This window comes from Palaemon carinicauda, unplaced genomic scaffold, assembly GCF_036898095.1.
Source record: "Palaemon carinicauda isolate YSFRI2023 unplaced genomic scaffold, ASM3689809v2 scaffold217, whole genome shotgun sequence".
In the NCBI taxonomy this organism is placed as follows: domain Eukaryota; kingdom Metazoa; phylum Arthropoda; class Malacostraca; order Decapoda; family Palaemonidae; genus Palaemon; species Palaemon carinicauda.
The window spans coordinates 111,822-183,910 of record NW_027169777.1 but is presented as its reverse complement, the minus strand read 5'-3'; the positions used below and the strand labels follow the sequence as shown (position 1 = coordinate 183,910).

The window sequence follows — 72,089 nt, the reverse complement described above, 5'->3', positions numbered from 1 at the left end:
GTGATCAACCACAGCAGTGGCCTCAAAATAAACAGCTTAAACTTTCCGTCCCGGGCAGGGATTGATATGCCTACATGCCAATGTGAGGCAACACGTTACAACTGTACTGGCAAGTAGATAATGTAATCCTGGAAGTCCCATTGCTTTGCAAATTGAATATCTTTCATGACATTCTTCATAGCATTTATGCTTTTCTGAAACATTTTACAATTCTGAAGTGTTCAAAATATTTCTTGATGACAAAAAAATGTTAAAATCAAAATTTAATAATACGAACTTCGTAAATAAATTTTGGTTTAAAGATAAAATATAGGGGAAAAAATGCTATACATCCTAATAATTTTAAATTTTTTTTTTTCTTTTTTTTTCTTTTTTTTTTACATATTTTGTCATTAGCATAAATGATTGGAAGCAATTGAAATAATGTTTATGTTTTTATAAGTTTAATCAGTTTTTTGTCATGATAAACTATGAGCTGCTAACGCAAGAGCCCGTCTCCAGCACAAGGCTGGACATTCTAACAAGCTAAAACAAAATAAATTCATAAAAGGTATTCGTCGTCTGGATGAACTTTTTAAGAGGGTGAGTGACAAGTTGAATCTTAAAATCATTTATTTGTAAGATTCTGAGTTTTCTTTGTAATTATGTGACTTCAACTTCACTGCCTGGCAGCAGTGCATGCCAACATCAGTCTTCCCCTTATCATAACGTAAAAAAAGCCACCCCATATGGTATGAAAAAAACTACAGGGTATTATTCTGTCTTCCATACCTCGTAACGTTAACTGGACATAAAATGCAATGACTGTGATCATGTTTTTGTTGATCAAACTCGAGAAGGTGGATAAACAGTATTATAAAGACTATGTAATTCAGAAAGGAGAAATTTTACATGTAGCCCCAAAAGAAACCTAAACAGGTTATGGGCCAGACTGTCAACAGTGAAATAAGTCTAAAAAAAGATGGGATATTTTTTGGAAGAACAACATTGATACTACACTGGTGACTACGAAAGCACTATGATACAGCAAGGTACACATAATTTTTGTAATAGTGTAACTTACTTGTCCAATGTCTGTCCTTTCATTCGCCGGCTCAACCACCTTGTGCCACATGATTCAATCCTTCCCAACCGGCTGCTCACTCCCTTATACTTTAGCATCATTACTATGTCTACCGATGTCAGTTATTCCCTGTTTAACTGAGCTCTCCCCCAAGTTTTCTACTCATACGCTTCTCACTGTATCACTGCAATTTTTCAATTTAGCTTTACTTATGTGCACTGCACTCCTCCCTCTATCAATCTTTTTGCTATACCGTCTTCCCTCTTGTCTCTGTGGAGACACAATGGTTCCTTTCTCCGTTAACTGTCTCCCCAACCAAATGCAATTTATTAGTTCACATCCATGGTCCCCCATGATTGAACTCAATCACTTCTTCCCACTCTTCATCACCATATGAACACCGGGTATACACTTTTGTAAGCGTTGCAAAACATGCACACCCTCCGGGATCCTCATGCCGATCATTTTCCAATATCTTTGCACTTCATTCACTACTGTTTCATGAACATTATACTATATTGTAGGTCGGGGCAGATCGACAAACAAAAACCAATCATAATCTTCTTGGTCATTATATGCACAAATCCGTGATCTTAGGTCTCGTACATGTCGTGGTAATCCATCCACCTCTACTTCTTGAGGTGACTGAACGTCCATGACTCTCCCTTTTCCAAACTGTGTCACAGTGTCCACTTGACGGTTTTACCCACACAGCATCACTAAATTTATATGATCCTGTGTTAGCCTGTTGCTCTCGTACTGTCTCACCTACTCCACGCAGCCTCACAACATATCCATACAGCACATTTATTATCATTATTATTATTATTATTATTGTTATTATTATTATTATTATTATTATTATTATTATTATTATTATTATTAGCCAAGCTACAATACTAGTTGGAAAAGCAAGATGCTATAAGCCCAAGGGCCCCAATAGGGAAAAATAGCTCAGTGAGGAAAGGAAATAAAGAAAGAAATAATTGATGAGAATAAATTAACAATAAATCATTCTAAAAACAGTAACAACGCCAAAACAGATATGTCCTATATAAACTATTAACAACATCAAAACAGATAAGTCATATAGAAACTATAAAAAGACTCATGTCAGCCTGGTCAACATAAAAACATTTGTTCCAACTTTGAACTTTTGAAGTTCTACTGATTCAACTACCCAATTAGGAAGATTATTGCTCAACTTGGTAACATCTGGAATAAAACTTTTAGAATACTGTGTAATATTCAGCCTCATGATGGAGAAGGCCTGGATAATAGAATTAACTACCTGCCTCGTATTACGAACAGGATACAATTGTCCAGGGAGATCTGAATGTAAAGGATGGTAAGAGTTATGAAAAATCTTATGCAACATGCAGAATGAACTAATTGAACGACGGTGCCAAAGATTGATATCTAGATCAGGAATAAGAAATTTAATAGGCCATAAGTTTCTGTCCAACAAATTAAGATGAGAATCCACAGCTGAACACCAGACAAGAAAAAAAATATTCAAAACAAGGTATAATAAAAGAATTAAAACACTTCTTCAGAATAGATTGATCACCGAAAATCTTGTAAGACTTTCTCAATAAGTCAATTTTTTGTGCAATTGAAGAAGACACAGACCTAATGTGTTTTTCAAGAGTAAATTTGTTGTCGAGAACCACACCTAAAATTTAAAAAGAGTCATACAAATTTTAAGAAACATTATCAATACTGAGATCCGGATGTTAATGAGCCACCGTCCTAGACCTACTCACAATCATACTTTGAGTTTTGTTAGGATTCAACATCATACCCCATAATTTGCGCCATGCACTAATTTTAGCTAAATCTCTATTAAGGGATTCACCAACCCCAGATCTACATTCAGGGGATGGAATTGATGCAAAGAGAGTTGCATCATCTGAATATGCAATAAGCTTGTTTTCTAGGCCAAACCACATGTCATGTGTAATATGAAAAGTAATGGGCCAAGAACACTACCCTAGGGAACACCGGATATCACATTCCCATACTCATTATAGTGCCCATCAACAAGAAGAACTCTTTGAGATCATTTACTTAAAAAATCAATAATAAAGCTAAGAAACGACCCACCCACTCCAACTGATCATGTTTGAAAACAAGGGCCTCATGATTAACACGGTCAAAGGCAGTACTAAAATCAAGGCCAATCATACGAACTTCCTGACCTCAATCAAGGGATTTCTGTACAGCATTTGGGATTGTAAAAAGGCATCATATGCTCCAAGGCCTTTACGAAAACCAAATTGCAAACTAGGGAATAGATGATTACCTTCAGCAAACCTATTAAGACGTTTTGCCCGAAGACGTTCAAAAACTTTAGATAATATGGGGGTTATGGAAATTGGGTGGTAATCAGTGGGACTTGAACTACCACAAACACATTTACATAGGGAAGTAACATTACCAATTCACCGACAAGAGCTAAAAGCTCCTCTTCTTGGTAACTTGCACAAAATAACTGATAACTTTGGAGCTAAGAAATCTGCTGTCTTTATAAAAAACAAAGGAAAAATACGATTTGAGTGTACACTTCCATAAACATCAAGGTTCATCAACAGAGCTATAATCTCACGAGATCGAAAAGCTAAACTAGTTAGTTTAGCCTTAGGAAAAAAGGAATGAGGAAGTTCAAGTTTTTCATTATTTTGTTTATTGTCAAAAACAGCAGCCAAAAGGGTTGCCTTTTTCTTTGGACAGTGAGTGACTGAGCCATCTGGTTTGAGTAAAGGAGGAACTGTTGCATCTACACCAAAGGGTGCATATTCAAGGGCAGACCACCATTTATGTTCCTGAGTTGTACCAGAAAGGGGTTTTTTATGGTTAAATTTTACTGCTTTTCAGATGAGGCATAAACTCTCAGAGCAAAAGCTCGAAGCTGAGTATAGTTGTTCCAGGTCAAATCTGATTTGTTACCTTTCCAAAGATGATAGGCCTCCTGCTTCTCCAAATAAGCACGTCTACAATCATCATTGAACTACGGTTTGTCCTTCACTCGGTACCTTAGCACACGAGAAGGGATACGCCAATCAATTATGTTGACTAGATTCTCATTCAAAGGGACAACAGGATCTACACTACTATATAATTGTGACTAATTCAAGCACAAAAGATCATGCATAATCCCATTCCAGTCTGCTTGAGATTTCATATAAATTTTACAAGAGTATGATATATCAGGGACTGGCTGCTCAGTCTTCACTACTAATGGTATCAAGTCATGTTAAGATGTCCCGACTGGTGAACCAACCTTACTTGTTATAACGCCAGGGGAGTCAATGTATACGAGGTCCAAGCAATTACCAGACCTGTGAGTAGCTTCATTTATGATTCAGAGGCAAAGTGTAAAGCTTAAGTCTTAAGCCATGGTGATCGATAGGAGAGATAGAACTTAACCACTCCCTATGGTGAGCATTAAAATCACCAACAAAGACAAAAGAAGCCTCTCTATCATCTGCTTTTATCTTAGCCATAGTGGTAAGAAGACAATCGAAGATAAAATCATACATGTCTGGATTCCTGTAGATATAACACAAATAAAAATTGTTATTCCTACCACAAACTTTTATTACCTAAATCTCATGACATCCACATTCATAGCAGGACTTTTGAGAAGCAGGGTACTCGGTCCTAGTATACACCGCCAATCACCTGGCCCTCTTGATGGCATCACATTTCAACATTATTGGATTCTTAAAACTAGTTATAGGGAGCTCAGATGAGTGCCTCATATTAGAAACCAAAGTTTCTGAGCACAAAAGAATATCATACTGTCTGGACGCAACTGTAGTCTTGGATATTTGCATGAAGACCACTATTATTGCAATAGAGGAGACGGCATTGAAGAAATCTAGGATGTACTCATCCCGGATTTTGCTCAATGTCTCCAGACAGCATGAGAATTAATAGAAATAAAAAAGAGACATCATACTTAAAAACTAGATTAACAAGAATTATAACAAAAACAATATGTACAGAAATATAAATAAAGTGATTGATGAAACCCATAAACTATAGAAAAAGTCGGAAAAACTAGTCAACATGGAGGAGCCGATACATCATGCAAGGCTAAATACCCTCCAGGATAGCCACTTCCACTTAAGGGAGGACAGTAAGGATTGTTTTGAGAAGAAATAGAATCAGAAAAGGAAAAGATAACCTCTTGATAAACCACCAGGCATCCATGGTCCGTCTATTGAGCCTGCCCAACACACCATTTCAAAAAAACAACAGGAAGAAAAAAAATAAGATAGAATAGTGTGCCCGAGTGTACCCTCAAGCAAGAGAACTCTAACTAAAAACAGTGGAAGACCATGGTACAGAGGCTATGGCACTACCAAAGACTAGAGAACAATGGTTTAATTTTGGAGTGTCCTTCTTATGGAAGAGCTGCTTACCAAAGCTAAAGAGTCTCTTCTACCCTTACCATGAGGAAAGTACACCAAACAAATTGTAGTACAGTAATTAACCCCTTGGGTGGAGAAATATTTAGTATCTTTTTGTTTCCAAGTGTATGAGGAAAGACAAGAATATGTGAAGAATAGGCCAGACTATTCTGTGTAAGTGTAGGCAAAGAAAAAATAAGCTGTAACCAGAGAGAGGGGTCCAATGCATTGATGTCTGGCCAGTCAAAGGATCCAATACCTCTCTAGTGGTAGTATCTCAACGGGCAGCTGTTGCACTGCCCTACCTACTACTTGTTAGAGGAACAGGAGCAGTCTCTTCCTCACAGCCATCTCATGGTGTGATATTATAGGGATTCACAGCCTCGCCTATAGAACGCTGTTTCCTTTTAGCTATTACATTCACTGTCTCATGACATCTCTCTGTCACACCATTACCTCACACTATACAGTAAAAGCACACCCAAACCTCCCCTTTACAACACACTTATCAGTGGACTCTACAAACCTAGTGCTTTTAAAGGCTGTCATTATCTGTCAGAATCTCTTCTAGGTCTCTACATTCGGAGAAAATATTTTCTAGCTGATCTATCACACACTCGCTAGTTTGCATACGCAACCGGCGCCATATAGCAAACTATGATGGTCAAAATCTATGACTGTCAGGTAATGCTGCCTGCGATATTACATTATATCAATCCTTATCTGCTGCCATACTTGACATACACTCAAGCTTCCATTACTTCACTTCAGCGTTGCAGGATCAATGGACTTACACACTTCGCAACCTTTTACCACATCATGAACTCGTCGTGCTTAACTGTTGCATCTTGTCTCAGTCCAAAATACAGAGTTCACCGCACCCCCGTTTGTCCTATCTCATGGTACACCCGTCTTACCAAATTGTACACTGTATCTTCCACAACATCACATAGCGATGGCATCGCATCCTGTTTTCTCAATCATCTTACTGGTACCATACATCCACCGATCTCTACCACAGCGCCAAAGGCCAATGAACTCGCATCACCTCAAAGTGTCTCTGACCTTTTACCAAAATCCCATCTACTTCTCGCAGGATCACTTTTCCTCACAGCTGCTATTGTATCGTGCAGGTACAGTACCGCCATGCTGTCTGTCACTATATTTCCACGTCGCCTTACTCACTTTGCGGTTGATGAACACCGCACTTACTTGCAGCCATCCACACACAGGGTAATGACTAACTAGTTCCCACAAACAGGAAGCACATCGCTATATGTTCCTTGATCAGATACCTCTAGCACATAACCATTCCTACGCCACTGCAACTTGCCATTCTCTCCTCACACCTGCCGTCCAAATGCTTGTGTGCATTCCTGCATGTTTTCAGGTTGCTTAGATAACAACCCGTATTTCTCCAAATGAATAATTACATATTTCACTACGTCCATATCCTCACGAACTAGTACATCATCTACATATGTGGACATAGTACAATCACGTACTAATGTGTTCTGCTCCAACACTTTATTAATCACCGCTTTCATCACCAGTAGGGTAACATTTAAGCCAAATCCAAACCTTGTAAGGCCATACCTCTTACCTCCAAACATAACTTATTGGTATGACCAAAATCTCTCCTTAACTCCTATTTGTTACATTGACAGCCATCTTTCGCCTTACACATAGCTTGTCTGCGCATACATCCTCATCTCCTGTATGGGCATCAATATAACTAATGACCTCGCAAAAGTCCACCACCGGCCTCACCTTATCATAACTAAGCTGGATAACTGCCATCAATGGAATTAAGCCTTTAGCATGGCCATTCTTATCCTTATCATATGGCTGCAGGTGGGACTGCGTATTCACATCTCGTGTTCTTCAGCACTACTAGCTCTTCATCGTCTCTCCATTTCCAGGCCATCATCAAACACTTAGCTAGAGGATTAAAAGTAACTTGGTAGGCTAAACCATAAACATTGTTCCCTACAAGAAAATGCTGTATTTCTTCTGTTATCGTAAATTTTGATGATTAATACATTTTAATGTAAAGGAGATTGTGAGCAATGGCATCTGTATAACTTCCTCGAGTCGCAGATGATGTATTACACCCTTCGCCATTCAGTTCTACGAAAAACCTGAGAGAGTACAAGCCTGATTTAGACATATGTTATTCACTCATTTTTATGTTTGTTTTTTCTCGCTTTAGGCAAGAATTTTATTATTTCAAAGAAGCAAAGAAAATCTCAACATTATGCTGACATAAAAAAGAAGAAATTTGGCTCTATTAAGAGTTCAGAAAAGGGTAACATCTATAGTGCAGAGAGAGAGAGAGAGTTTTATGGATGGAGAAGGGATGGCCTTGCCTAACACGAGCAAAAGAATCCTTATATTAGGGAAAAGGATCTTTGTTTATGATAAAAAACATAAAATTCATAATAATCATGATTTATTAATATTGTCCTTGTAAAAATACAAAGAAAAGCTTTGAACGCCCATTGACATTCACTTATTTCTACGTTTGTTTTTCTTGTTTTTGGTAAGAATTTTATCATTTTAAAGTAGAAAAGACAATTTTCAAATCTTGCTGTCATAAGGAAGAAGACAATTCGCTCTATTAAGAGTTCAGAAGAGGGTTATATTGGTAGTGCACAGAGAGAGAGAGAGAGAGAGAGAGAGAGAGAGAGAGAGAGAGAGAGAGAGAGAGAGAGAGAGTGAGTTGTGGATAGAGGAGCAGCCGCCTTGTCTCACAGGAGCCAAAAGGGGCCAGATATTGATGAAAAGTATCTTCATTTAGGATTAAATCATGATAAATAACTTTCTTATTTTAGGAATACCCCCAAAAAACATAAAATTCATGATAATCATTATTTATCAATATAGTCTATAAAAATACAAGGATAAACTTTGAAAGCCTGTATCTCAAAACTACTGCAATTGACCTTCAAATTCATAAGTCTCCCTTAGTTTTAAAGATATAGCTGTAACTTACCTAGGCGCCCTTAGAGAGAAAAATACATAGTGAGGTTGTTCACCAGGAGTGGTATGTACAGCAGAATTGAGCACACGCTGTATTTAACCTAAAGTAAGGCCATTGATAAGGATGTCCTTTGCACGTCACGTTCAGTACTGTTTTCATGGTTCTACGCATCCTTTCTCTAATAATGTTTCCTTGTGGATAATATGGGGTAATATAACCTGCATTAATCTTATGTTCGCGGCAAAATTCTTTAAATTGATTTGAAGTGAATTCAGCACCATTATCCAGAAGGACAATCATAGGTACACCAAAGTCATTCACATACATAAGGAAGTTTTTGCTTACCTCCTCTGTAGACTTGCTTCGCAATGGATAGAACTTAATATACTGGCTATAATGATCAATAATAGTCAGAACATAGCTATAACGATTTGCACTAGATAACATATGTTACATCGAAACTGATTCTCTCTAAAGGTTTAGTTACTGGAGGCAATTCCTGAAACTGTTGTTGTAAAGAACTACTAGTTTTATGTGTTTGACACAACACATTCTGTGGAAATTCTTTCCACGCTTTATTTTAGTCACCCCTGTTATTCCATTTTTTATTTTTTGTTTTTTTTCTGGGTTCTACGCATCTCGTTTTCCTTTGTTTCCTTTGTAACCTTCATTATTATACCCTTAAATATTCATTGCTGCTAACATGTCCATCATTCCCCTGTAATGCTTTACCTTTCATCACCTCATTCCTCTGTAGATGATTTTATCTCATTTCCTGAGCTAATAGTACATTGCTCTGACGATGCAACCGACCATCGACAATTTTTTAAAAAATAGCGCTTGGTTACATTCTGTTCCAGATGCTCTTAAAGCTTTGGATGTTTACCACAATTAGTTTATATTTAAGTAACTCTTTAATTTACGTAACTCATTGATCTTAGCTTATTGCTATTTACATCTTGGTACCTATTTATAAGTCTGTTTAGCTAGAATTGTTTTCTGTGTTATTGAATATCACTAAACACCACTTATTTTTTTTGTATGTATATTAATTTTTATAAGCCAGACAGTAGGATTTCTTTATAATCACTTTCCCTGGAGTTTCATGAATGATCTTTGTATTTAGAAAAAGCATCCTTTGGCGAACCACGTACTCGTGGAAATTGGAAGAAGAACCACTGGACCGGCTTGAACCTGCTCAGCGGCGGCAGGCAGGAGCGTGCGAGCACCCCATTTAAAAACCAGGAAGCGTGGAAGGTGGACGTAGGCATAGCCCCTTCATCTGAGACGTCGTTTTAACTTAGGCGTCGGTTCAACTACTTGTTGGTCAACCAGTTACTAACCAACATTATGTCTTGCTTTGTGCCATTATTTAGAAGATAAGCTTACGAAGACAAAACACGTCAGTGCAGAACTGAAGATGCAGCATGTTCTTAACAGCTTACAAGATGCCTCCACTACTTCTACAATCAACCCTCAAGAGCGTGAGTACTTATTAACGGTGCTCACTCTTGGCCAAGGAACTGTCCCCTCTTTTTTTTCTAGCCTTTATTTGACGATGTGCACATTTAGCTAGGAAGTCATGTTCAAACTGTCTGGTTTAATCATTCGTGGCATGTCCATTACTATGAGTTATGTTCCCGTTCCCCTCTATCAAGTTTGAAATTTTCGCCCGAGAGGAATGTGTTCAAAGTATTGAGTAGAGCTTTTGGTATTATTTCAGTCACCAATTTTACTTTCATTGGTGATTAGTTATTTGATTATTGATTTACGATTTAATTGATTTGACCATTTTCTTGGCATTTTTAATTTTTCATATGCCATGCGGTCTTTATTCAAATTTCAATTAGGTAGTTTTGCTGGTTTTTCCTGTGTCAATTAGGTGAAAATTCCTGTTGTACTTTATGGAAATAAACGCCATTGTTAGGTTAAAATTATTAACTGTTTTCAACTTAACCTTTTCATTTTGAAATGACTAAATGAGTTAGCTCATGAGGTGGGATATGACCTAAGGTGAAGTTTATATCTACGTCAATGTAAAGCCATCGGTGTCAATCCTTTATTAAAATGTTCTACAGTATCACCTCTTGGTGGTCCTTAGGACGTTTTGACTTTTACAGTACTGCTCCCCCTAACTCTTTGTGAAACTGTTGTTAATGTAACTGATTCAGTCCAACCACACTTAATTGGGATTTACTATTTTGCGCCATGGAATAGCGTCTGAACATCGAGGTGATATCGGTGCCGAAAGTCCTGATATAGAATAATCTTTGGACTTGAACATGTGTAGGGAAAGCAAACCGTCTTCGTTGCAGTTCTCTAGTTTGTTAAGTGTGAGAGTGTTGGCACTCTATCCTTCAGGCTCTGGTCCGGAAATCAAAAAACAGGGAGGGCTTTCCCGGAATTATTTCCCAAACATTCACTTACATATTTGGTAACATCAGATTGCAATGAAGGCCAATGAAATAAGTTTTCAATAGCATCAATTGTTTTGCGTATCCCTAAGTGACCTGACAACGATTCATGAACGAACTTCAAAGCTCATCTGAATGGAGTTATCAATTTTATCTACATTGGGATATAATAACCCTTCATACAACAGGAACTGTGTAATCAAAGCTCTAGGAATCCTGTTACATGGTAATTTGCCACCCTCTAGAAAGGTTAATAGCTTAGCCCACCTCGGTTCCTCTAACTGCTCTTCTTTAAACTCATCCTTGCTCAGACCGAGATAATCATCCCTACTCTGAGAAAAAACTGCTCTAACTGGTCTACTTAGTTGATCTGCTACCTGATTATTTCTACCTGGCCTATATTCCACCTAAAACCGGTAATCCTGCATCTCAATTACCCATCTGCTCATTCTAGGTGATTTAGTCTTTCTCTTGAACACTGATACTAGAGGCTGATAATCTGTGTGAATGGTAAATGGAACAACCCAAAGAAAATTATGAAACGTACGACATACTAAAATTATGGCAAGTGCTTCTCTGTCAGTGGTACTGTAGCGCTGCTCAACTGGCTTCAGTTTCTTAGAGAAATATCCAACAGGTTTCAACTGATCATCTTGCCTCCGCATCAAAACCGCGCCTACGTGATCTAAAGCAGCGTCAGTAAATAATTCAAAGGGTTTAGTCATTTGATCCTTTACTAATACGGAAGCAGTGACTATTGCTTGTTTCATCTGTTCAAAGCTGGACTGACAATCCTGTGTCCACAGGAAGGGTTCTTTCTCTCTTAAAAGATTAGTCATGGGAACAGCAATCTTAGCATAATCCTTAATGTGTTTCGTGTAAAACCCACACATTCCCAGAAATCACCTAGTTTGCTTAACATTGGTAGGTGGTTTCATGCCTTTGATTGCACAGATATTGTCTGGACGGTCTTTGGAGATTATATGACCTAGAAACATGATTTTTCTTTGGCCTATCTGACTTTTCTTTAGATTTAACTTCACTTCTTTGTCACTGAAAAGTTTGAATAGTTGCTCTAACCTTTTCAACAGAATGGGAAAACTGGGGGCCCAAATAACTATATCATCTAAGAAATTCTTAATCCACCCTTTCTTGATAAGAGGAGCCAAGATATTAGACATGATACGTGAAAATATAGCTGGACTGAAACTTCATCCAAAAAGAAGGAGCCTAAATCTATACAGTGAAACTCCATCACTAAAAGTTGTTAAATCCCTGCTCTCTTTATCTGATCCACTTGATAATCTGCATCTTTCATATCTAAGGAAGCATAATAATGGTTTCCTGCAGCTGTATCTACCATTTCCTTTAATCTAGATAAAGGGTGAATATCCACCTAGAGGTGTGTGTTGACTCAAAGGTAATCGAGGCACATCCTTTCAGTGTGATCGGGTTTCATAACAAGAACAATAGGGCTTAACCATGCTGCATTAGATGGTTCTATTATCCCTCTTTCTTCCATATCCTCTAACATTTGACTACTTGGTTATCTATGACAGACAAGAGATTATCATATAAATCTTCTGTTTTAACCTCACCTTCCATTTTCTGAGCCATGTTATACAGAAACACAAGCAAAATAGTCACAGGCTACAATACAAAACAAAAATAGACTAATAGTTCAGTACCTTAGGCTAGGATCATATATATATATATATATATATATATATATATATATATATATATATATATATATATATATATATATATATATATATATATATATATATATATATATATATATATATATATATATATATATATATATATATATATATATATATACAGTCCTAATGCTTTCGTGGCTACTTAAGGACGTTGGGAGGGATATATTACCGGATTTCGAGCAAAGCGAAAAATCTATTTTTTGGGTGAGATAGCCATGTCGTCCTGATGGAGGATTCTTATTGGTAGCTTTCTAAGGGATATTTGGCTACAGTGATATTCCCAGAGAATTGACTTATAGGTCTCCAGAATTCTAACTCCTGGCACGAATATCCTTAAAATTTCTCTTAAGGATATCGCATAATATCAGGTGACGTATATCTTGATATGACACAGCAATCTTCACGCCGAATAGAGTTTTCGTTTCGAGGGGGTAGAGTGGCGAAAACAGAAGGGGAGCCGTTATCAAGTTTACCCTTTCTCCCGTACTATTACGAGTATCCAAGATGACGCTTATCTTTGTAGCATTGAGCATGGTGCTACAGATATAATAGTTTCGGGAGCGATCTTGCCTAGGCCTTTTCTATGGAAAAGGAGGGCGGGTCCATCAGGACGATATGGCTATCTCACCCAAAAATAGATCTTTCACCTCGCTTAAAATCGGTTTTTTTAGGCTCAGGCCATGTCGTCCAGATGGAAGTTTACCAGACGATTACTAGAAAGTACTGTATCTGTGGATTTTCATAGGTGCCTTAACCTTGGAACAGATTTTTCTATGGTCATGCGGACCATTGAGACATATGAGGTTGCCGTTATATGTCATTACCACTAATCATAAGCAATGTTAGGACTCCCTGCCCCCTGCAGGGAAGAGTCTTACTTGACAGTAGAAAAGGGGTCTCAAGGTTTGCATATATTATATGAACAAACATAGTATCAACTAGATATACAAGAGTCTCACGGCTTGTATATACTTGTTGGAACAAAAGTATCAACTATATTTATTGTCCGTAAACATACAATAATATGAGGTTTACTTAGGTAAGTAAGAAAACTCTGGCTATACTTTATTTGAGTTAATTGTGGGGCGAAATAAGAGGCCATTAAACTTTAATAGACATTTATTGACGAAAAAATAACTGACGATAGAATCACATGTGTAATATATATTAATATATATTAGGAGAATCATACATATATACAACTTTAATACAGAAAATTTTCTACCTGAAATGGAAAAAATGATTAATGCCACCATGAAATTTGAAAATTTAATAAAAAATTTTAATAATGTTTTCTGTAATTGCTGGATATTATCAACACTTTGTAAAGTACACTCGGCAAAAGTGTTATCTGTATAATTCTACACCATTTCACCATAATTGAGAGTCCCAATCAATTCACTGTTCATCGCACCACTAGACGCCAGGTTATAATACACTACCTGCCGCCACCACATAATGCTTCAACTCATGCACTTGCTTTGCATAATGTTTGCAGAACACTCTGGATGACTTTCATCCAGTGTATGAGCGAAGACGCTCAAAGTCCATATACTGAAAAAAGTTCAGTGATGAAGCAATTTTTCTTGGATCATGACCTGCGAGTGTACTGTCAGGATACACTCTGCGAATAAAGTAGGTGAGTTTCGCCCTCAGTTGTTTTAGGGATAAGTTTGATCCTGAATTTTCTCCTTTAAAGAGCTGTCCTCTCCTGAAGTCTGAAGTTCTTCGAAGATAGACCTTAGAAATTCTACTGGACACAGAGAGAAATCTTCCTTCAGAGGGCAGAATCTCTAGGGAACCCATCTCTTAGTGGGTAGCTCGTTTTTGGCGAAAAAGGTTGGATCAGAAAAGAGATTCAGTTCTCACACTTCTGTGAACTGAATATGCCCCTCGTTTCTGGATAGGGCCACTATTTCACTAACTCTAGCCCCCGAGGCTATGGCGAACAGGAAAATAACTTTTTGAGTTAGATCCTTGAGAGAGCAATCTTCATTGTTCACTGTTGAAGCATAATATAGTACATTGTCCAAGGACCATGAAATGGGCTTCGGCGGAGCGGCAGGCCTGAGTCTAGCACATGCCTTTGGGATCTTGTTAAAGATTTCGTTCAACAGGTCTACTTGGAAGGCGTATAGAAGATGTCTAGTAAGAGCCAACTTATACGTAGTTATCGTGCTGGCTGCCAGGCCTTGTTCATGAAGGTGGATAAAGAAGGATAGAAAAATGTCTATAGAGATTTCTTTCGGTCCTTTTGCTTTGACGAAAGCAACCCACTTTTTTTTCAAGACGATTCATAATGTCTTCTGGTTGACTTTCACTTGTATTCTTCTAGGAAGTCTATAATGCCTTTTGAGATCCCAAATCTTTTCTTAACAGCTAGGGCGAGATAATCATGAGATGAAGGTTTTGGGTTCTCCGTGATGAAGCGAAGACAGTAGACTTCTGAACACATTGAGATAGTGCTTGGTTCGGTAGAGGGACCAGCCTCAGCTTCTATTATCAAAGGGAACCAGTTGCTCTTGGGCCACTTGGGAGCCACTAGACCTGCCGTTCCTCAGAAGGATCTCAGCCTTTTGAGGACCTTCAGTAGGAGATTGGTCGGAGGGAACAGGTAAATCCGGTTCCATTTGTTCCAATTGTGGGACATGGCGTCCGTCGCCTCCGCTGGAGGGTCCTCGTATGTGGCTACATATCGAGGTAGTTTCTTTTTGTCGCTCATCGCGAAGATGTCGATCTGCAGTTTCGGGACTTGTTGTAAGATGAAGGAGAATGAGTCTGCGTCTAGGGACAATTCTGACTCTATCGGCTTGAGCCTGGATAGAGCGTCCGCCGTAACATTGCGGAACCCTTGAAAGTGAACTGTTGATAGGTGCCATCTCTTCTTTTCCGCCAGACGGAAGATGGCTAATATCACATGGTTGATACGGGGCGATCCCGAGCCTTGTCGGTTCAGACATCTCATTATCACTTCGCTGTCCAAGATCAGCCTGGCATGGGCTGCTCTGCGAGGAGAGAGTTTTTTCAACGTCAAAAGGACTGCCATGGCCTCCAAAAATGTTGATGTGAAAGGTCTTGAACAGAGAAGACCAAGTCCCTTGGACTTTCCTTTGATGGGAGTGACCTCCCCATCCTTCCGTTGAGGCTTCTGTGTGGATGGTTATTGATGGCGGAGGTGGTTGTAAGGGCACAGTCCTCTTTAGGTTCTTGGCTTTTGACCATGGCTTGAGAAGTGATCGTAGTAAGGTCGGTATCGGTCTTTTTTTATCTCTTCGAGCGTTTGACGCGTATCTTCTCCAGAATCCTGACGTATCTTTCAGCTGTGCTCTTAGCACTAGGTCTGTCACTGCTGCGAACTGCAGAGAACCCAGTACTCTTTCCTATTGGCTTTTTGAGATCCTCTCGGATTTCAGTAGTCGCTTAACAGGTCCTATGATCTCTCTCCTCTTCCCTGGGGGAATGGAGAGGCAGTGCGACTTTAAGTTCCAATTGATTCCCAGCCATTGAAACTCCTAAGCTGGAGAAAATCGAGCATCTGCCAGGTCTATTGCGACTGTGTACGTCCCTTTTACTAACAGGGTCATTATGTGCTGAAGGGTTAACATCCTGAACTTGCTGTTCACGATGAACGTGTTTAGTGGCGACAAGTCCAGAATGACTCTGAGTTTGTCTAAGTCCTTCTTGGGAGCACAAGAAAGCCTTCCCTGAAATTTGATGGACTTTGTCCTCCTTATTACCCATATGCTCAATAGTTCTAGGGTATATTCTTCCAGTGAGGAGGTGGAGTGTTGGAAGAATTGAGGAAATGATGGTGGAGCTGTCCTCCAGCTCCATCCAAGTCCGTTCTTGATTAGCCTGTTGGCCCAAGGATTGAAGGTCCAATGATCCTGAAATTGTTGGAGCCTCCCTCCTACCTGAAGCATCTCATTGCTTAGGTTGTCCGGAGGATTTACCTCCTTGACCGCATCCTCCCTCACCTTGTGGGATGAAAGGTAGTGGTCTGCCTCTCAAACCCAAGGTTGAATGCTGGTGACTGGGCAACCAGCTGTTGAGGTACCATCTGGAATGTGGTTTGCAGTTGAGCCACCACTTGGGGCACCGTGGTCATGGTGACTGTGGGATGTGGTTGCTGAGCAGGCCGATAGGGTAGTCTAGGTCTCTTGGTCTTCCTCTTAGGTTGGGGACCCACATCCGAGGAACACTTTCGTTTGGAGGACATTCCTCACTTCCGGAGAAGATTTTTATTCTCCGTGGCGGCTTTGTCAACAAACCCCCTTGACCACTTCATTTGTGAAGAGGTCTTTACCCCAGATATTGGAAGCTACCAGCATCCTGGGTTCGTGTTTCACAATTGCTGTAGCAAACACGAACTCTCTGCATGCTCTTCCGGCTTTCATAAAGCCGTAGAGGTCCTTAACTAAGGTGGCCATGTGCATTTTGGCCATAACCATGTTCATGTTTGGGATGCTCTTTAAGCCTGCGCACATCTCCATACAGTTCTGTAGGGATAGGGATGCCGCTAGTCTCTCCTTCGTCTCTTGCTCCCTATGCAAGAGAAAGTCTGACAGCTTTGGGAGATTCTCGTTGAACTGATATCCAGCGATATCTGCATCCAACTTCCCTACCGAGAAGGTTAGGTGGACTTCTTTCCAATCCTTATCCTCCATGGGCAGGGCTAACATCAGGGGTCTACACTCTTCCAGTGTAGGATAAGGTTTGTCTGCCTCTACTGCCTTGCCAACAGCTTTAAAAGCCTTCGAAGTAAAGGGGAAGGCTATTGAAGCTGGATCAAGAAAGGTAGGATGTTTCTTGCTCAGGGCAGACACCTTAGAATTCATGTAGCCCACCTTCTTTAGGCTGCTCGACAAGAGAGCCTGTGCCTTGTCGTGGTCTAATACCATTACCTTCTTGGGTTCCGTTTCTTCCTTCGACACTGGCTCCTGCTTCAGTCAAATGAAGCAGTCTGGGTAAGCATTGAATCTTGGCCAGAACTGAATGTCATCTAGGGGGACGGCTCCCATCTTCTCTGATATGTAGAGTTTGCTGTTGGTGATCGGCATAAACTCAGCATGCCTCCAGAGATTAGTTTCAGGGTAGGGTGGGAGGTATTGGACTTTGAGTCTCTTGTGTGACCCGCAGGAGGCGAAGAGTCGAGCTTCACAGAGCTCTCTCTAAAGTTTCGCTTCCCTACCTTTTCCTTGTTGCGAATGCTCTCCATTAGAGCCGTTAGATTAGCCAGTGCCTGTCTCATGTCGTCTGATGTAGGGGCAGAAGATGTTGAAGGTAACGGCTCTGGTGCCGGCAACGACGGAAGGGACTCCGACTCGACTTCATCATCTTTAACGTGAGGTAGAGTAGACTCCTCCTCAGGATCATCCTTGAGAAGATCCTTTTCAGCTTCTGTGGACACTTCAGACATCCTTTCCTGGTGGATGTCCATGCCTTGTAACGCGTCACTGACATCCGTCTCGATGGCAATCTGGACGCAGGGGAGTTCAGGTCGTGCCTGGGGCACGACAGCTTCAATGCACGCTTTCGGGAACAGCAAGTCACACATACTTTCATTATGAAGGTACGGTCCTGTAGAGTTCTTTTGGAACCCTCGTACCCATCTGCGCAGCTTAACTCGTGCTGCATCCCTCGATTCCGCTGACTTGGGTTCGTCGAAACCTTCGGTCACCAAGGTCCGGTATATGTTGCAGTCTTGGGGGTCCCAGTACCGCTGGGTTTCGGTCTGTTTGGTGCAGGGGGCATGACACCTGCGTGCTTTGTGGCCACAAAAGTCCTTACTCCTGTGGTTGCAATAAATGACATCGCACTTCATTTGGTCCTCCTGTAAAGAGAGGAAAATTAAATGAGTATGCAGTTGTTTATCTCACATGATAAGCAAATTGTACAAAATATTAAACTTAATATTTTAACCATTATAGCTTAGGATAGTCAAGCTAGAAAGGAATTAGGAGAGACACATATTTGTGTTTCCTGTCCAGGCAATTGCTCTGACCTCCCCAAAATTAAAGCATTAGAGTTTCCCTACTCAGGCAAACTTAAGAGAAGGGTTTTAACCCTTAGGGGTAGACAAGTGTATCCTAACACTGACCCTTCTTAGGTTCTTTAATATTGTGGGGCAAATTTTTAACTGATTAATTATCAGGATACTGAGGGAAATCTTTGCTTTCAATATAGGGTTGGTCTCAACAATAGACTGTGCCAGGAAGCACATGGTATGTTGGAAAATAACTACTGTATAATATATACTATAGTTTTCTGTTTGCAGTATATACTATACTGCAAATATACTGGCTACTGTATAATCATATATTGTACTTCAGCCAGCATATTGCCGGCTAGGCTAGCACCTGGCGGCATGGTCCAGCCGGCGACATATTGGTTAGTACTTGGCGGCACCAGCCCAGCCGGCATGTCGCCGGCTGGGTTAGTACCTGACGGCACCGGTCCAGTCAGCATGTTAGTACCTGGCGGCACTAGCTGACAGAGAGAGAGAGAAAGCATGGAGTGAAGGGCTACCTTATTAAATGTTTGTTAACAATAAATAAGGGTGTAAGTACTTAACCTTACTGCCTTCTTCCAGAATGAGGGTTCAAATGGAAGGGGAGAATGCTTCATTCAAGCTTCTATCCAACCACAAAATCCGTTGCCGGTCACTGCCGGCTTCGGGGATGTAGATGGCAATCCAAGAGAGGACTGAAGAACACTCGACAGTAGAGGGGTCTCCCACCGGCAGCCGTCACAGCCGGCACAACCTTTCCCGGAGCCTTGCGTCCATAAGGGAAAGACTGAGTGACTCTACACCTGCTTATGTAGGAGCCCGGCCGGCACCACAACCTACCCGGCAAGCGGTGAGATTGTAGGACGACGGCCACAGGGTTGCGATGGCTAGGCCATCACTAAAGGACAGAGAGGGGCAGGAAAAGGGTCCTGTATCAAGTGTGGAAGAAGGCAGCAGGGTTGACGCCACTACCACACAAGGGAGAAACTTTGTTTCAGTATAGGCGCCATCCTAGGCTGCAGAAGAATATCTATTTCTCAGCCTAGGGTCTAACAAAACGGGACTAGTCTCCTAGACCGCAGGGAAGATGGTGGCGGCCTCATACTACCATTTCAGGTGCGGCCTAGGGAGGCATAGCCTTCTATGTAGGCAGCTGTAAGCCGGCAGGAGAGTGACTACTCGCCCTGCTGCTCGGCCGCCGGCAGAAAGACTGAATACTCTGAAGTTCTGTCGAAAACCAAAGCCGGGATACTCACTGGCAAGGGTGGGACACAGAAAACACTAGCCTAGTCAAGCCGGAGTGACTACTCTCTGGCGAGACCAAGATAGGGTTGTCGCCTTTGGCGAGTACCCTTAAATCTCCACAGGAGACGAGTATCGTGTTATAGAAATAATTCTAGGAGATATCCATCTCCCGTTGAATTGATAAAACGATACACGAGGGTAAACAAGGATCATGTATGAAAGTATACTAAAGCGCGTAGGCTAGGTAGCCTAGCGCGGGGTGAGATTTCGGTTACCTAAATCGCCGAGACTCTAACGTATACGATCGACATAAGGAAGGGGAAAATATATGCAAAATTATATATATCTTTACTAGTATAATTGTGCCTAAATAGCTTTCATAATTAATGCTATCACAACCGGGAATGTCGTTCTGATAAATAGATAACACATACGTCATGAACGACACCGCCCCTGGCGCCTCCGGTGATAGGCCAAGCTCAAAACACACAAAATTACCCTAATTTCTCTGTGAAGCATGAGCTAAGAATTATACACTGTAAAGAATAAACTCAACTTTCTAGAGGCAGAAGATGCTGGAGATAGCATTAAAGATCCTCAAATTAACGATCTCAAACATTAGATCAACAGTGAAAACCACGGTGCGAAATCACTACGAAAATAGTAATGGGCGCTAACTAGGATACTCATAAAAGTGCGGGAGAAAGGGTAACCTTCATAACGGCTCCCCTTCTGTTTTTGCCACTCTTCCCCCTCGAAACAAAAACGCGATTCGGGTTGAAGATTGCTATGTGTCGTATCAAGATATACGTCCCCTGATATTATGAAATATCCTCAGGAGAAATATTAAGGATATTCGCGCCATGATTTAGAATTCTGGAGACTTAAAGGTCAATTCTCTGGGAATATCACTGTAGCCAAATATCCCTTAGAAAGCTACCAATAAGAACCCTCCATCAGGACGACATAGCCTGAGCTCAAAAAATCCATATTAGATAAATACCTCCTACACTGCAGTCACCATATGTCATGCCGTTTCACATCATGACTTTTCATTTAACTCTTACTGTCGTCAATTGTCCTGACCTACATTCGGAGGCTACCATTCAATTTAGGACAATCAACTTATTCCTGGCTAGCTTATCTATAACAAACCAAACCTTGGCATAGGCTAATACCGTGTATATCATAGGTATAGGCTAATACTCTAAGCTTAGACTTAAAGTTAAACTTGACCCTTGCTGTGGAAAAGGACGGATCTTCATTTGCAGTGGAGGTTGAGAGAAAAGCTGGTTCCCCGGGTTCTTTTTAATTTTTACTTCTACAAGTGCTAGTATATGACAGGTACTCCAAAATGGTACCCTGTAATACTAAGTCTTTATGTAGGACAACGATCCTATGTCAAACAACATGCAATTCGTAGCCTAGGCTATACTGTATTCTTACCTAACCTACTGGTTTTGCTGCACAATTAGCCTGGTAACTCAAGAATAAACACTTTCACAAATCTAGGAATAATATTGCACATCTTAACTTACGGTTGAGGCACAATTCCTACCATATGCAAGCGCAACATGAATCAGTTTTAATACTGGCGAAATTATCGTAACCTTATTTGATAATTCTGTTTTTGGGCTCACCATTGTCGTGCTGATGGAAGGTTACTTTAGGCAGCTTTCTGAGGGATATTTGACTAAGGTGATACTCCCAGAGATTTGACCACAGGTTTCCAGAATTCTAACTCCTGGCATAAGTATCCTTAAAATAACTCTTGAGGATATCGCATAATATAAGGGGACGTATTTTTTGATACGACACATGGCCATCTTCACCCTGAATAGAGTTTTCGCTCAGAGGGGGAAGAGTGGCGAATTTGAAGGTGAGCCGCTATCAAGGAATGGGGTACATCTCATCACTGCCAACTCATCGCCGCTAACTCATCACCACCTACTCATCCCCGGCCCAACTCATCCCTGGCCCAACTCATTCCTGGCCCAACTCATCCCTGGCCCAACTCATTCCCAGCAGTGATTAATGAAATTCAGTAAATATTAAAAACACCTTTATTCAGAATCAAGTATGACTCTTTCATGACACTAAAAATAAATTAACACCATATAATTGAAGACAAAAACTCCATGAAAATATAGAAAAAAAAAAACAATTATTTTATGTTATGAGAAATGCCTCTTATATATTCAATGGGAGTCCTTTCATTAAAATTTTGGGCAATTCTAAGTATGCGGGAATCAGTATCCCTGTACTTTTTTTAATTTGGGAAGTGGTGAACTGCCTGCTATAAGTGATTCCAAATAAAAATCTCTACCTTTCTGAACTTTTTAAAGTGCATTTATGAATTTCCAGAGTGTAGGATGTTCCATTCCTAATTCCATTTGTAATCTTCTGTTCGCTCCTTCTGCATGGTTGTTTGTTTTATCTTCATGATTCAAAGTTCGTAAATACAAATTCGACATTTCCAATGGAAAGAGTGGTGCACGTCTGCTATTTCTACGCCTGTTTAACCGACCTATATAATTGTCTTCAAGCCAGTTCAAGATTGGCACATGCTCTGGGGATAATTCATTAGCTAAGACATCAATATATGAATCAATATGATTGACAGGTACAAATGCAAGTGCCAGTATCATCTTTATTTGTAAAGAAAACTGGCTATCATTATTATAGCGAGAACTTAGACCCAAAGCCGCAATGTGTTTTTCCATGTTTTGGCTAAGGTGAAAGAAGCACCCTTTTAGTCCTTGATTACCAAAAATGCTGCAATTTCAAAATCACATACAACCGATTTCGGGTTTACTGTTGGTTGACATTCTTTTATCATTTTAAATAGCCTTGAATATGTAACTTTCCGTTTGATAGGTATTAGAGCATAAAGCACTGGAATGACACCTCTGATTTTTTGAGCCATTACAATATACACCTGAGTAAATAGCGTGGGAGCAATCTTAAACGTTCCGTCTACATACCAAACTTCTGCTGATACCAAATGTTGCAACAAACTTCTCCTCCCAAATAGCAAAATTCTATCTTCACTGGGACCACTGTCTTCCTTCTGGTTTGGCTCTGTTTCGTAGGTCGAATATTCACCAGGGATTGCTAAATGATTTAGGTCAACTGGATTAGGCGGAGAGGCACTAATCTAATTCCGTTTCTGACGAATAGTTTTCTTTAGAGCCGACAAATTTGTGAGTGATCCTTGCACCGCTTGGGGAACATTACATAAAACATCATGAAGGCAGCAACCCTATCTTTGGTGTTGCCATGGAGTAGTGTACTCCGGCTTGACTGGGATAGTGTTTTTGTCTTTCCTCTTTGCCGATGAGTATCCCGCCTTTAATTTACGACAGTAACTCTGAGTATTAAGTCTTGTTGTCGGCAACTCTACCGATGGGGGGATTATTCATTCCCCTGCCGGTTTCCCAGTTGCTGGCATAGGAAGCCCGGCTTCCCTAGTCCACAACCGAAAGTGGTAGTACAGTTGCCGCCACCTTCTCCCTTGTGGTCTAGAAGACATGTCTTATATCCGGCAATGTCTTGGAATAAGGAATCGTTATTCTTCTGCCGCCCAAGAGGGCGCCGGCTTAGGAAACTATGTTTATTTGTTTTGCTGCTGACAGTGGGAGGCCAACATGCTGCCTTCTTTCTATGTATAAATATAAGACCCTTTCCCTTCCCCTTCTGTCCTTTAGTGACAGCCTGGCCGTCACAATATCTGTGGCCGATATTCTACAATCTCCCCTCTTTGCCGGGCTGAATACGATGCCGGCCGGGCTCCTACAAAGGCCGCTAGATTGCCACTTCGACCTTTCCCCTAATGGAAGCAATGCTCCGGGAAAGGTTGTGCCGGCCATGACGGCTGACAGTGGGAGACCCATTACAACTTTGAGTTTTCTTCAGTCCTCTCTTGGACTGCCATCTACAAATACTGTAACCGGCAGTGCAGCTGGCAACAGATTTTGCAGCTGAATGGAAGCTAGAATGAATAAAATCTTTCCCCTTCCATTTAAATCCTCATTCTGGAAATAAGGCAGTAGACACAGTAGTCCCTACAACCTTTATTATTGTACTAATCTATAGTAATACGGTAGCCCTTCTATCCATTCTTTCTCTTTCTCTGTCGGCTAGTGCCTCCAGGTACTAGCCTAGTCAGTAGTATGCTGGCAGATCTACAGTATAAGACTATACAGTGGCCAGTATTCCTGCAGTATAGAAATACAGCAGTTAGAAAACTACAGTATATAATATACAGTAGTATAATTTTCCCACATATTCTATGTCTCCTTTCACAGTCCATTGTTGAGACCGCTAAGTAAATGTTGAAGTGAAGCATTCTTTCAATATTCTGATGTATCCTAGATCATCAGAACATGAAATCTTTACCCTACAGTATTAATATTCACTTGTGGTAGAGCTAGTGCTATTATACACTGACTCCAGCTCTATGTATGAGAGCTATTCTACCCTATATTTCCCTGATAAGGAACTTTTTTTAAAATATTAATATTGAGGGAGTTACAGCAATTGCCTGGACAGGAAACACGAATCTGTGTCTTTCCCATTTCCTTTTTAGCTTACTATCCTAAGCTATGATTATAACAGTAATGATTACTATTTACTACATGTGTACATTTATCAGTATGATAAATTATCCCATACACATTTCACTCTTTCCTTCCTTACAGGAGGAGGGCAAGGTGAAATGTGCAGTCTGTCCTACAACTACAGAAGTAGGACCTTTTATGGCCAAAAGATGTGCAGTTCTCATGCTCCACGCTGCATCATATTTGGATCCCTGAGGTACTGGAACCCGTATTTTCAGCATATATCATTTCAATAATATAAACAACCTAATAGTCATTCACCCTTCTCTCCCTTACAGGAGGAGCTGATGGCGAAGAGTACAGGGATGTTTTGCAACCACAAGAGTAAGAACTTTTGTGGGCATACGATGTACGGGTCTTATGCCCCTGCTGCATCGTACATAGATCCCTGAGGTTCCGGGACCCGATGGGTCACTCCAATCGGTTGACCTTGCTGCCCAACGGCTTTGTAAAAGACATCCCTGACACTATGGAGTCAAGGTATACAACAAGGGGAACCCAACAAAGGTGAGTATGACGCTTCCAGAAGAACTTCCAGGGACCTTACCTAGTTAAGAAATTCTTAAGTGCCTACTGTTCCCTAAGGCTCAATCGTATATGGTTGTGCCTCAGGCACAGGTCTAGCCTTACTCTATCCAACGGATGGTGGACACTGACATCAATTGGCACTACAAGGCTTGGACAACCACCAAGGTCAGACGCCAGAGGCGTCCATTGACACCAGACAGGACCTACTGCAAGAAGGCCCTATATAAGGAGTGGTTCAACCACCCATGGAGGAAGAAGGATCCGTTTCAACGATGACTGAGGTACCTCACCTCACTGTACTGGCATATCAACTTATGCCTTCAACCTCTTCAACCCCAACTCCCCAACTGGCTAGACAGTTCGGCAGGAGCAAAACGCTCCTAGAGTCGATCCAGCAGAGGCTGACACTTTTACGGAAGGAACGAGAGGAGAATAAGCACGATCTCAAAGAGAGGGAAGAGAGGTATAGGGAAGGAAACGCCCTGGCGCTTCCAGGGGCTCCGCTAAGCCCCTGAAAATATCTGACCTCCCTCACTGTTCCGAACCAACCCCTGGGGGTAGACGGAACACATGCCCAAGTTGTACAGGAAGCTTTAAATCTCCTAGAAGTGTGGGCCCAATCCCCTTGGAGAGCTTTAATTCTGGCCTAGCTTTCAGCGTACCCAGATTGCTTCGTGAGACAACGAGATGATCCTACATCCTTCGAAGAGGCTATACTGAAGGAAGTCATTTTCCTCGAACATGACAAGGCCCAAGCCATCTTTACCAAGACCCAGAAAGGAGGCGGATATAATTCCAAAGTCTCAGCAGTGAACAAGAAGCATCCAACCGTCATTGCTCCTTCCTCATGAGCCTTCTTCCTTTCGGGGAAGGCCCTAGACTGTGTTATAAGAGAAGGCGAAAAGGGCACACCCTGCCCAATCCTAGAAAAAGGTCTCTAGCTATGCCCACCTGCGAGGAGAAGTGGAAAGAAGTACATCTAACCTTCTCCGTCTCGAAGTTGGATCCGGAGATAGCAGGTCAGCAGTTTAACGAGAACCAAACCATCCCTTGAGAAGGGAACAGGAAACGAAAGATAAGTTTATCACCTCCCTGTCTCATCAGAACTGCTTAAGAAATGTGTGCAGGCCTATAGTAACGCCCCACCCTTGTGATGGATTTGTAGGTTTTTTCTCATGTCAAAAAAGGACCAGTAGAGACCATGTGTTTGCCGCATCAACGGTGAAACACGAACCCAGAAAACTGATTTCATCATGTATCTGGGGCATAGACCCTTTCCCACAGAAAATGGTTAAAGAGGTCGTTACCAAAGCCACCACGGAGAATTGGAACCTGCTCCAAAAGTGGGACATGTCCTCAAAGGGGAAATCATCATAAGAACTGCACAATTTCTGACCGCGACCATAACCACGGTGCCTTAAATGGTAGCCCAGACGTAAACCACCTTCCAGATGGTCCCTCAATAGCTGGTAGCCAGTCACCTGTGTTTAATCCTGGCTTTGAAAGGCACTCTACCTTTTGGCCCTACAAAGGTAAGGGCCCGAAAAGAGGATCCTCCGGAAACCCCCCAAGTGTGGAGGAGGATGTGGTCACGGAAACAAGTCCTCTGGAACCTTTAAATAATGAGAGGTTCCAGGTAGGAGGCGATCTCGGGATCATTGGACCTTTGATCCCTGGTTCACAGCCAAATTATGAATGGACTTGGTTGGAAATGGAACAAAAATCCACCTCACTTTTCCAAAATTCTTCCAACTCTCCACCCCCTTATTGGAAGAATATACCTCAGAACTCTTGAGTAAGAAGGTAATGAGAAAAGTGACGTCCATCAAAATTCCAGGGAAGGCTGATTTCTGTTCCCAAGTAAGACTCAGGCAAACCCAGAGTCATTCTAGACTTGTCTCCACTCAACAAGTTCAATGAGAACAGTAAGTTCCAGATGCCTACATTGTAACACATAAGGACCTTTCTACCATAAAAGGGGCGTGCAAAGTCTCAATAGACCTGGCAGATGCTTACTGGCACCTACCAGTCAGTCGCCCCCTCTCCTCTTACCTAGGATTCAGGGTACAGAAGACAAAATTTGTCTTCACAGCCATGCCCTTTGGACTATATATAGTGCCAAAGGTATTTACAAAACTCACGGACACGATCGTCCAGTACCTGCGCTCCGAAGGAGTACAGGTAATAGCATACCTGGACGATTAGCGGGTGCGGGCAGCATCCAAGTCTACTGGTCTGCAAGCAGCCGGAAAGGTGATCCAGTTCCTGGAACACCTGGGCCTCAAGACCGGTCGCTAGAAGTCTCGCTTTTCTCCAGCTTACAAGTTTCAGTGGTTTTGAGTCAATAGGAACTTGCAGTCACAACACCTCCATTCTATTAAAGAAGGGGAGAAAAATAGCGGTATCTGTCAGGAGACTAGTCCAATACAAGAGGATTTCAAAATGCCAATAGCAAAGAGCACTGGGGTCTCTTCGGTTCGCAATAGTGACAGACCCAGTGCTAAGAAACACAGCCAAAGGATAAGCCAGGAGTCTGGAGAAGATACGCATCAAGCGCTCGAAGAGATCGACAAGGTTGACACCGACCCGATTGCACGCGCTACTGAGGCCGTGATCAATGAATAAGAGCCTAGCACAGACAATTTTCTAACAACCACCACAAACATCAGTGCCAATACACATGTAAGCCTCCCTGAAAGAACGGGGAGTCCTTTCGTATGAAAAGAAAGAGCAACAAATTGATCTTTCCAGTTCAAAACTCTCACATCAACATCTTGGAGGCTATGACAGTCCTCCTGCCGTTGAGGACACTATCCCCTAAAGGAAAATATGCCGTAATTAACAAAAGGAACCTATTTAAGAACCAACCCTCAAAAAACCAACCTGTTTGAGCTAAGGTTTCAAAAATGCACAGTATCTATTCACTATTACATGTTAACAAAAATAGAAAATATACTTAGCGACTTTGAACTTTCCCAACTGGTGGCTCCTTGGAATTGTAGAAGTTGGCTCCTTCTTGTTCTTTAAAGCACTTAATTTTTCCGCCCTACCGCACACTATTGAACTAGTTTTTCGGAATAGCTAAACGGTAACAATCGATTATTTACGACCGTACAACTCTACTAGTACTTTAATTCACGGCATCTCTCAAATATTCATACTAATTATTTAACCTTTTGTTTATAATATTCGATCTATTTATTTATTAATTATTTATTTAATTCAAAAAGAACGAAATATACTTCACAATACTCAATTAATTCTATTAGTATTTCGCCTCTTATTATTTACTAAAGTTCGAGACATTTCCATGCCGAGCCTGAAATTTCTTTTATTTTATAACACATTCACCTTAGAGGATTGCAATATAGACTATTGCAATGAACCCAAAGTACTTGCCTTATAATTACTTACTAATACATTAACATTTGTTAATGGTTATCACAAATTGTGGATGACTCTTATTATCTCTCACTTCTTTAAAGAAGTAAGAGTAGTATTTTAAATCCTCACTGCAACCATGTAGCACTTTAATTATGAATATATATCAATACAATTTTTTAAATCCTCACTGCAACAGTGTAGCATTTTTTAATTATGAATATTTATTAATACTACTTATTTATTACTAATATTTACAAATATATACCATGCCTTATAAGGCATCAATATTATCCCTCATCATTTTAAGAAATCTATCTGTAGCTTTCCTTTTGGGTCTACTAGACTGGCTCGGGTGAATTGACCCACTGTTATTACCATCGTTTTGTTCTTGTGGTCTAGCCACTACCTCATTATTACAGTTTCCATTCACATTTGTCTGAGTCGGAGTTTCTGCCTGACTTAGAGATATTTCCATTGGATACAGATTGGATATGGAATGATATTCAATTGCTCCATTTGCTTGCTTAAGTTTGACTGTTCTGACTTTATTATCAAAACCCAATACAAGTTCCAATATTCTACCCATCATCCAAAAAGGTCTTGCTTTATTTACTGCTTTAATTAGCACAATATCCACAACTTTTATTCTATTCTCCCATCTATTTTGATACACGTTTCTACTGTGTTCCCGGAAACTTAACAAGTAATTTTCATACCACAATGTTTTAAAATTGTTCAATATTTCCTCTTGGGTGTTAAGAGCTTTATCCAATGAGGATGAATCCTGTTCACCCCGCCATACGTCCTCCTCATTCTTCCTCAAAACAAGAGATGAATTACTATAAAGTCTCAAGTAAGAATTTGGAGTAATGAATTCAAGGTTAGGAGTACTAGCTCTATAAGTCAGGGGTCTTGAATTTACAGATAGTTTTACATTTGATAGTGTGGTCGTTAATTCAAAGTAAGTTGATCTTGCCCTTCCAATAACCTTATAAAGGCAACCTTTCAAGACTCTTATTAACCTTTCCCAAGCAGCTCCAACCCAAGCCGAATATAAAGGGATTCTGATATGTTTTATTTGACACTTTTCCATTTCATCTAGGAACTCCTTTGATTTTGAAGAAATTTCCAAAATGTTACCTCCTTTAATAAATGTTTTAGCATTATCACTATAAAGATATTGAGGAATGGAGTACATATTACAAAATCTCTGAAAAGCCAAAATAAAATTTCTTGTGGACATATCTGGTAACAGTTCAAAATGCACTGCTCTTATATTCAAACAGGTGAATACCAAAAGAAACATTTTGACTGTTCCTCCACTTATGTCATCTTTAACCCAGAAATGTCCAGTATAATCTATTCCTACATGATCAAAGGGCTTTACTAAATTCATATGATGCTTAGGCATGTCAACTACTTTTGGATATTTATAAGCCAGAGCATTATACTTTTGACATACTCTACAATTCCTTATTTCAGTCTTAACTGCCACTAACCCTTTAGGGATCCAAAACCCTTGTTCCCTAAGAAAATTTAAGGTAGTACCAGTACCCAAATGTTGCACCTTTTCATGACAATAATTAATTATTAAAGATGTCAATTTATGCACTTTTCGAAGCAACATAGGATCATAAACATTATTGTCAAAATATAAGCACTTAGCAATCCTTCCTCTAGACCTTAATATGTCATCTTCATCTAGAAATAGATTTAAATTAGAGACTAGAAAAGGAACATTTTGTTCTGATTTTACTTTTTTTTCAGGAATTCCATTTCTTTAGAAAAACATTCACTTTGAGCTATCTTAATCCAATACTTTTTGGCCCTTTCCCTTGGATCTCCACCCTTTACTTTGCTTAAAGGTCTGAAGAAATAACTAGTGAATTTGACAAGCCTTTCATAACTAGAAAATTTATTAATATTCAAAAAGCCAGTGTTTACTTTCACTATTTCCACATAATTTACATTTACTTTACCTTTATGTTGTGGAGACAAACTCGTTTTTCGTTAATATTAATAGTTTATGTAAGATATCTGCAGATTATTTTATAAAAAAACTAAATTGATGAAAATTTATAATAGAGTATATAAATTTTCATATAATTCAAATTTTATATATGCATATTACTGCTGATTTCCTTTCATTCGCCTAAATATGTGGTTTTCTACGACATTACTAGGTCTCTCTCTCTCTCTCTCTCTCTCTCTCTCTCTCTCTCTCTCTCTCTCTCTCTCTCTCTCTCTCTCTCTAATATATAATTTCAAAGTTATATGAATAAAACCAGTATGACATATGAAAAATCTATTTTTTGGTGAGATAGCCATGTCGTCCTGAGGGAAGTTACTCAAGGCAGCTCCTACTTGGGATAGTTTTTATGAGCGCGCGTATGTCTTCACTTTAACACACTTTAAGCAAGACTGAAGGTTATGACACTTGACACAGACTCAAACACCTGATTCTAATCATTCCAGTGAGTCAAATGAGCCGAACTTTAATCATGATTTTTCCCCCACAGATTATAAATATGAAGATGGCGAATTTTCTTTTTATTTGCTCGAATATCAAATAAGTTTTCTCTTCAAGCTTCGTATTTGAAAGTAATCACTTTTATGTTCATTTGCATAAGGAGAGGAAAATTTAAGTAATAGTGGCATTGATGGAGCATCTATCTAAGAGATTATCTTTCCACGTGCAACAGGGTGCAATAAAAATGCATTGCCTCCAAAAACTTGATTTTAAGATAACAAGGGAGCATATAGTGAAAAATGTAACCATCCTCAACCGTGCCCCTTTCAGCAGATGTCTCAGGATAATGGCATCTATCTGCGCTGATTCCAGACCTAAATTTGGGGCCACATACTAGAGGGAGGCTTCTTGTTGAAGCTCGTTGCAAAGAGATCTACTTTCCGGTTTAGGACTTGCTCAAGAATGACTTTGCATCTAGAGACCACTCTGTTTCCAGAGGCTTGAATCTTGAAAGAGCGTCCTCCGTCACTTTGCGAACCCCTACTAAGTGACCTGCTGAGATGCCAATTTCTCTGTTTCAACAAAGTGAGTGGCCAAAATTACGTGTTTGATCTGTGGAGATCTTGAACCCTGCCTATTGATGCAGTGGACTATAATCTTGTCGTCGAGAACTAATTTGATGTGTGATTTTATCTTAGGGTTCAGTCACTTTAGAGAGGGGAGAACAGCCATGGCTTCCAGAATGTTTCTATGGAATTTTTGAAATTTTGACTGACCACTGACCCTGTATCTTCTTGGTAGGGGTATAACCCCGACAACCCTGATCCAAGGCGTCTGTGTGGATTGTCATTGATGGAGGAGGAAACTGAAGAGGGACGTGTGTCGACAAGCTCTTGGCAGTGAACCACGGCTGTAGCTGCTTGTACAGTAAAGCCTGGGTCTTGTTGTGAAGATCTCTCTGAGTATTTGATGCCTTCCTTCTTCAGACTCTGTTACCATCTTTGACTCTTGCTTTTAAGATTAAATATATCACCACTGCAAATTGTCACGAGTCCTAGACTCTTTCCTGATGACGTCTGGTGATTGTCTTCAATTGTAGTAAACACCTGACCGAGCTTGCTATCTCCTTCTTCTTGCCTTGAGGTAGAGAGAGTATATGTGTCTTCAATATCCATCTTCCAACTTGATCCTTCCAACTGAGTCTGCACTTTATCCAATAATGTAGGCTTGTACTTCTACATCAAAGGATATATATTCAAATAAGAAAAAAAAATCCTTTTTTTCTCCATCTTCCATAGTCCAACCACTTGGGTAGATTGATAAACTACGTTACAGTACCACACAATGATACATTTATAGTCTTAATAAATAACTTTTGGGTAGAATTACGTGATTTAATTGAATTAATTAACGCCTGACATTTCTTTGAGAGGTAAATTATGTTATTTTTCAAGACGATAAACTACTTTATTTCACTAGATTTCAGATTTAAGGACAAAGTTTTTTCAGTATAAAAAAACCATCAACCCATTAAATTTCAGATTGTAACGGTCGTGATATCACATTTTTACACTAATTTTCTTATCCAAAGGCTTGAAAATACTATTTGCAAGCAGAGGGTTTTAATTTTGTGAATTCAGTAAATTGATTGGGCTAAATTTCTGTACAATACTTTAAGATTACATCAAATACTAATGAATATACCTAATCTGATGCTGTATATTCCTAAAGAACAGTTCACTTAACTTTGTCGACAAACTGTGATAATTATAGAATATATAATTTTCTCAGATGTCTTCTAAGCAAAAATTGTAGGAATTCACAGGAAAATCAAACAAACTTCAATATACTTTAATTTTGTTTCGAGTTACAGGTCATCCATAAGTTTATGTTATAACAATACAGTTTGTTACCTTAAGACACACATTGCTCCCTCAAAAGGAGACAAGGGACCCAAATAGCTAAATCAACATGTGCTTCGTCACCATTTCATGTGATTGATCGAGTTGGGTAAAATGTCCAGGAGTAATGGTCTGTTTTCCCCCCAGTCTGAAATTGCCCCATCGGGAAATATGACCCAGGAAATATATCCCCCCGGGGAACTTTGTCTCAGGATAATATTCCCCCTCTGGACCAAGATTCCCCCTTTGCTTTGTGGAGGTAACCATAATTTTTTTTTTTTTCGTTTGCCATGGAAATCAAATTCAATGGGATTTCATAGAAAAGCTCCATAAATTGCAAGACAATGAAGGGTTACATTTAGGCAATGAATTGAGGTTACAACATATTGCGTAGATAAAAAGAACAATAAATTTTAACCGTGCTGCTCAGTTTCTTAGTGAATCCGTATCAAACCCCTTGCAATGTTGCTTAGAAAACAAACTTGCTGATTTCGAAGGATGTAAGGGAACAATCAAATTATTTATTATACATATCCTAAATTCAAGAAATCTGTGCAGACGTAACTTTAAATCTCCAAATGCAACAAAAAAATGCCTGTTTGTTTGAAGAATTTATGATGAAGGCTGAAGCTTATATTAGGATATTGGGAAGGGCCCCGGCTATGAGCTGTGACGGGAAGGTTTGTGACCTGGGAAGGGGGTCTGGGAGCTTGACCCGGCTAGGGACTGTGATCTGGGAAGGGGGTACAGGGGCTTGCCCCCGGCTAGGGGCTGTGACCTGGGAATGTTTCTGACCTGGGAAGGGGGTCCGGTATGGGTTGTGACCCTGGAAGGTTTAAGACCTAGGAAGGGGGTCCAGTATTGGTTGTGACCTGGGAACTACTAGGTTAGGTTAGGTGCGTTTGTTAGGTTTTGTACCCATTTACAAATCTCAAATGTGTTAAATAATCAGGTTTGGCCTATGTTCAGCCACTCACATGAGCCATATATTTTTTCAACTGGTTATCTTGTTCTTATTTTGCATTTTTGACCATTATTATTGCTATGATCACTCGTTTACGACATTTCCCACCATAAAATCCCCGGTTTCCCAATCGGTCGCCCATAATCTCTGGGATATATATATCTTGGATAATATTCTTTCTCATGCATAGTCTTCTTAGCATCAAGTGTACTTTCCTTTTATTTTTTGGTGGAGAGTATGAAAGAAGAGTAAGGTTTTCACATATATATATATATATATATATATATATATATATATATATATATATATATATATATATATATATATATATATATATATATATATATATATATATATATATATATATATATATATATATATATATATATATATATATATATATATATATATATACAGTAAAAATATATATATATATATATATATATATATATATATATATATATATATATATATATATATATATATATATATATATATATATATATATATATATATATATATATATATATATATATATATTTTAAGGACAGTGAGACAAGCGTCACCAAGATCAACTGATACTTTATTTGAATGCGCACGGAAATACATAACAAGGTGCTGACGGAAACGTAGGATTACATTGGCGCCAAGTCAGATTGAAGTGCCCGCCAAAATATATGTGTTTTCTTACACTTACAAATATATGAATTATGGGTTAACAAAAACATGTCATGAAACGATACATATATCAAAATGTAGCTCTGGTAGAGCGGAATATATATATAGGACACCACAGTGTGGCGAAGAGAGAATTTAAATAAATAAGTAGTTTGTCGATTTTCTGGACGACGAAGGGATCGGTGTCCTTACAAGTACTCCCCCCCCCCCCCCCAAGACATCGGGCGGCGTAGAGGGCTGATGATCAATCTTCGTATCTCTTCGGGCGTCGGAGGGTTCCTCTTGTTTTTGAACGGAGGGGCGCGCTGGCGGTCGGTGTAAGGATCTCTTCCTCTTGACGTCGTTTGATGATTTTTCCTTCGTTGGGCGGCTTGTTTTGTGGCGGAACTCTGGGTCTGCCAGGTCCAGCGGAGGCGGCGTCGCTTCCTTCGAGAAACGCTGGTTTCACGCGGTCTATAGAGACCCAGTCCTCTTGGCCATGGATGTCGAGAAGGAAGGCTTTCGTTGTCTTTTTAATAACCCGGTAGGGACCTCGATAAGGTCTAGTCAGTGGTTGTCGATGAGCATCGACACGGACGAAAACGTACTTGCAGTCATCCAGGCTTTTTGGCTTGAAGTGCTTGGTTCTGTCCTGGTAAGTTTTGAGACACGGCCTGAACTTCCTGGCGATATCCCTTAGGTAATCCAGCTGCGTGTCGTCGGTTGATGAGGGAAAGAATTCGCCAGGAACTGCGAGCGCTTCCCCGTAAACTTTTTCGGAGGGCGAAGGTTCGCCGTCTGCGCGAGGGGCGTTGCGAAGGCCGAGGAGTACCCAAGGAAGTCGTGATTTCCAGTCCCCGTCGGTGCAGCTCGCCATCAGGGACGCCTTGAGGGTGCGGTGCGTTCGCTCGACCATGCCGTTTGCCGCGGGGTTGTATGCCGTGGTGCTGTGGAGCGTCGTTCCCATCAGGTTCGCCAAAGCCAGCCATATTTCTGAGAGGAAAGCGGGGCCTCTGTCAGTCGTGATGTCGTCAGGAACGCCAAACCTGCTCACCCAGCTTGACAGGAGGGCTTCGGCACATGCTTGAGTCGTAGCTTCGGTCATCGGCGATGCCTCCAACCACCTCGTGGAGCGATCGATGATCGTAAGTAGGTAGCGAGCGGATCCAGAAGGGGGAAATGGTCCCACGACGTCGATGTGTATATGTCCGAAACGTCTTTTTGGCTGGGGAAAATCGCCCACCCCCGATTCGGTGTGACGGCTGACCTTGCTTGACTGGCAGTTGATGCATGACCTCGCCCATTCCCAGGCGTCCTTTTTTATCCCTGGCCAGACAGACTTTTCAGACAGAAGGCGAGCGGTGGTGCGTCCTGAGGGGTGCGAAAGTCCGTGGATGATATCGAATATTTTCCTTCTGCAGGAGGCTGGTACCCAGGGACGAGGGCGGCCCGTGCTGGTGTCGCAAAGAATAGTTACTCCTGCTGGTCCGAGGGGAACCGCACTTATCATGAGCGCGGATGGCTCCGTCAGGTGAACCTGTGCTTCTCGGTCGGTGCGTTGTTCGGTTGCGAGATTGGCGTAGTCGATTCCCAGGTGGATCGCGTCAATTTCAATCCTTGAAAGGGCGTCTGCGACTGGGTTTTTCTTTCCTGGGACATAACGTATGATGCACCCGAATTCGGCGATTGATGCGAGATGTCGTTGTTGTCGGGATGACCATGCGTCCGTTGATTTCGTGAAGGCGTGGACGAGGGGTTGATGATCCGTTGCAATCGTGAAGGGGGTACCCTCTAAGATGTGCCTGAAGTGGTGGACGGCGAGGTAGACGGCGAGGAGTTCCCTATCGAAGGTGCTGTATCTTGTTTCGGCGGGTTTCAATTTCTTGCTGAAGAATGCCAGCGGTCGAGGAGAACCATCGACGAGTTGCTCAAGCACAGCCTCGCAGGCGACGTTGCTGGTGTCGGTCGTTAGTCGCAGGGCGCGTTGTCGGCGAAATGAGCCAGGGTGGTGGCATTCGCAAGGGCATCCTTCGTCCGAGCGAATGCCTGTTGCTGGGGCAAGCCCCACTAGAGTTTTTTTGCTTTTCCTTTCAGGACGTCGTCGAGGGGTGACAGGGTTTGTGCGATGTTGGGGATGAAACGCCTGTAGTAATTGACCATTCCCAAGAACTCCTGAAGTTGGCGAATGGTCGTAGGTATTGGGAACTTCCTGATGGCGTCGACTTTGGTTGTCATGGGTTTTACCCCGCGCGAGGATACACGGTGACCAAGGAAATCCACTCCCTCCGCACCGAACGTACATTTGTCGAAGCGTACGACTAGGCGCATTAGGACGGTGCGGACGTGTCCCCGGTGTTCCTCCTTGGTTTTCGAGAATATCAGGATGTCGTCGACGTAGCAGACGCAGAAAGGTAGGTCACCCAGAATGCTATCCATTAGTCGTTGGAAGGTTGCCCCGGCGTTGCGTAGACCGAAGGTTAAGTATGCTAAGGTGTAGGATCCGAACGGTGTTACAATGGCAGTTTTCGGGATATCTTCCGGGAATACGGGGACCTGGAAGTAAGACTTGAGAAGGTCCATCTTGGTGAAAAACCTTGCGCCGTGCAATGCGTTCGTTAGAACCTGCATGTTGGGCAGTGGGTAGTGATCGGGCGTTGTGATGAGGTTGAGGCGCCTGTAGTCGCCGCAAGGTCTCCAGGACCCGTCCGGCTTTTTAACCAAGTGCAGGGGTGATGCCCAGGGGCTCGATGCTTTCTTACAGATACCCATGCGTTCCATGTCCTCTAAGGCGCGTTTGGCATCCTTCAGTTTCTGAGGTGGGAGGCGGCGGAATTTGGCGTGAGTGGGAGGTCCTGTCGTTGTGATGTGGTGGTAGAAGCCAAGCTTTGACGGGGAACCTGGCGAGTGTCGGAGCTCGGGCTTGAAAACCTCGGGAAACTCTCGTAGGAGGTCGGCGTAGGGGTGCGTTGTTACGGCGGATACGGACATTGTTGCAGGGCCATGTTCTAGGGCGCGAGACTGGCAGGTCCCCGTGTCGATGAGACGTCTGTTAGCGACATCGACGAGGAGTCCATGGTGGGCGAGGAAATCCGCACCGAGGAGGGGGCGATTGACGTCGGCGATAGCGAAGGGCCAAGAATACGAACGGCCCATGATAGATATCTTGAGGGTTTTGATTCCATAGCACCGTATGGGAGATCCGTTGGCGGCGATGAGTGAGGGAGCGTTTTTGTCGGGACCACGGTCTAGGTCGGACTTCGAAGGAGGGAACGTTGACTGCATTGCGCCGGTGTCCACCATGAGTCTACGGTTGGAAATGGTATCGAGGATACAGAAACCAATCTTGTTATGGTTAACTGCGGCCGCGATGGTGGCAGGTGGATGCTTCTGGCGCCATCTTCTAGGGACACTGCATGGTGCTCTACATTTCTTGGCGTCACTGCCGAACTGTTGGTGGTAGAAGCACCATGCTGGGTTAGGCCTAGGGTTTGGTCGCGTCGGTTGCGGTGGTTTCTTTCTTGATAGAATGTTGATCTCGTCGTCCTCGAGGGCCATTGCCGAGGAGTCAATGGAAGAGCAGCTGCTAAAGGAGGAGAACGGAGGCGGTGTTGACGATGATGCTCCGAGGCGATATGCTTTGGAGGCCTCGTGGAGCTTCTGAGCCTTCGACAGGAGTTCGTTCATCGGGAGCGTGTTGGCGTCTGTCAATTGGGCCCGTACGTCCTGTGGTAGGCGTCAAAGAAAGATCTCGCGAGATAAGCTAATCTCACATCGTCGGCCATTGCTGTCTGTTTCGGGGAGCATGAGCAGGCCGGTTAGCTCGTCCCACGCCTCGACATGAGAGGTGTCACCCATGGGCTTGCCGGCGAGGTCCAGTACTTTCTGTGCCCTTGCTGAGACGGAGAGGGAGTAGATACCGATGAGTTTCGTTCTCAGGTCGTCGTATGAAACTTGGCCGGCCTGGGCGTCGAGCTATGGGGAAATCTTGTCGAATACTTCTTCAGGTATGGAGGTGAGAACGATGTCAGCCTTGGCGCAGGAGTCGCTGAGTCTAGCGACGCGGAAGAGTACGTCCGCTCTCAGGAACCAGGAAGCGTAGTTGTGTTGAGAAAAGGGCGGCAGTTTGACTTTGGGCGTGGAGGCGAGGCCGTTGGGTGCGATGGGCGTGTTGCTTCCTACATCGTGGCCAGACGACGAGTTGGCGAAGAGGTGAGAGGTTGATATGTCGGTTCAAGCTCATCCTACTGCCTTACGTTCACCGAAGTGTGGGAGAACCAAAGGCAGGTTCTTGCCTAAGGTAACGGAGTATGTAGAAGGTAGCACGGCCGTAATAAGTCCGTTAATGGCAAAGCCAAAACCGCTGATGCTACTTTCAACTCCTGGGTCACCAGTTGTAAGGACAGTGAGAAAAGCGTCACCAAGATCAACTGATACTTTATTTGAATGCGCACGGAAATACATAACAAGGTACGGACGGAAACGTAGGATTACATTGGCGCCAAGTCAGATTGAAGTGCCCGCCAAAATATATGTGTTTTCTTACACTTACAAATATATGAATTATGGGTTAACAAAAACATGTCATGTAACGATACATATATCAAAATGTAGCTCTGGTAGAGCGGAATATATATACATAGGACACCACAGTGTGGCGAGAGAAGAGTAATTATATATAATATATATATATATATATATATATATATATATATATATATATATATATATATATATATATATATATATATATATATATATATATATATATATATATATATATATATATATATATATATATATATATATATATATATATATATATATATATATATATATATATATATATATATATATATATATATATATATATATATATATATATATATATATATATATATATATATATATATATATATATATATATATATATATATATATATATATATATATATATATATATATATATGTACTGTATATATATATATATATATATATATATATATATATATATATATATATATATATATATATATATATATATATATAGATAGATATATATATATATTCCTGATATTCTGTCAAACTTACTATACATCAAAATAGTTTCTCTGTAAGGGAGGGTGGGGGAGAAATGGCTAAGAGGGGGGGAGGAAATATCTTAGTGCTTAAATTCTCCCTGGGGGAATAACAGCCAGGGCAGCTTTTCCCTGGGGAGGAAATTGATCCTAGGCTAATTTTCCCGAGAGGAATTTCAGTCACGGGGAAAATATTTCCTGCTACACCGGGCGTCCAAAATAATGAAGAAAATTGCTACATATTATGCAGCCAACAAATCGTGTCGACTCGAGAATAGTTACAGATGGCTTCAAACTGTTGGAACCTAGATATATGTCTATTATAGGCTGCAGAGCCTTTAAATATACGGCCCCGAGACTATATAATAAGCTCCCATGAAACATCCGAATGATTGAAGACATTAACCCTGGATAGGTACGATGGGTCGTTCGCGACCCTGAGCGTAAAAAAAAAACAGGTTTTTCTCACGTGACTCACCCCCGTGACTGAATTTGTGGGTGATCGACCTGCAGGAGGTGTCTCCCCTACACGCTCTAGTAGTGTCCAGATGTGCATTGCTGTAGCTGTACTCCTTCCCCGATTTCTGAGACGCGTCGGGGTCGAGCGCGACCGAGTTTACCCTTCTAAGGTAGTTTGCATAATTATCAAAGTTATTACGTATTATGAAATTGTCGTAGAATGGTGCAACTTGTATAGGTTATCAGTTGTGGAAAGTCTTGGTGGATTGTTTGGCTACGATGTGCATGATTTTTTTTTTTTGTTAAAATGTCGTTCATCACCACGAGGACCATTTTACCGCGAGTGTCCCTTTTTCATTTTTTTTCATTTTTTTGCCAAGTCATTTTTCCGTAAGATATTGCCAAATAGTGTCGTAAAACTTTTGCTTGTTTAGTGTTGGAAAGTGTGTCTAGATGATCTGGCTACCCATGCATGACTTTGTTTTTGTCAGATACGACGTAGTTATTGGTATATTGGGTATTTAACTGCGGTTACCAATTTCTGTTTTTTTTTCAATATTTGTAAAAATTACTACGTAGTAAGGAATTGCCGTATATTATTCATTTTTTTTTCATGTTTATGTGTTAGAAAGTGTGCCTTGATGGTTGGGCTAACACGTGCATGTCTTTTTTTTTATCTGAGATGCCGTATATTAGAATGTCGGGCATTTTACCGCGAGTACCCCTTTTTCATTTTTTTTCATTTTTTTGCCAAGTCATTTTTCCGTAAGATATTGCGAAATAGTGTCGTAAAACTAATGCTTTTTTAGTCTTGGAAAGTGTGTCTAGATGATCTGGCTACCCATGCGTGATTTTGTTTTTGTCAGATACGACGTAGTTATTGGTATATTGGGTATTTAACTGCGGTTGCCAATTTCTGTTTTTTTTTTTCAATATTTGTAAAAATTTACTACGTAGTAAGGAATTGCCGTATATTATTGATTTTTTTTTCATGTTTATGTGTTAGAAAGTGTGCCTTGATGGTTGGGCTAACACGTGCATGTCTTTTTTTTTATCTGAGATGCCGTATATTAGAATGATGGGCATTTTTCCGCGAGTGCCCCTTTTTATTTGTTTTGCATTTTTTTGCTTAGTCATGTTACCGTAAGGAATTGGCAAGTAGTGTCGCAAAACTTATATTTTTATAGTGTTGGAAAGTGTTTCTAGATGATCTGGCTACCCATGCCTATTTTTTTTTAGCCAGATATGGCGTATATATAGGTATGTGTTCGATTTTCCTGTGATTGCCATTTTTTCGTTTTTTCCCATTTCTTTCAAAATTACTACGTACTAAGGAACTATCACAGAGTAATGATTCATTTATATGTTTATTTGTCGGAAAATGTGCCTTGATGGTTTGCCTAGCACGTGGCTGAATTTTTTTTTTCTGAAATGCCGTATATTAGAATGGCCATTTTTCCACGAGTGCCCCTTTTTATTTGTTTTGCATTTTTTTGCTTAGTCATGTTACCGTAAGGAATTGGCAAGAAGTGTCGCAAAACTTATAATTTTATAGTGTTGGAAAGTGTTTCTAGATGATCTGGCTACCCATGCCTTTCTTTTTTTTTTTTAGCCACATATGGCGTATATATAGGTATGTGTTCGATTTTCCTGTGATTGCCATTTTTTCGTTTTTTCCCATTTCTTTCAAAATTACTACGTACTAAGGAACTATCACAGAGTAATGATTCATTTAGATGTTTATTTGTCGGAAAATGTGCCTTGATGGTTTGCCTAGCACGTGGCTGAATTTTTTTTTTCCGAAATGCCGTATATTAGAATGTTAGCCATTTTTCCGCGAGTGCCCCTTTTTATTTGTTTTGCATTTTTTCGCTTAGTCATGTTACCGTTAGGAATTGGCAAGTAGTGTCGCAAAACTTATATTTTTATAGTGTTGGAAAGTGTTTCTAGATGATCTGGCTACCCATGCCTATCTTTTTTTTAGCCAGATATGGCGTATATATAGGTATGTGTTCGATTTTCCGGTGATTGCCATTTTTTCGTTTTTTCCCAATTCTTTCAAAATTACTACGTACTAAGGAACTATCACAGAGTAATGATTCCTTTAGATGTTTATTTGTCGGAAAATTTTGTTCACTTTTTTTTTGATTGAATATCATCAAATTTTTTTAGCTAAAATATTATATTGTTTTACATTTTTTTTTTTCGATTTTATTTCTCTTCAAAAAATTTTTTTGGGTCAGAATTTCAATTTTATAGTCGTAAAATAATCGACAATTATCCAGCAACCCACCATACAATTTTTATGCATATCCAATAATAATTAGATTAGTAAATAACACCTTGAAATTGACATACCCTTCCTACATTTCAAGTGGCAGATTAGGGAGTCTGAGTCAGTGTGGTTGGCTGCCATTTTGTGGACATATCCGAAGCGTAAGCTGCCCTATCTATATATATTCTTGTTCCCTATAGAATTTGTGATATTTTGGTATATTTTTACCTGCATAAATATCATATTATATATTAAATATATGTATTTTTTTACGAAATTTCTAAGTACTCAAAAAATTACCTTTAGATATGGCCCCTGATATAAATGTAATTTACAAAATAATGAAGATTTTTTTACATATTTCTATTTTAGGATAACATATGTTTATTCCCTAAAAAAATTAGCCACTTCCTATTTCATTTGGGTACCCAAAAAAATTCATGAAATTTGGACAAATTTTTTTGGCCAAAAAAAGTTACTCTTTTTTTCTCATTTCAGATCTTCACCTCCATGGGTCTGACTTCATGCAAAATACATCAAGATGTGTCCTAAACATTCAAGAATCAATTCCTAAAAGGATTTGTGTATATATGTATAAACTTTTTTTTATGAATTTTTATGTCAGGTCTTTTTTTTTCTACTTAATTTTTTAAAATATTTATAATAAATAGTTCTGCAGATGAGTAGTATTTATCTTTACAGTTGTTTTAAGCATTCATTGAAGTTTTTTTTTGGCAAAAGAAAAAAGGAGGTTACTGCAAAAACTGATTTTTCAAGAATTTTTTTTGGCGTCGGGGTCGTTCGCGTCCGAGTATACCCTTAAAGGGGTGTCCGAGGAGCGTACCTATCCAGGGTTAAGGCTTTCAAGAGGAAACTGAAGCCTTTCTTATTTCATCAGTCATACAACAGTGATGATTTAACAGTAATATGAAACGTTAAATACTCTGAACGAACAGGGTAAACTGACAGTGGAGGTCCTGTAGAGAGTTTGGTTCCCCTGCTGTGTGGGACTTGAAAAGCCGTCGTCATAGTAAAGTGAAGTGAGTAAGTAAAGTAAAATGTTGTATTTTGTATATGTGAACTTCAATCACTAATATAGTTATCTAATACCTGAGCATATTTCTGAAAGGTCTAGAACTCTCCTGCTGCCTCTGTTTCCCATCACACACCCAATGTACTCCTCCTGTCATGGGGAAATCAGTAGATCTCCAAGCTACATAGAGTAGGCCTATGGGTGCATGTTTTATTTATGGTAGCAATATAGGTACCCTATATATTTATCTGTATTTTATTTTTGCTTTGAGTTAAGACTGCTATAAGGGTAATGAGAATATGATACTTATAAACGGTTTTTGAGTGAAGCGGAAAATCTATTTTTGGGTGAGGTAGCCATTTCGTCCTGATGGAAGTTCCTTCGTTAGTTACTTCCTAGGTTATATTTGACTACAGTGATATATCCCAGAGAATTTACCAAAGGTATCCAGAATTCTAACTCCTGGAGCAAATATCCCTTGAAGATATCGCATAAAATCAGAGGACGTATTCTTGACACGTCTCATAGCTATCTACACCCCTAATAGCGTTTTTGCTTCGAGGGGAAAATTGGCAAGAATTTAGGAGAGCCGTTATTAAGGAAATGCTCCTACTGTACTGTAAATAGGCGCCACCCCACCGCCTCGTGGCACCATCTAGCCATTCTTTGTACCTTTGTAGGTGTAACAGGTACAGTATATTAGGGAGGGAATCGTTATCCTTTGTCAAAAGGAGGGCGGGTCCATCAGAACGACATGGCTACCTCAAGCAAAAATAGATTTTTCGCTTCGCTCAAAATCTGATTTTGGGCTCTGGCCATGTCGTGCTGATGGAAGTTTACCAGAGCATTAATGTATCTGTGGATTTTCAATTTTGCCGTTCATCTCGAGATAAGATTTCCTTTTGGCCCTCAGGGCTCAGAGATACTTGACGTTACCGTTGAAAAGGTCATTCAACTGATCATATCGGATGTCAGTGCTTCCTGCCCCCTACAGGGAAGAGTCTGGCTAGACTTTAGGAAAAAACCCGAGGATTGTGAGTTCAAGGAACAGACTAGCAAACAATTTGTATATTAGTGTCGTCATATATGTAAAGCATAGATTGTACTTAGATGGAATTGATCTGTGTAGGTTACTGAAAAACCTCCCAAGTCTGGATGTTGATAGAGACAGACAGGTTTATACGCATGTAGAAAACCTTAGTTCAGTAAGTTAGACAGTTTAGTACAATTAGACCTTACCTGGTTGCTCGGAACAATAATAACCTCAGTTCTTGGTGTTTTCCTAGATAACAATAGGATCAAAAGATGCTCTGACATATATATATAAAGTTTAGAATATTTTGGGGCGAAATGAGACGCAAAGATTCCTACTATTGTTTATTACAAAAGTAAAAATAAAAATCAAGGTTGTAACAATCAATTACAATTTCAGTTTATGCTGAGTGAATCTGCATAGGAGCATAATTAGTAATAACAGAAATAAGTAAAGATTTACCTGAAAAAAGGAACACGAGCCACTCTATGGGAAATATGTAAAGATTTCACTATGTATTCTGTTGTTACAAGGAACACTATGCATATAAATATGCATGGCACATGTGTTGGTCTATTATGCTGAATGTCACCTGTATAGTTAGAACAGTCTAATAGTGTCGACACTAGACACATTACTCACATGATATACCTTAAGAGTTTATCATGTACACCCTTCACTATAAAGTCCCAAATAGTGCACTGTTCTTTGCAGAGGTCAGGTGGCAGTTTTCAGAACACTTTCTGCTGCCACCATGAAATGTTTAATTTCCTGTAGTTGCTTCGCGTAGTGTTTGAAGAAGACTCTGGATGACTTCCATCCAGTATAAGCGTGAAGGCTTTCAAATGACATAGTCTGAAAGAAATTAAGGGACGAGGTGACTTTCCTCGGATCATGACCTGCGGGTGTACTGTCTGGATCCCCTCTGCGAATGAAATAGGTGATTTTCGCCCTTATCTGTTTCAAGGCTAACGTTGAACCTGATGTTTCTCCTCTGAAAAGCGGACCTCCCTTAAAGTCTGAAGTTCGACGAAGATAGACCTTTAGGCATTCCACTGGGCAGAGGGATGCTTCTTCCTTCAGAGGGCAGATTCTCCAGGGACCCCATCTCTTAGTGGGCAGCTCGTTCTTGGCGAGAGACGGGTCCTGAAAGAGGTTCAGTTCTCCGCAGTTTGTGAACTGAATGTGGCCCTCATCCCTAGAGAGGGCCACTATTTCGCTGACTCTGGCTCCTGAGGCTAGTGCAAATAAGAATATCAAGTCCTTTGGTGAACAATCTTCATTGTTCAGAGTTGATGCTAAGTGAAGAACCTTGTCCAGAGACCATGAAATGGGCTTAGGAGGGTCTGCGGGCCGAAGTTTAGCGCAGGCTTTGGAAATCTTGTTGAAGATATCGTTAGAAAAGTCTACCTGGAAGGCATAAAGCGCTGGTCTGGATAGGGCAGATTTGCACGTTGTGATCATATTGGCTGCTAGACCTTGTTCATGGAGATGGATGAAGAAGGACAGGCAAAAATCCATAGAAATCTACTTAGGTTTCTTTGCCTTGACGAAGGCGACCCACTTCTTCTAGGAAGACTCATATTGTCTTCTTGTTGACTTCGACTTGTACTCTTCTAAGAAGTCGATCCTGTCTTTTGAAATCCCGAACCTTTTCTTGACTGCCAAGGTAAGAAAATCATGAGATGAAGGTTCTGGGACTTCAGTGATGAAGCGGAGACAGTCGATTTCTGCACTTGTTGAGTCAGAACTGGGTCTGGCAACGGGATCAGCTTCAGGCGTAGTTCCGTTACCAGGGGGAACCAGACACTGTTGGGCCATTTGTGGGCCACTATTGCTGCTGTCCCACGGAAGAATCTCAGCTTGTTGAGGACTTTCAGCAAAAGGTTGGTTGGAGGGAACAGGTATATCTTGGACCATCTGTTCCAGTCTATATACATCGCGTTCGTTGCTTCCACTAAGGAATCCTCGTACGGAGCTACGTACCGGGGTAACTTCTTGTTGTCGCTCGTTACGAAGAGATCTATCTGCAGTCCTGGGACTTTGCGTGAGGTGAAGAAGAATGATCTTGCGTCTAGGAACCATTCCAACTCTACTGGGTTGAACCTAGAAAGAGCGTCGGCCGTCACATTGCGGAATCCTTGAAGGTGGACTGCTGACAAGTGCCATCTCTTCTTCTCCGCTAAATGGAGGAGGGCCAGTATTACCTGATTCAGATGAGGCGATCTCAAGCCCTGTCGATTGTGGCCTCTCATTGCAACCTCGCTGTTTAGGACCAGGCGAATATGAATCGAGCAGCAAAGTTTCAGTTTTTTCAGCGAGAGAAAAACTGCCATGACTTCCATAAAGTTGATGTGGAAGGTTCGGAAGAGAGGAGACCGGGTTCCTTGGACTTTCCGATGATGAAAGTGGCCTCCCCACCCTTCTCCTGAGGCATCCGTGTGAACGGTGGCTGATGGTGGAGGTGGTTGCAAGGGTACCTTCTTCTTTAGCTTCTTGACCTCCGACCATGGCTTGAGTAGGGATCGCAGACGGTTCGGTACGGGCTTCTTTAGATCTCTTCGAGCGTTTGATGCGTATTTTCTCCAAACTCCTGATACATCTTTTAATTGTGCTCTCAACACTGGATCTGCCACTGAGGCAAACTGGAGGGACTCCAACACGCACTCCTGTTGCCTTCTTGATATCCGGGCGGATTGAAGGAGTCTCTTGACAGATCCCGCTATCTCTTTCCTCTTCTTTGAAGGAATGGAAAGGCAGTGTGACTGTAAGTCCCAGTGGACACCCAGCCACTGGAACTTCTGAGCTGGAGAAAGACGAGACTTTTCCAAGTTAATCTTGAATCCAAGGTGTTCCAGGAACTGGATCATTTCCTTGGAGGCTTACTTGCACTCCTCCTTGGATGCTGCCCACACCAGCCAGTCCTCCAGGTAGGCTGCTACCTGGATTCCCTTTAGGCATAGTTGATGAATGACTGCATTCGCAAGCTTGGTGAATACCCTTAGGGTCATGTTTAAGCTGAAGGGCATGGCTCTGAAGATGTATGGTCTTTTCTGTAACTTGACCCTTAGGTAGGGGGAAACCTGACGGATGATTGGAACGTGCCAGTACGCATCCGTCATGTCTATGGAGACTGTGAATGCCTGTTTTGGCAAAAGGGTCCTTATGTGTTGAAGTGTCAGCATTCTGAACTTGTAGTGCACTATGACCTTGTTGAGTGATGATAGGTCCAGAATGACTCTGAGCTTTTCTGAGTCCTTTTTCGGAACACAAAATAGCCTTCCTTGGAATTTGATGGACTTCGCCCTTCTTATAATCCTCTTGTTTAAGAGTTCCTGAACATATTCTTCCAATATGGGGGTTGAGTGTTGGAAGAATTGAGGGAAGTTGGGTGGAGTTGTGTTCCAGTGGAAGAATTGAGGGAAGTTGGGTGGAGTTGTGTTCCAACTCCACCCCAGCCCATTCTTGACTAGGCTGTGGGCCCAGGGATCGAAGGTCCAACGATCCCGGAAGAGAAAATGTCTCCCTCCTACCGGTAGCATCTCACTTGGAGTGCTGGTTGGAGGATTTACCTCCTTGGCCACGTCCACGTCCACCTCTGTTGCCCCTGCCTCTCGAGGGGTGCTTATTGGATCCTCGAAAGGAACCTCGAGACTTCGGCCTGAAAGTCGTCGACTGCCTTTCAAAAGCTGGGGTGAAGGCGGGCGACTGGGTCGCCACTGTCTGGGGAGCCAGCTGGAAGGTGGTGGTTGGCTGTGCTACAATCTGTTGCACTGAGGCCATAGGAAGCTGTTGTTATTTAGGACGAGAGGGCACTCTTGGTCGTTTCGTCTTCCTTTTCAGCTTGGGACCCTCGTCAGCGGAAGATTTCCTTTTGGAGGACAAGCCCCACTTGGAGAGGAGATTCCTATTCTCCAAAGCGGCTTTGTCCATGACATCTTTGACCACTTTTCTTGGGAAGAGGTCTTTTCCCCAGATGCTAGAAGCTATCAGCTTCCTCGGTTCGTGCTTCACTGCTGCCGAGGCGAACTCTCTGCAAGGCCTACGGGCTTTGATAAAGGTGAACAGGTCTTTGGTGACCGTCGCCAAATGAGCCTTGGCGAAGACCATGCACATATCTGCGGTTTCCAATATGCTTGCCATCGTTTCTAGTCCCGTCTGCAGAGACATAGAGGCGGCAAGACGTTCTTTTGTCTCCTGCTCCCTGCGCAGGAGAAAGTTTGATAGCTTGGGGAGGTCTTCGCCGAACTGACGTCCGGCAATGTCTGCCTCCAGCTTCTCAACTATGAAAGTCTTATGCATATCTTTCCAGTCCTTGTTATCCGATGGAAAAGGGAGGGAGATGGGTCTACACTCTTTGAGTGTATGACAGGGTTTCCCTACCTCCATTGCCTTTACAGCAGCCTAAAACTCTTTGTCCATAAATGGAAAGGCACGAGAGGGATCAGCAACAAAGGAAGGGTGCTTTTAGCTGAAAGCCGGCACCTTGGAATTAGTAAAGGCCCTCTCTTTCAAGGTGTTTGAGAGCAAGGCCTGGGCCTTGGGGAGGTAAAAAAAAGATGACCTCTTTTGGCTCTGTCTCCTCTTTGGACGAAGGCTCCGTCCTCAGACGGATATAGCAATCCGGATAGGCCTCTTTGCTGGGCCAGAACTCTACATCGTCCACTGGGACAGTGCCCAGTTTCTCGGAGAGGAGCATCTTCCCCCCTGACATCGGCATATGCTTAGCATATCTCCAAGGATTGACGTCAGAGAAAGCAGGAAGGTCCTTGATGTTTAGCTTCTTCGGGGCTAAACGCGTCACCTCGACCTGGTATAATTTCGTACGAAGAGAAGCCTCCTTCTCCGACGACTTCTTTTGCATGTCCTGGAACAATGAAAGAAGAGAGTGCAGCGTGCTGGTGATCGAATCCAATTGGGGGGCAGAAAAAGAGGTCGAAGGTACCGGTTCGGCCACCGTTGTAGAAGAAACTGAAATCATTTCGGCTTTCTCGGTCTCACCTTCAGATGGTATGTTATCCTCCTGTTCCAATTCTTCAACGAGGAGATTATGCTCAGTCTCCTCTGAGACAACCGACATGTTTTCCTCAAGCTGGTTGCCCTGCAAGGCATCCGAAAAGACAGATTCTATCGAAATCTGGATGAGGGGAATCTCAGGTTAAGCCTGGGGAATAACTGCATCCGAAGATGCCCTAGGGAACAGACAAGCCCTCATCTTCTCATTAGAAAGATATGGGCCAGAGGTATTCTTCTGAAAACCCCTGACCCATTTGCGCAGCATCTCTCTTGCTACATCCCTAGACTCTGTAGACTTTTGGTCATCAAAAGCCTCTTTAACCAGTTTGTCACAAACGGTACATACCTGTGGGTCCCAGTATTTTAGAGATCCCTTCGTGACTGCGCTGCGAGAGTAAGTCCTGCACATGTCATGGCCGCAGAAGTTCCTACTGCGGACCCTGCAGAAGTTGTTCCCACACTCGGGATGCTCCTCCTGTAAAGAAAGAAAAGCATATAAGTATTCGGTGAAATTCTCAGATTTCATCATACATATTTATTCAAAAATATATAGCTTGGGATAGGGTAAGCTAGATGAAGAAAAAGACACCTACTGTGTCTCCTGTCCAGCCCATTGCTGTAACCTCCCTCAATATTGAGTACTAAATGCTTAATGAATTTGGGAAGAATATCCTTAGATATAAGGGGTCTTCTTAACACTGTCTTCTTTAATCAATATTGGGGATTTGGTAATGGTTGTTAACCATTAGAAAGGTAGAGAGAATCGCTCTCTTAATTGCGATGGTCTCACAATGGGCTGCTCATGAGCACTGTGTAGGTTGGAAAATTTTTTGTATAGGCTATGGCAATGACTGCCGGCATGCCGCCAGGACTGCCGTGCCGGCTGGCACATGCCGGCGTGTTCTGTGCTATAGAAGGCAAGCACTGCCTTCGGGGTGATGGGTGGCAGGTCGCCGGCAGTTGCTCTGTCGCCGGCAGCCAGAGGAACCTTCTACCAAGTAGGGCCCGGCGGCAGCCGGCGATAAATTGTCTAGACTTTGGGTTGCCGGCTGCCGGCAGACAACACAGTTGCCGGCGGCTGGTCAGGGCATGCCTATTGCCTTTGGTGCAAGTGGCGGCAGAGCTAACTGCCAGCAGGCGTCCAACATGGCTGCCGGCAGCTGTAAGCTGCCAGCAGTTGGCCCAGAATAGGGAAAGGCAAAGGAAAAGAAGGATGGAAGAAGGCAAAGGCTCAGCCTTGCCGGCCTACATCCGGAATGAGGGTTCAAATGGAAGGGAGAATTAGATTCGGGCTTCCATCTGACTGTGTCCCATCCATATTGGAAGCATGGATATGGAAGGCAGACCAAGGGAGGACTGAAGAACACTCAAAGACAGACGGGGGCTCCTGCCGGCAGCCGGCTCAGCCGGCGGCAGGCAGGAGACCCCAGGCCAATCCTACAGACTACCCATCGGGACGAATGTAGAACAGCGGCCAAGGTATGTGAAGGCTAGGCCACCACAAAAAGGACAGCAGGGGAGGGGCAAGGGTCCTTAGGTGAGGTAATACCCGAAGGTACTACCTACCTGGGCGATTCTGATCCCGAAGAAGACAACCACATGGTAGGGGAATTCAATTCCCCAGGGTGGGTTAGTCTAGGGGAGAAGGCGACTCCCAGGACGCAAACTCAAAGAGAACGGAATCTCGTACCAGAGATCTTTGGCAGGGGAAGAATTCAATTCTTCGACTGAAGATCTAGCCTCCTGTAAAGGCAACCTAACCCGACCTGGGAAATCATTTCACTAGACGGACGGATGCCTAACACAGAGAAACTACTCTGATGTCCCGTTCTAGGCTCGAAACCGACTCAAAGATTTGCCAGAGCAGAGTTCAGGGCAAATCTAACAGAGGGTAGCCTAGGCTAGTCAGAGGGAGAGGAATTGCTCTTAAATCCCACCAGGAGATTGGTATTGGCTTGGAAGGTATAGGAGGTGTCAGTCTCCCCTTAAAAGGCAATACAAGAGCAATTGGAGACATGGAAGTATACTATAGCCCCTAGGCTATTAGCCTAGGAGCAGTGAGAATCGTTCACCGAAACTCTCTTGTATACTATCTTGGAAGAGGAAAAAATAATGCAGTAATATCTTAAATGTATAGAATATTGCCTGAGCTTCAGTAAAACTTTACCAGGAAGGTTATATCATGTATGAAGTGTGAAGGTGCCTAGGCTAGGAAGCCTAGCACTCGTGAGGCTCAAAATATTTAGCCAAATTCACGACAACAAGGACATAATATAAAAATCCCTAGCTAAATTGCTAAATAGCTAAAGTTTAGAAGCAAGCGATGCCGGGAGAGTCGTTCTTGGCTAACTAAATGTACAAAAGAACGACCGCGTCCATGACGCCATCCGGCTGGCAACAGCTCTTGTTATGTTAATTATGATCTCAATCGAAGAGAAAATCTGGCAAGAGCTTACATTTACACAATTCAAAAATATTACGTAATTTTCCAGAGGCAGATGAAGCTAGTGAAGACATCATAGCAGCGAAATAAATCCAAAATAGCGAGAGATAACACAGGATAAACACCGGTCAGCAAAGCTATAAGAGAAAGAATGGCTAGATGGTGCCACGAGGCGGCGGGGTGGCGCCTATTTACAGTACAGTAGGAGCGTTGCTTTAATAACGGCTCTCATATTCTTGCCACTTTTCCCCTCGAAGCCAAAACGCTATTAGGGGTGTAGATAGCTATGAGACGTGTCAAGAATACGTCATCTGATTCTATGCGATATCTTCAAGGGATATTCGCTCCAGGAGTTAGAATTCTGGATACCTTTGGTAAATTCTCTGGGATATATCACTGTAGTCAAATATAACCTAGGAAGCTACTAACGAAGGAACTTCCATTAGCACGACATGGCCTGAGCCCAAAAATACAATAGATAAAAGCAAAATACCAGAATTAACAATCAAAATAGCCCTACACACATCAAGAAACAATTTGGGACTGTTTTTCTTCAAACGCCTTCTGTGCCCATTTAATGATTGCAGTAGTAATTGATTAGTTTCCATTAACCAGAGCAGGGAGGAGACTTTCAGCTGCATCAATTTTTCTTTGTTAGAATAAGGAGACCATTTAGTGATTCAGTCTTTTTCTCCGTCGTTCCTTATTATATTTTCAACTTGGGGAAAATATTCTGTCAAATGTCGACTTCAGATGATGATGATGAATTAGAAGAACTGATTTATCTAACATTACTTGAGATATCAAGTACGGGAACCATTATTTAACATTCATTACAGAAAACCAAAAATTTGTAAAAGGATTTTCTGTGATTTCTAATTGTTCCAAACGATCAATTGTGGTGGCCTATTGGTATCTGTTGATCGCCAGACTGGGGTTCGAGTCCTACTCAAACTTGTTAATTCCTTTGGTTGCTGCAACCTTACCATCCTTGTGAACTAAGGAGAGCCTATAGGTCACCAGCAGCCAATTGCCTGGCCCTCCTTGCTCCCAGCTTCGAGGGCAGGGAGAGGAGGCTGGGGCATTGATCTTATGTATATAGGATCAGTCTCTAGGCCATTGTCCCTCTTGATAAGGCAATGCTACTGTCCATTGGCTCTGTCATTCATGAGCGCCCTTCAAAGGAAATTGAAGATTCCTCTATTCATCAAAATCCTTTTCAACTATGAGTTGATAATAAATATAATATCATAATAAAAAAGACCATAAAATTGACGACAATGTATGAAAAAGGTAAAGATAGAACAAAAGAGTCTACCAGGTTTGGACATTTCCAATTTCGAATCCATTTTTCTTCATCTTGGTCGGAACCTTTCCCAACATTAACCACAGGATAACCTCGGTCTTTCAATCCCCTATATCTCCTTGGTGGGAATTTGAAGCGATGGTAGCCTATTTAAGGAAGGAGAAAGTGAGGAAGGATGGAAGAGGAACTTCTTGCCTATATATTATGTCTTATTAATGGGAGGAAGCCTTATGGTCTCCCTTTCAAAGATAGAATTCGAAAATTGGATAGTAAAACTGAGCAGTTTATTGATTAAGCAAGATTGTGTATTGGAGGCTATCCTCTCATAGATGGTGACTTGAAACTTAATATTCTTAGCTTTATTGAATTATTTTCCTAATATTCAAAATCCAAGAATATTTTTATTTATTTTTTTTTATTTTTTGAGATTCCGGGAGATTCAAAACCATACGTTTTTGAAAACTTCATTGCATGTGCAGTCAGAAAAGTATCTATTTCGGTTAATTCTTATTTTAGGAAGTTTGCAAGCCAACGTAGGCTTTATTCACAACCTTATCAAAGCCAACAAAGCCAAGAGCTTTCCAACATGATCGGGAAATTAACACAAATAAACATTTCGGAAAATTAACATTAATTTGATTATTACTTTTCTCTCTGTTAATGAAATCTTGAACTAAATAGCTGCATGGGATATTATAGGCTACCCTGAAAATTGAGACTCTGATTTTATTCCAGAAAATGATTTCGCAAAAAACAACACCAACCTACTACTACCTTGATCGCTCTAGGGGCCCGGCCAGACCAAGCATAGTTTAAAATTGTGTAAGAACAAGTGTGCATACGCAGTGCGTAAGGTAGGCAAAAAGGAGTAGGTGTGTCTACGATCGAGTGTTGTGCCCCAAAGACAATACACGAAAGATGGGAAACTGACTATTAATACCATTAAGAAAAACATCATCCAACCCGTCAGAATGCGCGCCATCTATTAATCATGCCCTCAACTAAAACTCGGCTGTGGCGTAGCGCGGCTTATTTAAATGTTAATATTTATTCTTATGCTGCAGCAAACTTCATTTTATTAATTACTGAATACTAAATCGATTAATATTGCTTGTTAACATGATTATAGGGCTCTATCATAGCTTATGACTTATATATTAGGCATTTCTGAATCATTAAATAAAATCCTTCAGTTAATGTAACATTAATTGGTAAGTAGCTTTATCTAAAATTGAGAGGGAAGTTAGAATGAAACAAACTTATTCTCATATTATCTTATTATTTCACCAATATAGTATATATAGTAACTATTTTCCTTTTTGGGGGGTTTATGCTCATGATTGTATACTGTACATACCTAAGCGACTGTACACAAATGTTCTTGCAAAGAACATGAACAAAGTAAAAGAAATGGCACATGCTTCATTTGCATGCAATAGTCATACAAGTCATGCAAACAAAACATGCATATATCAGAATTTAATAGCAAACAAAGAATGGGATAATCAAAACCAATAATATGAAATCAAAATGAAAAAGCTGACGTTGTTGGGGTATTAAAGCCAACACTTGTTGTTGGCACGGGCCTTTCCCGACGGACTTGCATGCTGATTAGACAAAGGTTTAGCAATATTTGTTAATAAAACTAAGAAAAGTACAACAATAAAGTAATGAAAGTAATGTATCCTTTTATACCAAATGCAATGCTGTATTTTACAGAATACTGTATAAGCAAAAATCTAGGTTTAACTTAATTTTCATAAAAAGCAAATAAAAATTGACGTCACAAATCAAATAGGAAACAAACCACAGAGAAGTCATTCAACCAAAAAAATTAGATTTCAAAACTACAAACTGAAATGTACCTGTGCCAGATTTTTCAAAAATACTCTCAAATGTTGCAGTACTGCACTCAGAGTTGTATGTCATTGCTGTTGCTGCAGATGTATCATTTGGATTACCTGTGAAAGTGGGAAAGAGTTACTAGTATAACTAATATTTTCAGTCCATAATACCGTACTATAAAAATGTATTATAAAACAATTTACAGTATATAACAACGTCTTTATATTATAGCAATAACATATTCATCCACACCTGCAAGATTTTGATCTGGACATGCATTTTTATTGAGTCTTGAGGAATCTGGAGTCGCATAGTTCTTGCAAGAAAAGTGAAGACTGCATACTCTACAACAGTTGTTTACATATTTTGTACTTTTATCAAGAAGACATTTAATATTGACAACTCTAATCAACTGTGGGAATCTGCAAATACATACCCATATATATTATGAAGCAGGGTGGCAATTCATCATTTGTCATTTGAGGGAAGTTGAAATCCATGTCTAAGGAAAGTTACAATATACAGTATTTCTTAATAATTTTATATCTGATTTTAGGTACTTATTCCTAAAATATTATATACTGTACATAAAACAATACATATGTGTCAAACAAATCTAAGAACCTAGAGGAATGAATACAGTTTATTATACTTTGTGATTATTTATTAAGCTCTTGATCAAGTCAGAACCTATTTATAACAATTTATTAAAATCTTCTAGCCCAATTGTGGGAGTTCTCAAAAATGCATATTCAATTGGCACCCTTTTATGAAGGTAATATAACTAACACTTATGCCTGGTATTTTCTAGTAAAATGCCATTTTTGCAAGCAGCATGCACATTCCAAAAAAAATTTGAAACAATTATTCTAATTAACTTGAACCATGTTTCTTTTTGCATCATGTACAGTACAAGCAAATATCATAGGTTTTCACAACTTGTTTTGCCAATGTATTACTACTGTATTACTGCGTACATTTGCTGCCAAATGGTAAATTTACTTTGGAATACTATGCGGGGTGTTGGTACCAATTACAAGATTTCATTTTAAAAATTGAACAATTATGAGCATATAATGCAGAAACATAGATGAAACAGTAAGAATGGATCTTGTGGGAGCAGATATGCTGGTTTGCATGTATTTTTATTTATTTTTAATGCTTTTATCCATACATATAGGAAAATTCGATCATAGATTAAAAGGTTAGTGAACTTGAAATTAAAATAAAACACTAACTTAAGTAACCTACTTATGTTCTCCCATATGAATGCTCCCACAAGATCCATCCTTCCTGATGAAACAACTTTGGTTTGCTAAATAATTGCTTATTAATGAAAAATTAAGGTAAACACTTATAACTACAACCCAAGGGTAAGCTACTGAGGATATAACATAGCTACAGTACTGTATATATACAGTATATCAAAGTTGCTGTGAGTAGCCTATCTGGAAAAGGCATGGAAACCCAATATTCACGAACTGTATGACAGTGATAGGAATTGGTGTGTTTATTTCATATTTCTAGAGATTTTCAAGATAAGCAAATATAACTTTAAGGTATTTATTTGAAATATAATTGACCACTCTAAATGACAAGAAAATATAGTTTTTCTAGTTGATTTTGATATGTTTTGCAAGATAGCTTCATTTCCATTGCAAATTACTACTGACATGGTTAGGTAACTGTTAGCATGGTTATGGTATTGCTGATATGATTAGGATTACTGTTGACATGATTAGGCTACTGATGTACACTACCAGGAAGGTTAGGTTGGTTGTTGGGGTTTCAAATGGCAAGAATATTTTTGGTATTATTTTAGTTATGGACATTAATAAGGTAACCTAGTTCTTATACAAATCAAGTAAAACGTTAGGTTAGGTTAGGTTAGTGCACAACTACAATGTGACGTGCAATAACTGGTCATATAGTGCATTTTTATGCCATTTTTTCATGTAAAATTCTTGGCTCGGGTTTTCCCATTTCCAGTGTTTTTATGTATTTCGAATTCGGTATATACATGTTTACCGGTCCATTTTTATATGTTTGAGTGTTATATTTAGGTTTTTTCCCTCCATTTTGCACTGTTTTTACCTACTTTGTCTCCCCCACCCAAAACCACGCTTCCCAAGGAGGTTCCCCCAGATTGTTATCTATAGGGGGAGGGGTGGTGGAAGGATAAGTATTCATTTGCGATGGAAATGAACCTCAAAATCATTCAAATCACATCATAATACATCAGAAAAACCTATATTTTATGTTGAAAGCAATTAATGTCCATAAGTAAAAACATACCATATTTTTTTCTAGTAGAAAATCACATATAAATAAATTTTCTTTCCGCTTAGAGGTGTCCATCGTAATGTAAATATTTCCAATATTCATTTCGGAATAACACTACACCGACATTCAATTTTGCTTTGGTCTATTTTATTTCTTCATTTTCTCTAAAAGTCATCATGTAGGCCTACTTAGTAAAAGATGTGATGATTTTATTACCTTTCTTTATTCTGAGGAAAAGCATGAAAAATCAGATGGGAAAAATAATTTTTCGTCCTATTGCAAACCACACACACACGGGTGATGATGGCTACGCCTATTCATGATTGAAATTGAATGTCCTGCTTTGTAAACAAACAGACGATGTAGAAAGGTGCAATGCTACCGCCATCTTCATTTCATGCCCGGTACTAATTTGTATGCGGCCGATGCGGCTGTGGTTGGAGCTTCCCATCTTTCGTGTATTGTCTTTGGTTATAGCTAGGTTAAATAATGAAACTTTCTTTTTTTACTACTTGTTTGTATAAATACTGAAATTTTAATCTTTACAAAATAGATATCACCCATTTTTTATCTAAAATTTATTTATAAGAATTTAAATTTTATATGATAAAAATAATTGTCAAACATCCAGAAAGCCATCATATCAGTTTTATTCCAATCCACTAATAATTAGATAAATAAATAACACCTTGAAATTTACATACCCATTCTCCATTTCAACTGGTAGATTGGGCTGTAAGAGTTGTTGCGTTCAGCGGCCATTTTGTTGACATAGCCAAAAGGTAAGTTGGCATATCTCTATATATTCTTGTTCTGTATAGAATTCGTGATATTTTGGTATATTTTAATGCATAAATATCATATTCAATAAGAGATACAATGATTTTCATAAGAAATTTACATTGTGAAACTAGGCCGTCAAAAAATTACCTTTAGATTTCGCCCCTGATATAACAGTAAATTACATATTAGTGCACATTTTATTATGTATTTCTGTTCTAGGATAATATGAGTTTATTCTATAAAGAAATTAGCCTCTTCCTATTTCATTTAGGTACCAGAAAAAATTAGTGAAACTTGGATTAGTTTTTTGGCCAAAAAAAATTACCTTTTTTTTTCATTTTAGATCTTGACTTCTATGGGTCCAACTCATTTCCAGCAATTACACGCTATTGCTTTCCCATCTAAGAAGGTGTCCCTAAAGGGATTTATGTGTATATGTATATTTCTATTTTTTTTAATATTTACAAGTCTTTTTTTTTGTATACTTAAATTTTTAATATATTTGTAATGAATAGTTATTTTGTAGATGGGTATCATTTATATTTAATATAGTTTTTGGTATTCTTTGAAGTATTTTTAGCAGGTCAAACAATACAGATTGATGCAAAACTAAATTTTTCCTGAATTTTTTTTGGAGTCGGGGTCGCGCGCGACCGAGTATACCCTTAAAGGGGTGTCCGAGTAGCGTACCTATCCAGGGTTAATGCTTCATATTGCGTATTGTTCATTTACTTTTAAATCATCACTGTCGTATGACTGTCGAAATAACAAAGACTTCAGTTTCCTCTTGAAAGCCTTAATGTCTTCAATCATTCGAATGTTTCGTGGGAGCTTATTATATAGTCTTGGGGCAGCATATTTAAAGGCTCTGGAGCCTAAAGTAGACAAAAATCTAGGTTCCAGCTATTTGAATCCATTTGTAACTATTCTCGTGTCGACACGATTTGTTGGCCTTGCAAAATGTAGCAGTTCTCTCAAGTATTTTGAACGCCCGGTTCTGATAATATGGTGGCTTATTGTACATATTCTAAATTCCGCTCTCGCTTTAATCAGCAGCCAGTTTAAAACATTAGTGAATTTTTACTTTAGCTAATAAATCATAAAGTTTTTGTTAAAATGACTTGAAATTTATATATGATGAAGGTATCATATATGACTAAAACATACATAGATATTGTGTTTTTCGAATCATTAGCCAAAAGAGGAAGAACATAGCTAACGGTTCCCTTAAATGAGATACAGACAAAAAACCACCACCTAACCCAAGTTTCCCCACCTAACATAACTGGGCATCTATGCCAGCTATATGCCTAATCTTCATGTAGTGTAATCAAATGCGTAAGAAACAATTAATTATTATTTTAGATAATTAGATGTGGATGACACTAGAAAAGATTGTCTTTTCTTGAATCTAATAAAGATGAGCTAAGTATTGGATGATTAAAGAAGCTTGAGACTCAAGACTGATGATATAGAGTGCAGGTAATGTTCATTAAATCACGCCACAAAGGAATGCAACTCACAACAGATAAGATGTATAAATTACAGTGAGTTGAACAAAATATTTGACCATATAGTGAATCAAGACATTTCAAACTTTATGATCTGGAATTGAAAAGATTAGCAGAAAAGACAACCATGGATACTAAGGCAAACATCACACGAAGCGACGCGTCAGCGGCAAGGCAGAGACCACTGTTGCATACGTGACACATTGTTGACGAGAGCAATGCTTTTTAATAGAGCTGTACCCACGAAGCGTCTGCAGCGCGTCTGCAGCGCGTCTGCGGCGCATCATCGACTGCGCATGACGCATGGCGTACACCCCTGGCGGCCTCCAGTCGTCAAGCAGTCGTCGAGCCTGCAGCAACTTGACAGGATGAGTGGTGAAGCAGCTGCTTTGTAGGAAAAATTGAAAAGTATTCATGTCTTTACGACTTTTCTTGTGTGAAATATTCCAGAAAGGACATAACTGAGAAAGCATGGAGTGAAGTGGCAAAGGAGATAAATTGGAAAGGTTAATAATAAGTCGATAAAGTTTTATCCTTTATATCATTTATATGAAGTTGAAAATCACACACACGTACTTCATAATAATAATAATAACAATAATAATGATGATAATAATAATAAGAAGAAGAATGATAATGATAATAATAGTAGTACACATTATCTATCTATTTCTTTATTTCTTAATTAATTTTCTTTAATAATGGTACTAATTCTCTAGTTTTCTTTACTTCTGATTACATCATCTTGTGGCGCAGTTTCGAAAGAAGCATCGTGTGCAGACGCACAATCGTCAGCATCGCGTCATCATCTGACGCGTCTCTACCTTGCCGCTGATGCGTCGCTTCGTGTGATGTTTGCCTAAGGATGTTATGAATTGTGTTTAAAGAAATATTCAGTCTATTGGTAAAAAAAATAATTCCAATTAATAAATGAGAATATTTTTCAATATTAGCATTATCTGAAACATGGCAAATGACTTTGACAAGCTTAAGATATCAGCTTAGGTAAAAAAAATAAAATTATGAGATGTAAAATGCCACTTTCTCTAAAGAAGTGAAGTGTTTAAACCTGGAAAGGTATGATGGGTCATTTGCGACCCCTACAGCATTTTCAAAACCTGTTTTTTCCCCACAAATCATCAGCTGTCTCGAGTATGGAAGTGATCGACCTGCAAGGGGTGACTAGTCTACATGCCATTGTCTACTTTAGGACTGATTTTCGTCTAACTTCCCTCCTTCCCCGTTTTTTTACCCCCCCCCCCCAGGGGTCGACCTCGACCCTGAATACCTTTATAGGGGTAAGTGATCAAACAGCAAAGTTATTACATAATTATAAATTGTTGAACAGTGTTGATACTTGTTTGGTTCTTTATAGTTGGAAAGTGTGGGTGGATGGTGTGTCTACCACTTGCATGACACTGGTTTTGGCTTAGATGCCATATATTGCCATGAGGTCCATTTTCCCTCAAATGCTAATTTCTGATTTTTTTGGTATTTATTTTGAATTTATCTTCAATAATGGCCAGCAGACAGTATTCCCTTGGCATGGATGTCATCAACACACTTCTAATGGAGCTAAAAAGAGATGTTGATGATAATATGGAGCTTGGAACCCCATTCTTCATTCCAAGTGGTAGATTGAGCTGTAAGAGTTGTTGCGGTCTGCGGCCATTTTGTTGACATACCCGAAAGGTAAGTTGGCATATCTCTATATATTCTTGTTCTGTATAAAATTCGTGATATTTTGGTATAATTTAATGCATAAATATCATATTTTATAGAAGATACAATGATTTTCATAAGAAATTTACATTGTGAACTAGGCCGTCAAAAAAGGATCTTTAGATTTTGCCCCTGTTATAAGAGTAAATTACATCTTAGTGCACATTTTATTATGTATTTCTGTTCTAGGATAATATGAGTTTATTCTATACAAAAATTAGCCTCTTCCTATTTCATTTGGGTACCCAAAAAAATTCATGAAATTTGGACAAATGTTTTTGGACAAAAAAATTTACCCTTTTTTTCTCATTTCAGATCTTGACTTCTATGGGTCCAACTCATTTCCAGCAATTACACGCTGTTGCTCTGCCATCTAAGAAGGTGTCCCTAAAGGGATTTATGTGTATATGTATATTTCTATTTTTTATGAATATTTACGTCAAGTCTTTTTTTTGTATACTTAAATTTTTAATATATTTCCAATAAATAGTTATTTTGTAGATGGGTATCATTTATATATTCAGTAATTTTTAGCATTCTTTGAAGTATTTTTAGCAAGTCAAACAATACAGATTGATGCATAACTAAATTTTTCCTGAATTTTTTTCGGAGTCGGGGTCGTTCACGACCGAGCATACCCTTAAAGGGGTGTCCGAGTAGCATACCTATCCAGGGTTAATGAAATGGCCCTACTAGTATTAGGCCTACCATGTGTATCAAAAACTTTGATCCTTACTAAAGCCTTAGAACACGAACTAGTTACAACTCAAAAAGCTATGGAAAGACTATTGATAGGAATAAGACTAAGAGACACTAAAAGAGCAACATGGATACTATGAGAACAAACTAAAGTAGAGGGTATTCAAACAACAAGATAAAGAAATGGACATGGAGGAGGCATATAATGAGAATGATAGACACTAGATGGACATTAAGGAGCAGGGGAAGGAAAAGAAGACATTAGATTGACGAACTAAGAAAATCTATTAGCACAAGCTAGACCTACTGCTTTTTTACTCCAGTTACTCTATTTGTGAATGATGATATGATTTTAAGTGAGTAAGGAACAAGGTTTCAACTTTTAAGGTAATTACCTTAGTTTGGGGTAATTTTCATGGTTTCAAGGTAATTTCGGTTTTACTAGCCTAAAATTTTAGGGAATAGCAAAAAGTATTAAGGTAATCTAAGAGAAAAAGCAGCAGCATTCAAAGTAATAGCCATATGACACATGCACGAGTTTCAGCCCCTGTAAGATAGCACATAAGTCCTTCTAGTACACATTACTTAAGGTGTGCTAAAGGAGGATCACAGATACACAGTGAATGTGTGTGTGACTGTGGGTGTAGATTGCCTTTCCTTGTGTAAGACACGGACTCTTGCGTAAACAGCCTACAACAATAGGTATTATTAGGAGCAGATGTTGATCTGTACTCCGCAAAAAGTATATGTAATTCTACTGATTTAATATTTATTTGTTGGGGTATTAAAGCCAACACTTGTTGTTGGAAGGGAAAGGCCCGTAGGATATATTTATTTCAGGAAAGTGGAATACTCATCACAAAAATATATTTAAATATCAAAGAATGAATCAAGAATAGATTTTATTCAGAATCTTTTAATAAATATAATCATAAAAGCATTAAATAGGTAGAATTTCAGATATATTTCTATTTTAGTCTTATGAAAAATTTGATAAACATGAAAGGTGAAATAAATACTGCATTAACATCTACAATTCAATACAAATATCTTGATGATACATTTGGGCACAGCATTTTATCTTTTTTACTCGTCCTCTTTTATTAAAAGTTTTATAGTTTATATATGAAAGATCTATTTTAAGGTTGCTACTGTTCTCACAATATGTTATCTTAATTGTTTATTTCTTCTTCTCTCAATAATGGTAGATTGAGATCCTCTATCAGTTGCAGAAAGGATACGACCAGAACTTCTCTCGGTAATGGGAGACGAAGGGATCCTCTAACAGTTTTGATATAAAAATATTATTAATTCTAATATAATTAACATTATAACTACTGATTTCCCTTAAACTTTTTGCTTAAAGTACAAAGTAGTGAGATATTAAAGGCTATAATAGGATAAATGCATATATTGATATCTATATGTTGAATGCTTTAACCAATAGGTTACAAATGGAAAGTTAACTGTCCTTTTTAATGTGTTAAAAGCAGCCAAACAAGATGAATTGGCAGTAATAGAGACAATGCATGATAATATGTCTCATCATTATGCCAGATGCAGTTTCCTCTTTTAGAGGGTTTCTTTTTTAAAGGGTTTCTGGGAGGGACTAATTTGTCTCATGTTGGTCAAGTCATCCAACTGAAGCCGATCTTTTAATAATCTAGATTATTCTGTTCAATGATTATGATAAATTCTGGGAAAAGAGTAGTGTTTCCAGTAAAGCCCATAAGGTGTACTGTAAGCGTTATTTTACTTTATTTTAGATTTGGAACTAATTCCGCGTGTTGCGTCAGTGTTATAGTTCCCTTCACTACGCAGCTAAAGCTATTCAAAATAAGATTCCTAAATCTCCACAGAAGAAAATAAGAGGTGTTCCTGATGTGAATGGAATGCTCTTAGTAATGGTATTTTACTGAAACTATATTCTTTAACTTGTAAAGACGTTTGAAACCAAGTAATTACATAAGAGAAACCACATTTCATAAGGAAATCACACACAAGAACAACTCCCAGAATGCCAGACTATTCTGGCTTTGAGAGGAAATTGGGAGACCTTGTGTCTTCCATTTTCGTCTGATAATGGAAAGAAGTTCGCGCTCAAGAAGTAAGTGTGATACTCCAAATACCTAAATTTGTATACAACCGGATCTTGTAGGTCCTGTAGGGAACAGGAAAAACAGCGTTTGAAGTAACTTGTAGGTTTTGAGGATGAGGATTAGCATTCTCAGAAAGATTTATAACAATTGAACACTCTGTGCCCATCTCTGCAATGGTCATTGAAGCCTCAAATTGCAGGAATTTGGAGATGTAAATAATCTGTTTTTTGGGGATGCAAAATTAAAAGGTTGTGTACCACCACCAACACAAAGGGAAGAAAACAATAAGTCAAGCCACAAGGTTTTACAGGATAGAATCATTGATAAAGGTTTCCAACAAGGAAAATAACCCAGTAAGGAAAGGAAATAAGGAAAAACCACAAGAGAAGTTCAAGAACAATGCTAACATTAAAATAAATCTTTATTATATAAACTATAAAAACTTGAAAGTAAAAAGAGAAAGAGAAATCAGATAGAATAGTGTGCTGGAGTATATTCCCAATCAAGAGATCTCTAAGTAGGGCGAGTATTTTTTCATTTAAAATGTGTGCTATTAAGGTTGAAAAGAATCTGGTTTCTGTTCCATTACAATAGATGCTCCCCAGAACGTTAGCTGGGAAAGCCCAACCCCACACTGTGGTGCCAGCGTTACCAACGTTATGGTGATACACAGCGTTACCAACGTTGCGGTGGCATTACTAACGTTAGCAATGATATGGTAATATTATCATGTATCTTTTAAAGAATTTTTCATATACCCTTTACACTATATGTAAAAAAGTACAAAGAGGGTACAGAAACTAACAAACCCACCTAACCTAACCTACAGGTTCCCAGGTCACAAATCCTATATAATGCCCATTGTTATATCACTTCACTCATGTTACGATAACGTTAGTACTGTTACGATAACATTATATATAATGGTTCTTGTTTCGCCATTAGCTCGCTTCGCTTGCATGAAAATAGAACATCAAGCTCGTATGTACTGGCAAGCGGTAATGTTGAGCCGCGCACGCTAACATTACCAACGTTAAATATAATGGTTACTGTTCCTCACTTTCGATCACAGGAAAATAAAACATCAACGTCGTATGCACTGGCAAGCGGTAATATTGATCTTCGCACTCTAACAAAATATAGTAAAACTAACATTAAAGTTAAAGAAATTAATGACTTACTTTTATGACCGTGACAACCTAACTTGTGGGTCAGGGGGTGTTGTGACCGAGTCCGTGGCGACTTAACTGCTTTGCTTTAGTTTAGTAATGTACTTGGAACACTGTAAAAGTTGGTATATTACATTACAAGATTTAAGAAAATTATCAACATTGGAATTCACCAAAATACTTTCAAGTATGGATTACTGAAGGCGTTACTCTTTTCTAAAACTTGGATAAAAAAAAAATACGCAAAAAGACGTCACTTGAACTAACAAAGATCTGACTTAGGCAAAGAATTCCAAGGAAAAGGGATTGTTGGAAGGTGGGGGTAGGGAAATATTAACCCTGGATAGGTACGGTCCTCGGACACCCCTTTAAGGGTATACTCGGACGCGAACGACCCCGACGCCAAAAAAAATTCTTGAAAAATCAGTTTTTGCAGTAACCTCCTTTTTTCTTTTGCCAAAAAAAACTTCAATGAATGCTTAAAACAACTGTAAAGATAAATACTACTCATCTGCAGAAAAACTATTTATTATAAATATTTTAAAAAATTAAGTAGAAAAAAAAAAGACCTGACATAAAAATTCATAAAAAAAAGTTTATACATATATACACAAATCCTTTTAAGAATTGATTCTTGAATGTTTAGGACACATCTTGATGTATTTTGGATGAAGTCAGACCCATGGAGGTGAAGGTCTGAAATGAGAAAAAATGGGTAACTTTTTTTGGCCCAAAAAAATTGTCCAAATTTCATGAATTTTTTTGGGTACCCAAATGAAATAGGAAGTGGCTAATTTTTTTAGGGAATAAACATATGTTATCCTAAAATAGAAATATGTAAAAAAATCTTCATTATTTTGTAAATTACATTTATATCAGGGGCCATATCTAAAGGTAATTTTTTGAGTACTTGGAAATTTCGTAGAAAAATACATATATTTAATATATAATATGATATTTATGCAGGTAAAAATATACCAAAATATCACAAATTCTATAGGGAACAAGAATATATATAGATAGGGCAGCTTACACTTCGGATATGTCCACAAAATGGCCGCCAACCACACTGACTCAGACTCCCTAATCTACCACTTGAAATGTAGGAAGGGTATGTCAATTTCAAGGTGTTATTTACTAATCTAATTATTATTGGATATGCATAAAAATTGTATGGTGGGTTGCTGGATAATTGTCGATTATTTTTACGACTATAAAATTAAAATTCTGACCCAAAAAATTTTTTTTGAAGGGAAATAAAATCGAAAAAAAAAATGTAAAACAATATTTTAGCTAAAAAAATTTGATGATATTCAATCAAAAAAAAAGTAAACAAAATTTTCCGACAAATAAACATCTAGAGGAATCATTACTCTGTGATAGTTCCTTAGTACGTAGTAATTTTGAAAGAATTGGGAAAAAACGAAAAAATGGCAATCACCGGAAAATCGAACACATACCTATATATACGCCATATCTGGCTAAAAAAAAGATAGGCATGGGTAGCCAGATCATCTAGAAACACTTTCCAACACTATAAAAATATAAGTTTTGCGACACTACTTGCCAATTCCTTACGGTAACATGACGAAGCAAAAAAATGCAAAACAAATAAAAAGGGGCACTCGTGGAAAAATGGCCATTCTAATATACGGCATTTCAGAAAAAAAAAATTTCAGCCACGTGCTAGGCAAACCATCAAGGCATATTTTCCGACAAATAAACATATAAATGAAATATTACTCTGTGATAGTTCCTTAGTACGTAGTAATTTTGAAAGAAATGGGAAAAAACGAAAAAATGGCAATCACAGGAAAATCGAACACATACTTATATATACGCCATATCTGGCTAAAAAAAAAATAGGCATGGGTTGCCAGATCATCTAGAAACACTTTCCAACACTATAAAAATATAAGTTTTGCGACACTACTTGCCAATTCCTTACGGTAACATGACTAAGCAAAAAAATGCAAAACAAATAAAAAGGGGCACTCGCGGAAAAAGGCCCAACATTCTAATATACGGCATCTCAGATAAAAAAAAAGACATGCACGTGTTAGCCCAACCATCAAGGTACACTTTCTAACACATAAACATGAAAAAAAAATCAATAATATACGGCAATTCCTTACTACGTAGTAATTTTTACAAATATTGAAAAAAAAAAACAGAAATTGGCAACCGCAGTTAAATACCCAATATACCAATAACTACGTCGTATCTGACAAAAACAAAATCACGCATGGGTAGCCAGATCATCTAGACACACTTTCCAACACTAAAAAAGCAAAAGTTTTACGACACTATTTCGCAATATCTTACGGAAAAATGACTTGGCAAAAAAATTAAAAAAAATTAAAAAGGGACACTCGCGGTAAAATGCCCGACATTCTAATATACGACATCTCAGATAAAAAAAAAGACATGCACGTGTTAGCCCAACCATCAAGGCACACTTTCTAACACATAAACATGAAAAAAAAAATGAATAATATACGGCAATTCCTTACTACGTAGTAATTTTTACAAATATTGAAAAAAAACAGAAATTGGTAACCACAGTTAAATACCCAATATACCAATAACTACGTCGTATCTGACCAAAACAAAGTCATGCATGGGTAGCCAGATCATCTAGACACACTTTCCAACACTAAACAAGCAAAAGTTTTACGACACTATTTGGCAATATCTTACGGAAAAATGACTTGGCAAAAAAATGAAAAAAAATGAAAAAGGGGCACTCACGGTAAAATGGTCCTCGTGGTGATGAACGACATTTTAACTAAAAAAAAAAACATGCACATGGTAGCCAAACAATCCACCAAGACTTTCCACAACTGATAACTTATACAAGTTGCACCATTCTACGACAATTTCATAATACGTAATAACTTTGATAATTATGCAAACTACCTCAGAAGGGTAAACTCGGACGCGAACGACCCCGACGCGTCTCAGAAATCGGGGAAGGAGTACAGCTACAGCAATGCACATCTGGACACTACTAGAGCGTGTAGGGGAGACACCTCCTGCAGGTCGATCACCCACAAATTCAGTCACAGGGGTGAGTCACGTGAGAAAAACCTGTTTTTTTTTGACGCTCGGGGTCGCAAACGACCCACCGTACCTATCCAGGGTTAACCCTCCTGTGTAAACTTTACATACGTATGGGTTCTTGATTGGTTAACGGAAAAGAAACTGAGTCTAGAGAGTAAACATGAATGAACAGCATTGGAAACTTGTCCAAAGCAATTATTTATGTGAAATCTTGGAGTGACAATGTAATAACAAAATGTATAAAAGTAATATATGAAGATAAAATGGTATATATGATAAATAATATTTGGTGAGTATATAAAATAAGGTGATTTTCTAAGGTATCGGATAATAAAACGACTAATACTATGGTCAAATGTAATACGTATACGAGATTATTACATAACTAATCAGGTAATAGACTTGAACAGAGCTGGTAGAGAGATGGATATTTACATTTCACAATTAGAGAAGAGTAAATCCTATTGGTGGAAGAAAAGTCTCTGCGCAGGGAGGCAGGTTTTTTTGCGCAGAAAGACGAAACCTGCTATGTACAAACGAACGTACAAGAGCGACTAGAACCGGCAAGTGGAATGAGAAAAATTAAATGAAAAACACTGCTAATGATAGCATGATACACTAACATTTGATCTACATCACACATTGGCAGTTTTGGTTACTGTATTTTTTCATGAGACATAGCCATTGCAATGGCGCCTCCAAAGTTTATCCAGTTATACTGTTTTGTCTTTTCCTCCATTTATTATACAACCAAGAAGGTAATGTATAGAGAAGAAAAGGCTTGTTTTACGTTTATATATCGTTTCCCCAGTATGTTTTCCCAACCCAAAACCCCAAGTTCCCACTGGGGGTCCCCCATTATTGTAGGATATAGATGTATATATATTTCTGAAACTATTCATTTACGACGGGAACGAGTGTCATTTTCGAAGAGAGCATAATTTTTTCTATAAGACAAATAGTTTTTTCCTAGGTTGCATTGCCCTGTAATTCATTACAATAATACCCTTTCCTTTTCTGTATCTCACGTTGGGTTATAGCTGCTTATTAAAGCAAGAATATTTTTGAATATGTAAAATAACTAATAAAGTTATCAGAACCAGATGTCCAAAATATCTATGAGAATTTTTACATATTGTGCAGCCAAAAAATCGTGTTAACACGAGATTAGTTACAGATGGTTTCAAAAATGACTCGAACTTAGATGTATGTGTACTCTAGACTCTGGAGTGGATTAAAAATGGACATCAAATAGCCTCACCTTCCTCCCCCCTTACCTAGCCTTCAAGCCGTGTCCATAGCTACTTACCTAAGGGGGGAGGGGGGGGGGGCTTTAGGCCCCCTGCAACCCCCCCTTACGCTGCTCTATTCTAAGTTAGCCTTAATAATGCATACTGGCTGCCGCTATCATACATACACCTCAAGTGTTGGTCTATTATAAAGTTAGGTAATACTTTTCCTAGATGCAGCGCTAGGTAATAATTTTCCCAGACGCAGTGCTAGGTAGTATTTTTCCTAGACGCAGCGCTAAGTAGTACTTTTCCCAGACGCAGCACTAGATAGTACTTTTCCCAGACGCAGCGCTAGGTAGTACTTTTCCTAGACGCAGCGCTAGGTAGTGTTTTTCCAAGACGCAGCGCTAGGTAGTACTTTTCCTGTGACAGCTTCAGTGTGTATTAGAAAGCTTCAAAGCACTGAAAGAGGTTCAAGTTATAGCATAATTGGATTCAACTACATTGTTTGGAATATTGCTACAGTTTTGGTTAGGAAGACCCTAGATCTATAATTATTTATATATTTAAACAGTTTTCATATCAATTTATTTAAATTTACATTAAGATTTATTGCATATATACATATAAAGTCCATTTATGTAGATTCTTGAATATATCAAATGGTCCATGTAGGACACAATTGTAAATGCTCCAACAACAAGTGTTGGCCAACAACAACAATATGTAAATGCATTTTTGGGCTCAAGCCATGTTGTCCTGATGGAAGGTTCCTTCAGTAGCTTCCTAGGGTATATTTAACTACAGTGGATATTCCCAGAAAATTAAACTGAAGGTTATCACAGAATTCTAACTTCTGGTGCGAGTACCCTAAAGGTTTCCCTCTAGGATATCGTATATCAACAGGGGACGCATGTATTAACACGCCACATAGCTATCTGCACCCCATATAGGGTTAACACTTTGATATGGAAATGTGCTAAGTAACTGAGGAGCCGTTCCAAAGTTACTCTTATCCGTGGCTACTTTTGGTACTCGAGACGTAAACAAACGGGCGCCATTGCTAAATGACGTCACGTCCGTCCCCATCCTTTCGTCTGTAGCTCCTACGCTAAGTCGGATTTTTCCCAAGTGCCTCTTTATCTGCTTACATCGCCGTTATGTCGTAGCCTTCAGCCTCACCTTCTTCTGGAAAGTTGAGTACCAGGTCCTAGTATTGTTTGAATAAGCTCTGGCCGTAAAGTAACTTCTACTTTTCGTAAAATATTGTGTTTTGTGGCGGAGCTGTGCCGATACCGGACGCGCCACAATGGCGTTCCTGTTCTTGTTGCATGCTTTATTTAGTTACCCAGAACAGCCTTCTCTGGTCCTTTAACTAATTAATTTTATTAGTTATTTAGACTTTATAGCTATGAAGTTATTATATTATGGTTTAGCGCTCGTTAGTCAACGGTTGATGACCGACCCCATACTAGATCGCTAGCCTAGCCCCTAGGCTTGTCAGCCTAGTGCTCATATTACTGCATGATATATATAAGTGTTCCTAAGTTAAGTTATGAAGATTTAGGCATTGTTAAACATACTAGTTACTGTGATGTAAGTGTTTTCGCCTTCGGGGACCATACAAGGGACTGTGTTGGTTCGTGTACCATCCCCCTCTTAACCTAATGTAGGAACCCTTGTATGCTTCCTATTCCCCTTACCTACGGGTAATTCTCTCTGGGTAACCTTGCTTCTCCCTTATTCTCTAATGGGGAGAATCTTGACTGCACCCAGAGTATTTATCGCTTCTCAGCCTACCCTAAGGGAATGACACCCCCTTACGGTTATGCTTGGGACCTTAGGAAGGGCTCTGCCCCTCCTCAGTTGCACTTGGTTGGGTTACTCCTTCCTCCCTGCAACTAGCGATGTGTCTTTCCAGGCCTTCGTAGCCTAGGAGTTGGTCCTCCTAATCTAGGTTAGGCTCTGGGGGGTAGATTCTGCCTTGTTATAGTTTAGGACAGTACATCAGTACTGTACCTGATCTGTGCTAACTATCCAAGGTTAGGGAGTGTTCTCCCTTGCCTTGGTGGCCTCTCTCATACAAAGTCTACCCACTTTAAGAAGACCCCTACTTCCCCTCCCCACTCTATCCCCTTGGTGTAGGCCTGCCTACACACCCCTGTCCTCGGTCCTACAACTCCTCCCTTGGGTGGAGTAGTAGGGCTAGCCTTGTTCTTCTGCTGAGCTGGCCGCTCTGGTACACATACACTTCATAGCATTCTATAAGGGTGGTTGTCGGCGGCGGTCCTGCCAGCGGAGGATGCCCCCTCTTTGAGTGCTCTCTATCCCTCCCTTGGGTTACCTCAGGCTCCCGACCGTCTGCCGGCCCACTGCTGCTGGATGTTGGGAATACCTACTCCTATCATGAGTGCACTTTCTCCGGAGGGATGCCAGCGGGGTATAGGATATTACCCCTCCCTTCCCTCCTTACCTTTCTCTCTCTCTCTATCATTGTGCCGGTACCTTGCCACCTCTACTGCCGGCGACAGCCGCCACTACCTCAGGTGACCTCTATTCATAAGATACCTCCCCTCTAGGACGTCAGCCTACCACCTGCCGGAGGCTGCCGCCTTCCATCGACATACCGCCGACGTCCCACCCCTTATATTTACCCTGGT

At 39.9% G+C, this 72,089-nt stretch overlaps 1 protein-coding gene across 1 annotated transcript; it reads right to left on the bottom strand.

The window, feature by feature from the left end:
• Positions 1-28,662: 28,662 nt before the first annotated feature.
• On the bottom strand, positions 28,663-55,368 carry LOC137636047 (uncharacterized). The gene is made up of 3 exons (XM_068368476.1): positions 55,305-55,368; positions 54,889-54,984; positions 28,663-30,092 (listed from the first exon to the last, which is right to left on the bottom strand). Exons 1-3 carry the CDS (start codon positions 55,366-55,368, stop codon positions 28,663-28,665), a joined length of 1,590 nt encoding a protein of 529 aa, XP_068224577.1.
• Between the last annotated feature and the right edge of the window lie 16,721 nt (positions 55,369-72,089).

What these genes read in the sequence shown, in the direction of transcription:
- LOC137636047 (XM_068368476.1), bottom strand. Translation starts at nt 55,368, where the DNA reads ATGGATTTCAACTTCCCTCAAATGACAAATGATGAATTGCCACCCTGC. An exon ending in CTGCTTCATAATATATATGG is followed by an intron (nt 54,985 to 55,304) that starts GTATGTATTTGC and finishes CCACTTTCACAG; the next exon opens with GTAATCCAAATGATACATCT. An exon ending in TTTTGAAAAATCTGGCACAG is followed by an intron (nt 30,093 to 54,888) that starts GTACATTTCAGT and finishes ATCTATTTCTAG; the next exon opens with ATGAAGATGACATATTAAGG.